General features: G+C 43.8%; 2 protein-coding genes across 3 annotated transcripts; one reads left to right on the top strand and one right to left on the bottom strand.

The window, feature by feature from the left end:
- Positions 1-49010: 49010 nt before the first annotated feature.
- GTF3A (general transcription factor IIIA) lies at positions 49011-53726 on the top strand. Of its 2 annotated transcripts, none has more exons than XM_058831988.1 (9): positions 49011-49164; positions 49394-49494; positions 49835-49931; positions 50115-50203; positions 51054-51127; positions 52340-52423; positions 52820-53049; positions 53146-53202; positions 53463-53726. In XM_058831988.1, exons 1-9 carry the CDS (start codon positions 49027-49029, stop codon positions 53619-53621), a joined length of 1029 nt encoding a protein of 342 aa, XP_058687971.1. In that variant the 5' UTR covers positions 49011-49026; the 3' UTR covers positions 53622-53726. The 2 variants fall into 2 exon arrangements, with proteins under 2 accessions (XP_058687971.1, XP_058687111.1); XM_058831128.1 differs by having other exon boundaries at positions 53143-53202.
- MTIF3 (mitochondrial translational initiation factor 3) lies at positions 53677-59225 on the bottom strand. Its single transcript, XM_058829950.1, has 4 exons — positions 59074-59225; positions 56607-57070; positions 55211-55356; positions 53677-53949 (listed from the first exon to the last, which is right to left on the bottom strand). Exons 2-4 carry the CDS (start codon positions 57067-57069, stop codon positions 53737-53739), a joined length of 822 nt encoding a protein of 273 aa, XP_058685933.1. The 5' UTR covers position 57070; positions 59074-59225; the 3' UTR covers positions 53677-53736.
- Between the last annotated feature and the right edge of the window lie 12057 nt (positions 59226-71282).

Raw genomic sequence — 71282 nt, 5'->3', positions numbered from 1 at the left:
TCATGAGCATCTCTATTGTGTAGAGGTGAACTGAAAACCAGGGTTTGACACAAGGAGAGGGTCAAAGCATGGGTACAGAAGTCAATTTTTCTTCATTTCATTTTGTTGGGAGTGAAAACTGCCTTTATTTTTCAGGAACAGCAAAGTGGTAGTGTTTATTTTATGACAGTACAAATAATAAAAGACTGATTATAGTTAAAAATGCGATTCAAGGAAAAAACCCACTTCAGTAGAAATTTGTTTTTATGCTACTGTTTATTTCACAAAAGCTTGCTGAGTCACGTGCTCTGAAGGGTACCTGAGGGGGAGAGGGATTACATATTCCACACCAAGATGACAGAAAATGCTTTAAATTTTTAGCTTGGGGTTTTTTGAGAACAACTAAATCTTCATTGATTTTTCTAGAGATCAAAGCTGAACATACGTAACTGGAAAGAACAGCCCCAGGGAGAGCAGAAAAAAGAAATGCATGACACTTTACATTGATTTAGCCATTATGTTCCACTGGACAAAGAGCCATTACACATCATTGTCTCCAAAGATGGCCTTGATATTTGCAAGTACTTACACACAATTACAGCTTTAAGTACAGTAACAAGAGATAGAGCTTTGCCCTTCCAGCTTTATCTTTTAAGTCACAAAATTGCACAGTGGTTCTGACTCATCAAAGGGAGCCTGAAGAGGTGGGCAAAGCATCACTATGTTCTCGTTTGTAGGGAAGGTACTAAAAGAATGGAGAGGAAAAAAAACCTTAAACAGCCATGAAGGAGGAAGGCTTTTCCATGCAGATGAGATGCTCCTCTGGGTCTCACTACCTGTTGGGTAGTGAGAACGTCCCAAAATCCTTTTAACTCCCAGTTTCTGGGTGACACATTCAAGGTGTTGCCTGAACATCAAAGAAGAAAACTTTGAGTTAGGCTTTACCATTTCCATTTTCACATTTTGGGCAGTGAAACACAACCAAATCAACCAGCTGTTGAATATCTCTGAAGGAATTGTTATGTGACTATTAGTTAAGATCCAATCTGCGATTTTAGAGAAGTTGCCACCATCAGATTCTCATGTCATTTTTTGTTTCCAATGAAGAAGGAGTGAATTCAAGTTGCCTTTGACTTGATCAAAATCTTCTCAAGGGTCAGAGGCTGGAACATATCTCCCCAAAGAGCAATACATTTACTTCTAGCCCAGAAGACCTGGTTATTCCTAGTTAGGACTTACCTGAATCACTGCTTTTCAAACTTTTATGCACGTAGCCTCACATTTATTTTTACTTCTTGATTCCTTTATGGACTTTCAGCTCTATTTAATTTCCAGGATCATGAACAACTTTGTTACTTCCTTACTTCTCATTCCCTTTTTTGCTGTGGAAGTCTAAGGATATGCTCATGACTTGAAGATAGATCAGTTATCCATATAATGACCACCCAGATTCTGCACAGCTTTGTCCATGCTGCTAAACATAGTGGAGACTAGATGAGTTATTTTTAAGACTAAATACTGCTGGAGACATACCCCAGCCTCACTGCCATGCTGCTCTGGGTGTTTACAGTACTCAAGGCTAGTTCTTCTTGTACAAGATTTCTCTTGAAAACAGATAGCTGAAGACATCCAGATTGGAGTCAGGGAATGAGCTCAGAGTGTGGACAACTGCTTGGGGGATTCAGTACTTGAGCTGTCTCTCTGGTTCTCTTATACTCAGTAAAGTAGGCATCCTTTGAAGGCTGCTTGTTCTTATACCTTTGGTCCACTTACGTGTTTTTCACATAAACAGTTGTGGCCCCTGGCCAGCAGACATCTGTGTCTTAGACAAAGGTAGCAAGTTCTTACTGGACAGCCTGGGCTGAGTGTAGAGTCAAGAGCTTGAGTGAAAGTACTGCTGGGGTTCAGCTTCCACCAGGGTAGAAGTCAGAAGACAAGGGAAATCCCAGATGACCACATCTCCCATCTCCTGATTGACCCCATTCAACCATGCCCTTCTCTGCAGACTGTACCTGAGAAGGAAGGGATGGATGGATAAATGGATGAATGGATGGGTAGATAGACAGAGAGACAGAAAACATATTTGATGTGTTAATTTCCCGAACTTCTATATTCTCTGGCTTGGTTTCTGTCCTTCTTAGCTCCTCCTGAGCTAGAGCTGTGAGAAAGATGGCAGAAAATGGAGAGAGTTAAGATAATGTAAAGTTATGGTCACATTGGCCACAGGTGCCTTTGGAATGGATACCACCAAGTATGTGGTGTAAGTACAGTAATGCCTGGATCTAGTCTCCAGGACTTTCTGTCTAGTGGGCAAGTCCCACCAAATTCCATTTGACTCCGTAAAATCAGCAATTGCTGTCCCCAGCAGCATCATACTCAACCACCTTTTGACCAGCAGTGCTTCCACAGGTACTTCCCAGCAATACACCTGCACTGCACACTTGCCTCCCTCTCTTTTCCAGATAAATGAGGGCTGTATACCTCTGCTTCATTCTGGGGACACTGGTGGGGTGAGCGTGAGGACCCTGGCTATCAACTCACCTTTAGCCAAGGACTATATTTAAGGTCAAGCCCTTGCCCATGGCAGCGAGTACGCACACTCAGGACACAAAACCAAGAAGCTCCCAGGATATTTTGACCCATTTTATGATGCATTTGCAGATCTGTGGAACAAAGAGTTGCCCTACACTTTGTCTCCCTAATTGTCCCCTTCAATTACCTGCACTGGATCCTGTGACACCTCAGCTTATGTAATTGCCTGAAGGTATATACCTGTAGGGCTGCAGTGCCACTGAGCTGCTACTCCTCCACCACAGCTATGGAACCCTGCTTTTGTTGGATGCTGTGTGATAAAGCCTTCATTCACTCTGTAGTGCTGTTGTTCCTTTCCAAGTGGCTCTTATATTTCCTCTCCCTGAGTGCACTGCTGCAAAATCTTTATAAAAGATAAAAGAGAACTAATTCATTGTTTGCTAACAGCTCCCGCTTGTGAGGGGCTGAACACTCAGGTCTCCAACACTCTTTCATCACTGTGGGCCTGGCTTGGCCCTCTCTGGGGCAAGCAGGAACTTATCTTGATGTGAATTAAGCCTCAGATGCTGAAGATGATATCAATAAGTTAAAAAAGGACAAGCTTGGCATTCAGAAATATTGTGTAGAATAGACAGAGACACACCTGCTTCAGAGCCAGGGATTAGGAATTCTGGTCAGTGGGGCTGATCTTGATGTTGACAGCCATGAGTTACCCTCCCAGAAATGATGCTGTGAATTAGCATACTGTTTTCCTGCTAAGTAATGGTCTCTGTAGTAGAAGAGTCACAATGTGGTTCATGAACAAGCAATTGAATGTGATATTTTATGAAACTGTAGTAAATTTATCATCACAATCTTCTGATGGGAGTATTGGGCAGGCAATGACAAAGGCCAAGGAATTGACTGATTTAATTCTACAGCCTGAGCTGCTTGGCATAACTTTAGCTGGAACTGAGGGTTTTGGTATCAGTTCCCTCTCCTGACAGTTCCACCAGCTGTAAGGTTCCTGTGGAAAGCTATCAATCCCTATTTATTCAAATGGCTAAGTGCTTCCTTGGGCAGAGACCTCCTGAGTTCCCAGGTTAGCTTCTCAAGCTTCTTAACATCCATAAGTTCCTGACAATTGGCCTTTGTGCATGTATTGTGAATCTACTGCTTCCCTGACATTGGAGAACCACTGTTCTGGTGTATGTAATGGTTTGAGATGTGTCCCTGGCAGTCTTGTTTGCAATTGTTTTGAATAATTCAGTACCAAGATTTGGGAAGGACATTTAGGCAATTTTTAAGGTCCCTTCCAGTCCAAACCTAAGATTTTGTGATTTCCCTGCAGTTTTCAACTATTTCATCAGACTTAAGTCTACTTTATTGATTGCAAAGCAGGAATGTCCATTGATTTGACTGAATTGGCCTGTTTCATAAACAGCCTGTGGTTTTGGAAGGGCCTCTATCTTTTAAGGACTGCTCTGTGTTTTATAGCTTCTCCTCCTGGGCTGCATCCTCCAGCCACTGTTACTAGACCTGCAGCAGTTTGCATGCAGCACCTGCAGAGATGACCCAGTGACTCTGAGACAAGGAACCTGGTAAGATTTTGCTCTCAGCTTCTCTAGCGCACTTCTGCCCATGTGATTTTCTTTTTTTTCTTTTTCCTTTTTTCTTCCTTTTTTTTTTTTTCCTGTAATTAAGTGTAATCATAATAAATACATCAGGTATAAAACAATCTGCTACCTCATAAAAGGTATCCAGTTAAATTGCCCGTGTTTGCGTGGGAGTGTTTTCTTTTTCACTGGCAACATTTCCTTATAAGGAGTAATAATGAAGATTCTGTTAAAGAAAAATGTGTATTGAAGGTTTACTATTTCACTAGTTTTCTGTAGAATCATTTACGCAAAGCTGTGAGTCACCAACTGAAGTTCAGTGTCTGAAATTGCTGGCAGAGTAAATTAATTTTGTGCATGAGAGATCAGTAATCTGCATGCATTACAGTCAATTCATAATCGCTTTAAAATCACATGGCAAATGATTATAATTAGGACAGGAGCTGTTCAAATCAAGAACAAAAGAAGGCCAGAACCTAAATCTATTCACTGCTACGTTTCTTCTCCTTGAAGGTTTGTGGAAGATGTCTCAGCTCCTAACTGGAAAGCACAGTTGAAATCACCACTGCCCTTTCCAGCTGCTGCCGTGTTGTCAGCGAGTTTGGCAGAAATGCTTGTGCAACATTTACTCTTAGTACATGTCACAGAGACCTAGGCATAAAGGCCTAAAATAGGCAGGCCTTGAGAGCAGTAACTTCATTGTCCTGCCTGGATAGTTGAGCCTACCTGGAAAATTGAAATGACCTCTGTCTATGACTGTTCTGTCTGCTCCACACGCAGGCTCTGCAATATCTATCACTACAGACCTTCTGCTGAGGGATTCTCTCTTTAGAAGCAAGGAAGAGTCATCTCTACGTAAAGGGAATATCTCCAAAGGTGAAAGATGCCCCAGGAAAGTACATGTCATTCTTGAAAGAGGTTACTATCCATTAGCCCTTCAGACTGCAGGAGGACTGAGACCAGGGCTAAGTGACTAGGAAAAATCAGAACACAATGAAATCTTGAAAAGAGATATTCTGCTGATGGAGGCTAAGACCAACACAGAGACACCCTACCTCCACTCCCCGGCCCCCATACTGATAGTGCAGAGACAGGAGTATGAGCTGAGCCTACAAAAGCCCCAGCAGCCTGACTGAGAGCTCTTGACACAGCCCCCATCTCACTGGTGGTGCAGAGGCACAGTCCCTTCCCTTAGGGTGCTCAGTGCCCTGGTGGGAGATGGCAGATCTCCTGGCAAGGTAAGCAGTTGAGGGAGATAGGGGGACGACCTCGAACACGTGAGGAGGTGATGCAGCACATCAGCACCTGAAATATTACCCAGAGTTTTGAAACTATCAGAGCAAAGACCAGGTTTAAGGGGGACTTCACTGCAAACTGGCTTTTGCCTCTGGCTTATCTGTGCTTCACCCATGCACAATGGGTCAGGTGAGAGGCAGCACCCACACAAGTGGTGGGCTGTGGGACAGCATGGCCCCAGCAGACAAGCTGACAAGCTCCCCCAGACCCATGGGAGGGCAAAACATTCTGAAGATAGATCCATGCAGGGGAAGGATGCTGACTCCAAAATGCGTAGGCATAACTGAATCAAAGAAGTGAACTCACCCAGTTTACAGCAGCTGGTACAGATCATCATTTAACTGAATCAGAACAGAGCAAAAGCTTCCTACCCCACAAATCCAGATGAACGTGATTAATTCCTGTGAAATTTTATTATCAAGAGTTTATATTTGGTCTTCATTTGAAGATTTGTGTAAGGGTCTTTTTTTGGCAAGGTCAGCAGTTGTGCTGAGCCTGCTTTTTCACCAGTTTAGAAATCCCCAGCACTCTGTGTACTGTGGCATACACTTATGACACAGAGCTGCTGCTTTGGCAAAGTCAGTGCAAGGAGTGAGGCCACGGGCCCTCCCCTGCCTGAGAAGGGAAGCATTGCCCACCCCACTGCTGCTGTATGCAGAGTTGAAAGACCCATTGCTTGCTGAGATGCCAAGACTCTGACATCTCAGTGTCATTTCTGTTCTTAACCACAACTTCTATCAAAAACATACACCCAAGAGAGGCCTATTATTTTCTCTTCACAGGTGAGAGAGAAATAACATCAGCTGGCAGACGCTGCTGCCAGAAAAAAAAAATGAATCTTCAAGCTGGGAGGCTGCTGAAGTCCCTCAAGCAAGAAAGTTTTCTCTTCTTATGACTCCTGGATGACCTAGCAAACCCTCTTACTTGATAGCCTGCAGTTTACATGAGAATTGCTGCAGGATTCCTCTAATGTGTGTTTAAGATGAGATTGATCTGAGGAAGGATCCTTGCTCCAAGTGACATATTCTAGATCACACCATTCTTTTGCTCTCAGCAAGCCAAGGCAGACAATGCTCCTGCCAGGTTTTTTCTTCCTTCTTCCATGCCCTCCATAGTAAGGGAACAAGAATGGCTAATTCTTGCCTGCTTGAGGCTGACCCTCTTCTTTTCCTAAAATTAAAACACTCTCAGATGTCTTGGCAGAGAATTTAATAGCTGTCCTGAATAGCACAAGAAGCTCCAAGGCCCAGAGACACCATATTTAAGACTAACAACCAAGCATGCTGTTGTGCCCAGATTTTACCTCCCTTTCAGCCATACAAGAACTAGAGAAAAGAAACTCCAGCAGGATCAGTGCATTTTCACTGATAACAAATCCAGACAATGCAGGATCCAGACTGGTGCTCTTTCAAGACATATGCGAGTCGCTACAGCCGTTCCCAGGATACGAAATGTTTGGAGTGATGACCAGAGGTCAAGGTGCCTTTGCTCTGATGCAGCTCAGCAGCAGTGAGGCTGTACAGTGTGCACCATCTTGGCAGAGACAGCTGACAAGACAGCTATGGAGACATTGTTAGTTAGGATATTTATCATATCCTAACTAACAATGTCTCCATATAAATATATGTGCTGTCAATCACTAGTGTAAATCCAGATGTTGTGAGCTTGCATTTGCGGCTAGCCAGCTGAGAAAGTGACAAATCCTTCATCTGCAGGAATAAGAGAGTTTGGCATAAAGATTTTTCTTTAGAAATGGCAAGGGAGAAGTCTGATGTGTCTCAGCTTATTGGTTAAGAGCAGGTTAAGGCCAAGGGAACAATGGACCTGAGATCAAAATCACAAAGTAAAAAGAGGAAATTTAGCCTTCAGGTGCTTTGAATTTATGCATTTGTAAATAATTAAGATGATCCTTAATGGGTTATGATAGTGTTTTTATACATCCCCAGATAAATGTAAAAGAATCTGGCTATCAATTTAGCCTTTGCACACATATCATGCTCTGTAAAACCTTTGAGTGCCATGCTGAAAGAGGGCTACATATAGACTTCAGAAAGTAAGTCCTCTGAGCAGCTCCTGAGCTGAGCAAAGGGAACAGATGGGAGTGGCTGCCTACCTACTCACCCTTCTGCCATGAAGATGATCTGTGAGCTCTGAAGTTAGCTTCACATGTCCTAAAGAATTGTGATTGGGGTGATTGTTTATTGCTGGGATCACACAGCTATCATTTAGGACCAGAAAGGCTCTTTCCATTGCGGTCTTATAAAATCCTGCTCTGTTTCTCAAGCCTCCCTTGCAAGCCAGATGATGCATCACATTATATTGTACCCCATGTGCTTTTTTTCCTCTTCTTTTTGCAAAAAAATTATTATAGGTTTAGAGCAAGATTAGTCTTTGATGAAGTGTGGTAGTTCTGGAAGAGGGAAGTAGTGGTCTAGGGCAGCTTTCATCCAAAACTCACAAGCTTATATGGTCCTTGTTCATCTACTGGAGTGACCAACAAACAGCATAACAGGCACAGACAATGAGTTTCAACACACTGTCTGTAATAGGCAGTGAAGTTTAGCCATGTTAATAGCATGCACTGGTAACTGGACTTTTCATTTTCCTCTAGAACAGAACAGCAATCTGCACTACAAATTAATGGGATGGGATATCCACACCCCATGTGACAGCAGCTTAGCAAATGTTCAGAGGGGCTTCTTTGAACAATCTCAGCTGCATCCTTCAAGTCAGTTCAGCGTGACTCAAGCAAACTTGGGCAGGACATGCCATTATTCAGAGGAACATCAAGGCTGTGATGGGCTGAGGAGCAAGGAAGGTAGGAAGTGGCAAGAAATGCTGTGGAGCACTCTGCATCAGCTGGACTTTGAAGGTTGAATCTGACTTAATTTTTTGACTTCCTTTTGATTAGGGAGAAGATGGTTATGAAAAAGAAAGCCAAGAAGTAGCCAGACTGGAGAAGGTCTATTGAACCACTGGATATCAGAGTGCAGTTGGACTCTTACTTGACAGAGAGGAGGTGAGACATCAAGAATCATGGAGATATTTGTCAAGGAACACATCTCATGAAAACCTTATCTTGCAGATGTTCCTAACATCTGCCTCTTCATACTTGGTGTTGAAAAGAAAATTCCTCAAGGATAAATATTATTAACCAAATAATGGCATGGATTCTCAAAAGGAAGTTTCCTGCCAGAGCATTATCTGTTGTGGAAGAAGATGCAACTCCAGATGTTTATTCAATAGGCACACTATTAGAAAAAGCACAGTGGTCAAATAGCCAGGTTGCTTTATGCAACATCATGAATTATTAGTCTGAGTTATACAGACTTACAGTTAACTTCCCTGTCTCCTGTCAGCAAGCTTTCCAGTCTCACATACCAACACAGTTCATGTGCAGGGTAGACTTATTGAATTTCTCTCAGCTAGAGACTGCCCAGCCTCATTTGTTTTAATTTTAGGTTTTCTTGGGTGGTAAAGGTGCAGATTCCTACATTTTTGAAGTATGCTTAAGCAATATCCAGGAAATTGATTCATATCTGTACGTGCTCTAGTGTTAACTAAATGGTCCTTAAGAAATAGGCAGCAGATGTCTTAAGGCAGAAAACCCCAGCATTTCACAAACAGTCTCAAGTTCTGTTTATTTAAAGAATGTACCTAATAATTCCATTGTGAATATAATCATAAATAAAGTAAAATGGATGCATTTGCCATGACACTTTTAGCTGGAACTCTTCCGGATTTTGTTTTCTTTGGAGTTCTGTAAGAGCTGAAGACTCAAAAGGTGACCTTCATAACTCATTAATCATCACAAAGCAGTTCCTTGAGGGAAAGAAATATGAAAGGTATGTACAGTGCCAAAAGAGGGCGGCTTGATTCACAGCAGATTTGAGACTCTGGGCTCTGAGCCAGAGGAGAAGAGAAATGTTAAAGAAATGGCCCATCCAGTCCCCAGGTGTATGGTGGGTCCATCCAGCCTGGTGTGCATGGTTGTTCCCCCTCTGGCCTGCCTGTTCCTTCTACCCTGACACCTCCTGCTGGCTCTGCAGAGGTCAGGGCTCACCTCTTTTGGCAACTCAGCTCTGTGGTGTGGTGGCTTGGCTTGTTACTCCAGCTATGGCTCAGCTCTAACACCATCACCTCTGCCAGAGACTGTCCTTACCTTGCTTTTCACTAGTATGGATTGTCTTCTCCTGGGCCTCTTTTTGGTCTCTGGATACACCTATGCAGCTAAACCAGGAAGGAACAGGACATGAGCCTTCACCACTGGCCTGCAGCTGTTCTGGTGGAATACTTGGCACACCCCCAGCATGGTTTTTGGCCCCAGCAGCCACCCTTTGGTGCAGCAAACACCCAGGCACAGTTCAGCTCCCAGGAGACTCAATGCACATACAAGTGCCATGGAATGTGTGGCTCTACACCTGAGCTGTAGGCAGCTTATCCAAGCAAATGCACACTGCCATGGGCATGTTCACTTCACACATACAGTTTCAGCCAGTGGGGTTCATCCCTCTGCAGTCCCCTCACACTTGGTTGCTCTACAATCTGTTCTAGGTCAAAAGAAGAGTCAAAAGGAGCAACCAGGCATCCCAGAAGAAAATTTCCTTGGGCTCAACAACACAAGATTTGTGAGACCTCAACTCATGAAAAAATAAGCCTGACAGACAGAAGAGCCCGTGTCTACCATCACCCCAGAGGTGAGACTTGCTGTGTGTGGGTGTTTCAAGGGACCCAGTTAATTGCTCCACCAGTGCTGGCAGTGCCAGGTCTGGGTGTCCTCACCATGGGTAGAGCTATGGCTGCTCATGCCCTCTGTGGCTGGGGCAGGATGGCAGCTCCATTGGCACATGCCATTTTTCACCTTAGGGCTGCTGGATGCCTTTCACTCTTACCCCACACATCTTCCAGGTCTCTGAGCTGTGCTTGTGGCCATTTCTCTGCCTGAATATCACAGATAAAGTCTCTGGTGCATGTTGCAACTACTCTCACATGGTCTCTTGGACGTCAAATATGCTGATCCTGATTTTCCCCTCACACAACAGATGCCACATCTTCAAGTTTGTTCTATTTGAAGCAGTCACCAACATCTATCTACCTTACCAGCACAGTGTGCAGCCAGACCTGGAGAGCCTCAGCTACAAGATCTGTAGGAGTGCCATTACAGATTGAGGCCCATACTTGGACATCTAAGTAAAGCAGATCTGTCTTTAAAGGCACTCAGCATTGCAGATCTCCCTGTTTTTGTCAGTTGCTCACTTAAAAGGAATGAGAATGTGATTAGGATGGCACAACTCTCCATAACTCATCTGGGATAACTCCTTGTTTCCTCAAGCAAGTCTTCTTTTAGCCAAGCTTGCTACAGAAATGAAGCTCTTGCTATACCATGGTTTAGAAAGGCATGTGTGCAGGTGTTCCTCCTTGCTCCTGCACTATCAAACTGTGACTGACATAAACCAATGTGTCCCATTATTTTCACAAAAAGAATGGCTATGTACAGGAGAAAGAGATACTGGGAATGTCTGCATGGGGAAGCAGAAGAAAAGGACCAACATCTTCACAGATGCCAGGGAAGTTCTTCGACACAGGTACGTTAGGACTACCATAGCCACTGATAAAAGTCTTGGAGCTGGCACAAAATAATCCAGTGACTCAGCAGAAATCCACCAGGAAACCACTCCACCTACATTCCCACCGTAAGTCACTTTTTCTCAAGGCAAACACATTGCCAAAACTCTTCATCCCTCCACTTGCCCAAGTGCTCTTTCTAAGTCAGAGAAAGAGTAACAAGAATGTGACTTGGTTTGGAGGAATGTGAAGTTGTTCAGGAAAGATACAAAGCCCCCAAATGTTTAGGGAGGAGAAGCACAGGTACAAGAGCACATCCAGAGATACTGAAGTGACAGTGGACAGCAAATCATGTACTTGCAAAAAACCTGCCCCCTAAACTCTATTCACACACATGTATTTTGTCATGGAACAATGGGTGAAAAAACCTTTTTTAAAGGGCTCAAGAGGTAGAACAGAGCCCTCTGGTCCCACTCCAGCACAGCAGCTGAGCAAGATTTTATTTTAAGGGCATGTGTAATCTCAGTAAAGCAAGTAGGATTTCTTCTGTGCTTAAAGTTAAGCACAGGTTGAAAATTGCTTCTCTGGCTGGGACAGGGTGTTTACCTTGCAGGTCTTCATTGCTGCCTTCACAGCTTCTGGGAGTGGGCACTGAGACCACAGTCTTGGTGGGATGACAGAATCCAGAGATAAGGCACAATTTCAAGAGAAGATCAGAATGATCAACTTAGAAGGTAAAATCATAAAGCAGAATACGTTTTCTCTGGTGTATAACAGTGTTTGGGCAGATATAAAAGCAGTCTCTAAATATCTGAGGAGAATAAACACTGTTGAGAGAAAAAAAATACTTGGGGAAGCACACTGACAATATAATCAGGGTAAATGAGAGAAAACTAAGAAAAGAAAAATTCAGATTAAATACTATGGACATACTGGTGAGAGAGTTTAGGCTGTGAAACTGCTGTCTACAGTTTCTGCTAACTTTCTCAGTTCTGCTTCTCACAAAGACATCTGGCTGGAATTGAAAAATTTAACATCAATACTGTGGATTTTTAATTTGTTTTAATTTTAATTGGATTGTCTTTGCATCATTAAATGTATCTCTATTACAACCAGGCCACTCAATGCCACCTCTACAAGAAGGAAGAGCCAAATTATGCTCAGAATATTAGTATCAGTCTTAACTGGTTTTGTGCAAATGATGCTAGAGCAATGGAGATCAGATGCTGTTCCAGGCTGTTCAGATTTAGGTGATGCACTTTGGATGCCCATCTATTTTCTTTCTAATCTTTCAATGTAAAAGACCTTGCTATATATTCACATAATTAGTTCTATAATCTAAAAATAGTTGACATTTATTGACACAGCTCTTTTGCATGGTGAAGCTAAAGCACACTGGGATTTTAGTATGAGCAATCTGCCTAAATCTTGTGTGTCAGCAAAGGAGAACCAAAGGCTGGTGCCACAGCCTGCAGTGAAGTCAGGCCTGGTGCTGCCTGTTGCTTTGTGTTTCAGATAGCTCAGGGCTTCACTTTCACAGAGGATGTGTTGCTGGTTGTTGCTGATCAGCTGCCTGGATCCACAACCATGGGACACTTTGGTCCTGGTGGGAGGATTCCAAATGCCTGTGCTGAGTTAGACAACAGTGTCTAGGTTGTGATGAAGCCATCATTGCCCCTTGGCAACATTGCATCTTGGCCTTAGGCGTGGCCTGTCTTGTTTCTGCTCCTGTACTTGTCTTTTCACTCTGCTATCATTTCTGCACAGAAGGATGCTGTAGGATCAAGGAGAGCCCAGATAAACACAACCCAGGGTCCAGACCCATGGGCACAGTTGACTGGCAGAGCCAGCTACCACAGAAACTGTAGAAAAATTGTTTCCACTGGCACCTGTTTGTCTACAACCCCCCCTTGATCTCTTGTTGCACCAAAGCTGGATGAGAGACACCAGTGCAAGAACAAAGCGCTCAGTCAGCTCACAAACCACACTCTCCCTACCTGGGAGCTGGTCTGCCAGGGCGAGGGCAGAGCCTACCCAGCCCCTGTGCGAGTCCCCTCCAGCATTCCCAACCTGCTGCAAAGGCAGAGGGACAGCAGGTCCCCATTCTGCCAATGAGGGGGCAGAGCAGTGAGCTGACCCCAGAGCTGCAGGTGCTCCTCCTCCCACCGTGGCAGTCACAGCATTAAAAGCACAAAGTGGGTTTTATGGCTTGATCCTTTGCTGTGAGTAACTTTTGCTGCTATTTGCCTCCTTGAGGTTGCCAGAAGAAGCTTCCATGAGAGATTTGAGGCTTTGCTTTTCTTCTGTGATGATTCTTCTCTTGGCAAAAGAGCCTCCATCTACATGAGCAGCTGGCAACTGAGCAAATAATTTCAAGGGAGCTCAGTTTCTGTGGAAGCCTTGCATGTGCCCCTTACTGTAAATCTCCATAAACACTGGTGTCACTGTGAGATCGGACGGCAGTGATTGCTGTGTTTCTCGATAAACACAGATGGTGTTTATGCTTAAATATGCCAAATGTGGTAATGAGAGCAAACTTTCAAAGGATTTATTTTTATGCTGTTTCCATTCTGTCCCTCTGATAATTAAGGCTGCTGTGACCTGCCTTTTGAAGGAGGAAAATATATTTATGCAGTGCTATTCAGCTTTCTGAAATAGTGAAGGAAGATTTTGTTTGGTTTTTGCTGAAGGACACTGAGCTCCTGTTTCCCAGGTTTTATTGCCCTGTATTAAAAACTGTAGACCAAGGTTTACAAGGATAATTTGGCTGTTGGTTCATGTGCATATTAATTGCTTCTAAATCTTTCTGTATAAAATTGCTATTTTTTTCTTCTCCAGAAAATGACATTATTGTAAGAGTTGGAAAGGTTTTACTCTGTTCTGTGTAAGTTCTTATGCCATGGTCATGCAGCAGCATTGACCACCAGTGAGGATGAGTGTGTTCAGACACATATCTGTCTTCTGAGACGTCTCTTCTCCCATTGCCTCTGGAGGTGAGTGTGCTGGGAAGCCCTATGTCTGATAAACACTGACACATGCAAGAATAAAAACAAATGCTGATGTTAGAGGCAAGATCTGAGGAAGTCCTACACTCTGTGGAGAGGGTGACAGAGCTCCCTACACAGCTACAAGCATCCTTGCTCTTCTATCCCTATGGAAAGGAGCTTCTTTTCCTTAGGATAAAATTCTTTCCTGAAGGGATGGTCAGGCATTAGAACAGGCAGCCCAGGGAAGTGGTGGAGTAGCCAGCCCTGGAGGTATTTAAAATATGTGTAGATGTCACTGAGGGGCACAGTTTAGTGGGGAACCTGGCAGTGCTGGGTTAATGCTTAGACTTGATGATCTGAGAGGTCTTTTCCAACGTAAATGATTCTATGATTTTATTATTCCTCCTACAGGACTAGTTGAGGTTTCTTCCCACACACACATCTGCCATCCCTCTTGGAGGAGAGTCTGCTTGTCTGCAACACAAGCACAAAACTTCCCCCAGATTACGGTGCTGGAAACCTGGGATAAATCCAAGTAAGGCCGCTTTGAAAGGTCAATCTGACTGACCAAGCTGGGGCACAGAGCACCCCTATTTGTCTTCTGTCTTCAGGCCAATGCACAGGAAACCTTTCAGAGCTAATGCAACCTTGTGCCACGAGCATTGGCACTGAATGCCTGGGATGAAATAAATGGGCTGTGACATTTCAGTGGGGTCAGCGTGGAAAAGATGCTAATGTGACATATTGAGCAAGCTGTGACAGACAGCTCAAGAGATGCCTTTCATCCAAGAGCTCAGCACCAGCCATGCTTGTTGTGGGTCCTCAGGATTTAAGTTTTGATCCTTGTTATCCCACTGTTTTATTGCACTAAAGGTCACAGACTCCCTGGCACCTCTGTTGTTATCAAATACAACCTGTAGCAGAGTCTCTTACACCGAGTTCTTAAATAGCTGTGCCTAAATGTCACTGTTACAGAAAGAGACTGCATGCACAGAGATTGTATGTTCTGTTGGCACAGAGCTCTTGCAGGGATAGAAAACTAAGAAGAATAAAAGAAAAACGTATGATTTCTTTGTATTATTTTAAAATTTTGAAATCATCTTGAGATGACTAAATAATGCAAACAGTTTTCCAACAATTTGACCTTCCAAGAATACCTGCTTCTTTAAGGAAAGGTAGAGTTTCACCCTGTATTTTGTGGCTTTGACATAAGAATAATATTTAAAATTTTTATTCTCCCTTCCTGTGGCTTGCAGATGCAGTGAGGAAGACACTAGGATATGTTTTTCTGCTACAGCTGTTACCATTAGAATCGTGGCCAACAAAAGATGTGTGCAATAATAGTTTCAAGAGTCTATAATGCAGCAGCTATGTAAGAGACAGCTGTATCTGTTTTTCTTCTTTCTTCTTCTTTACTTCATCTTGGCATCTATAGCTGTATTTACAGACTTGCACAAGAGGCCTAATTTCCTGCACTGCCAAGCATCTTCACCTTCCACTTTTGAAAACGAGAGTGAATTAGGGGGCTGAACCCTGGAAGCAGGAGATACTGACTTCCATGGCTACCTCAGCATCACAGCATCAATTGGCAAGACACTCAAATGCAGATCACAGAGCAGGAATTGCTGATCACACCCATTTCCCTCTCAGGGCTACACACAAGTCCGTAGGATGCTTCTGGTCTATGGAGTCTGTTACCCATGAAAGCTGACCCAGCTGATGACATGGACTTATTCTTCTTGGATCAATGCAAAAATTACCGTTGAAATGATGATTGGATCACCTGAAAGATGGTGGTGTAGATATAGAGGTTTTACATGCATTGAGTGAGTAACCTGTGATGAAAGCTTGGCTTAAGGTTAACATTTGCACAGGTGGAAACCAGTGAAAAAGGCCTGGCAAACCTGACACTCACAGGGACAAGCTTAAAACCAAGTCCAAGTCAGTTGCTAGAGGAGCTGTTAAACACGCGAGAAACTCAGGCTTTCAGTCCTTCTGGTCCAGACTCTCCTATAACTTTCAGAAATTCACCTCACAGGAGATTCATATAACCTAACTTTAGGTATTTAGTCTCCCTCTGGAATCAGAGGAGAGAGAAAAGCCCTTCAAAGGTAATTCATCAAACTCACATCAAGGAATATGTCTTGATGACCTCTGCTGAGTTCTCCCCATCAACCCCATCATTATCTCTTCTGTACCTGGGAGTGCAAAACTGGGTGCAGTATGTAGATGTGGTATAATGAAGGGTGATTAGAGGGCATCATCCCTTCTCTTGATCCACTACAATGTTCTTTTCACTTCTGCATGTATGAGCAAAGGCTGAGAAACAGTCCACGTAGCCCATCCTTTTGTCCAGCTTGTGTGAAATAGTGTGGCTATAGGGTATTTCCCTGGCCCTGTTACTACCCCATGACAAGAGCAACACTACAGCTCCACTCTCTATGGACCTCTGGGCTTCCTCACACACATCCACATGAGTTTTGATGTTTAAATTCCAGCAGGACTTTATTTTACATCCAGACTCAAAGATGGCAAATATCCTGACAACATTTTAACCGGATGTGAGCAATATCAGCTCAGAAGAGAGAGTCTGGTAGACAATGTAAAATGACTGATTTCTTAAAAGAAACACTGGAATTTGCTTTGATTTTTGCAATGATTAAGTAACAAAAATAATCACAGTCAAGTATTAATCCAAAATAAATGAGGCATGGAGGATTAAGACATAGAGATCACTAGATTTTCCATGTCATTTGATTTTAAACAATTCTTAGGATCCAGGAAAAACAGCAGAAGTGCTTGTCTTTTTATGAAAAGGATATTTTTGAGGGCATGCCTCAGCATCCTGAGCTGAATCTTAAAATAAGCTTCTGAAGTGTGGCACAAGAACATGAAAAATATTTTGAGAGCAGCTGGAAGGGATCGGGATTGAAGTCCCCGACTAGAAACAGAAAGAGGTCCCACGAGCCGTCTCATCCTCAATCTAGGCTAATTTCCCCGAGTCTGTCCTGCTCGTGGTTCCCTGACTTGCTGGCACCACCTGGTGGCATCCAAAACAATGTCGTTTATTGAGAAGCTGCCAGAGCAATTTCTCCCTCTGCAAGAATGGATAAACCTAAACCACAGCAAACTCTATTTCGACACTCAGACCATGATTATTAGGAACTATCAATCAAAAAAACTTGTCCTAGTCTCCTTCGAATCCAAACCAGTCACGTTGCACTTATATCCAAATTCCTGGCAGTATCATAGCTGGGCAGGTTTCCAAGATTTTCACATAACTGATATTTTTACAGAACAGCACTGACATTTATACAGCTGTAAATTCCAAAGGACTTCAAAAGCAATAATTGTGAGGTACCATTACAGGGTTGGAAGATGTCAGCTGGGGGTAGGTGAGCAGAACATCTAATAGGAAAAGAGAGAAATTTTCCAAATATGCCAAAGGACATCTGAGCTAAATCATATTCTTAAAAAAATAAAAGTGCAGGATGTTAACATGCAGGAGCTTTCCTTATAGGAGCTTTCTTTACAGATTTTATCCAAAAGAGCATCACAAGATGAGTTGCACAAAATTTCATTCAGTCTATTATTGGAGATCAGAAAATAAAGCTGCTAAACACTCTCCTTCCACATGGTTGACAATCTGAACAAATAATTTTCTGTATGATTTCCATTCTTGTAGCTCCAGAAGGAGTTTATTTTATAATTCACAAAGCAAAACATAATATTTGTTATTTGCATCACATGTGAACTAGACTGTGTTTTCTTATATTGTTCCTATCTTTAGGGCCAACTGCTGGGGAAGCAGTGACTAATGGATGAACTAACACCCTGCATTGGAGCCTGGGGAAGTTTTCTTAGTGATCAAATGGAGCTAATCAGGAGAGATTTAGATTAGAAAATATATAAATGAAGTAATAAAGGCAATTTATTAACAGCAAGAGGTGATGTCTATTGATCTGCAGAGATATATAATCAAGAAAGACTGAGATGAGGTTACTCAGAAGGAATATGGGAGACAGAAAAAACTTATGGGCCCACTAATTCATATGCCCATGAAGGGCTGAATAATGTAATATAAAGAAGTGGACATAAAACAGGAATAAAAAAATAGGAAGAACATTGATCTAGAAAAGGTAGGTAATACCAAATAAACCTGACACCTTACTTCACAGGGCAAAAAAAGTGTTTAGTCTTTGTAGGTATCTGAAAAGCACACCATTGGATGCCCTCAGAGAAATTATCAAACAGCTTTCAGAAAATTGGGTTCAACACAGCACATATGTAAGGTTGGGCTTTCAGGTTGCAGCATATTCTTCAGGAACTGGTCAAAGCAGAGAGCAGAACCCTGGGGATAGTACATGGAGATGTTCAGTCAGTGCATAGGAGGATTGGGATTGTAGGGGAAGAACCGATGGCCTTGGAGACTGGACCAGGTGCTCAGCTGTATTGAATGGAAACTCACAGTCCCTGGAAGGGATGCTAAGAAATTCACAGTAATTCAGCACTTGTCCTTTGGGAATGGCTAACAGGGAAAAAGAGATTTTTATAGTCAGGACTGATCTTGAAGCTGCTTTCTCCCAGCCTGAACCAGTTTCCCATCACAGAATGAGAATCACAGAATGGTTTGGATTGGAAAGCATGCTAAAGATCGTCTAGCTCCAACATCCCACAGATGCCATGGGCAGGGATGCCATTCACTAGACCAGGTTGCTCAGAACTCCATTCAACCTGGCCTTGGACACTTCCAGGAGTGGGGCATCCACAACATCTCTGAGCAACTGTTCCAATGCTTCACCACCATCACAGTAAAGAATTTCTTCCTTATATCTAATCTAAACCTGCCCTCTTTCAGTTTAAAACCATTGTCCCTTGTTCTGTCATCTGCCCATATAAAAAGTTCCTCTCCCTTGTTTTTATAAGCACCCTTCAAGTATTGGAAAGTGCTGTAAGGTCTGCCTGGATCCTTTTCTCCAGGCTGAACAACCCCAACTCTCTCAACTTGTCTTCACAGGAGAGGTGCTCCAGCACTCTGATCATCCTTGTGGCCCTTCTCTGGACTCACTCCAACAGCTCCATGTCTTTCCTGTGCTGGACCTCAGAGATGGACACAACACCCCAAGTGGGCATCCACAAAGGTGGAGTGGAGATACAGAATCCCCTCCTGCTGGCCACACTGCTTTGGATGCAGCCCAGGATGTGGTTTGCCTTCTGGGCTACAAGACCTGTTGGCTCATGTCCACCCTTTCATCCTCAAGAATGCCCAAGGCTTCTCTTCTCTCAACAGGGCTCATTATTCTTGCTGGTGCTCCTGTCCCGGTCTTGTGCTTTAGGAGCTGACTAAAGGGTGTGAAGAGATAACACGAGGAAAGAGGACAAGCTGGATTAACATTTATGGCACTGCAGATATTGCAGTGGCTGTGGGTGCTATTATACTGTGGGAATGCCAAGGTACTGCTTGTACAGTCTCTACCACTGCCTCACCTTACCTAAACACTCCCAAATTATATGCCAGGTGCCAAAATAATAAAAAGCTTAAAAATCACAGTCTTTGAAAGTATAAGTGTTGTTTACTTTCTATTCACCTTTGAATTTGACCCTTTGAATAGTGTATTTACAGGTTTTTTTCTTTATAGCTGCATTGATAAGAATTTGCAAGGTTCAGCCTCATGCAAGAACCAGGATGTGGAGCAATAGTGCTCCAGCTCCAGCTCTCTGGCTGTGCCCACAGTCAGGCACTTGGTGAGTTGTATCCAGACAGGGCAGTTTGTTGAGCATAGATCCAAGTGTTATAATCTGGAGTTTAACTGTAATATTTATTCCAATACCAATACAACAAAAGCCACCGGCCTGGAAGCATTTATTTTAAAAATGACATGAGTATTTAATTTTTAAAAATTTGTGTGGGATTAGTTATTATTTTGGTTTTTGGTCACAGCTAGGCAGATGCTTTTTCCTAATTTTACCTTCTACTCTTCAAAAGGTAAAAAATATTAGACAAATTACCATTATTTTGCCATTCTCAAATAAATCCTCAAATAAGTGGCAGCAATTTTCTGTAAAAAAAAAACTTTACTACTGTTACTTCATATTTTCATTCGTGCTCTGGACTGTTTGTGAATTCTCAATGAAAGAAACAGATCCAAAATCTAATCTTAATTGCAGGGGAATAAATGACGGGAATAACCTCCATTCATGTTTCAAGATCTCCTACAGCCTTGCACTACTTCATTTGAAGTCTCAGGTGTTGTCAAACCCCAGAGAAGGTCTGTGGCATGAGACACACAGCCTTCACACAGTTATCAAAGTAACGAATTGGCTTTGACCTGGGCACATTATACAGGCAGTTAAAACAGCCTCCAGTGACACTTTTGCTGGCAGGAGTATTTTTAGAGTCGTAAAAGCACAGAAGGAAGCTGAAGGCACGGCCGGTAGATGTCACCCATGCACCAGGCACCAAGCTTGCAACCCTCACCCCAAAGAGCCACCTTCCCACCGCAGGCGGCAGCCAAGGCAGGCAAGGAGGCTTGAAAGTTTTACCTCAAATGCAGCCCATGGACGGTGCAGGGATATTTAGAGGCCATCATGGGCATCCTGAGTGGGGCGACTCCTGTGACCCATGCTGGACATGGGGAGAGCACGCAAATTTCTGCCTCCACTGCTGGCATCTGTGCAAGGGGTGAGCCCTAAAAGGAGGAGGTGTTTCTGTCAGCTCTGCTGGGCACAGGGACACCTGCACCAAGCAGAGTGACACCACCTTGGGCAGCTGGTCTTCACCATCTCCTCGTCTTCAGCACCATCTTCATCCCCTTCTCCTGTCACCATTTCTGGGCCGGGGATATCCCTGACAGCGTGTCCCCCCCTGCAGAGCTGTGTGCTGAGGGTCTTGTGCTCCCCAGCGTGGCAGGTTGAGACTGCCAGCCCCTGTCACTCCTCTTTACACCTGTGTGCCATGGAAATGAAGATCCCAGCTGGCTTTTTCCCCTCTAAAAATCAACTGAAAGCAGCTTGGTGTTATCCAGCTTAATCATTAATTAGCACTGAGCTGACCAATGGCGCTTGTCCAGGCTTTCCATAAAACATCTAAAACCAGAACCCTGCAATGCTCCCCAAGCCCTGTACCCAAGAGTCTCATTAATCCCAGACATACTGACACTGCACAGTCCCCACATTTTTACTGCAAAAGGTTAAGAAATAGTCAAACTTACACCCTGATCTGCTTATCAGTAGGGGATTTGGGCACAGCCCAGGGTGGGTTTTGCTGCTGCTTCTTTGCTCTGGCAGAAGGCAACTGCTTTGGCTGAGCACCTCCTGCCTCACACCAGTGTCTGGTCCTGGTGGGGAACGTGGCTGTCTAACCAGCTCTCACATCTAACCAGCTAATAATGATTCCTGAGCAAAACATTGGGTGTGCCCAGCCTGGAGAACTGAGAACAACATCAGATACACCAGTGGCTCTGACTTTTTGTGGTCTGAGGAGCTCTGTGCTCTGGTGTGCCAAGTCATGGGCTTTTTAAGTCACCCCTGTGGTTCACAGGAATTTGGGCACTGAAACATAGGGTAGAAAAGTATGAGTTTAACCAAGCAGTGAGAGATGTGATCATCCCTAATTATAGCAAAGGGATCAAAGAACATCACTGATGTTTCTAGGAGTTTTTGTGTGTCAACCAAATGAGAAGAAGACTTTTTACCTTGCTGAATCTGGACAAATAATCTCTCCAGGATCCCTTATCACACACACTGAAGGCAGCAGCCACAGTTACATGTTGACTACAACAGGTAGCTAAATACAATTTTTTCTAGAGAGAATAACAGGTCTTGAGCAAAAAAAAAAAAAAAAAAAAAAAAAAATCACTCTTCTGACCTGTCTGGCATAGCTAGACTTCATTTCCCAAGTCAGAATCCTTGCAAAGGGGCAAGTTCACTTTGTTTTCCTGACAGGAACAAAAAAACCGTCCAAAGAAATCAAATTAATCTGATGGAGTAGCTTCAGCCCTTGGCAACCTCTTGGCATGGGTGCAGGAGTTCCTGACTGGTTGTGTTTCCTGTGGGTGGCACTGGATAATTATTTCAAAGCATGGTACCTTTTGGTTCAGTGCCGCAGGACTTTCCCGGGGGGCCTCCAGAAGGTGGAGGAAAATGAACTGTTGTTACCATCCCACTTTATGTATGAAAAAGGTGGGTAGAGACCACCTTCCCTGAGTACAGGTGGGAAAATAAATAGAGGGGCATTTCTATATCCTGAAACCCAGTAAATACAGGGTTCAAGGAGTGCTGACTTGCAGCCTTTCCTGGGCCATCCCATCCTTGCTTGCTGAGAAGCTCCCCCCAGCTAGTGCTCTCCTGGCAGCTGACCTAGCTGTAGGGAAGCTCTTGATCCTCAGGGCTCCTCTGCCTGGTGCCTTCCCATGGTTGCTTGGTTGGACCACTCAAAAGGCCATTTAATTTCTTTGCTTCAATGGAAGATGCTCGGTCTGGCCTTCAACCACGTCTCCCACTGTCTCTAAATCTGAAACCTGTTGTAATGAATAAAAACATTTTTTTTTTCTTTTCAATAGTAACACAAATATAATCATCATTCATGTGAGCTGCACAGAATATCTTGAACTATGGGAGAGGAAGACCCAGGCACCACCCCATTCCTGTGCTGTGTGCACTGTGACTGTGACTGACACTGAGATAAAACCTCTTATTAGACTAATTAATGTAGCAGCAGGCTGGATGTGAGGCATGAGGTCATGCTGGGGCTCACAAGCCAACCCACAAAAGCCTCTGGTAAGCAGGGCCTGAGGTCCTTTCCACGGGGTGGGGCTCTGTCCCCAAATTTTGCAGCTTTTCCTGCTTTCCTGAAGGCATGTGCAGTTTTTTCCTCTGAGGTGCTGAGGGTGGTGGCAGTAGTCCTGGAGAAAGGAAGGGAGAAACCTGGGATGAAATTTTGGTGGAAAGGTGGTTGGAGGTGCTCAGCATGGGGATACTCAGTGCCAGCCCCCTGAAAAATGCTGATTCCCAGGAAGTCTTCATCACCCCTTGCCTCTGCAATGCAACACTGGGGGGCAACTCAAACCCCCACCCAAAACCTAAAGCAACAATATTTTTGCAAATAACCAGTGAGCTGGTGCTTGGAGAGGGCCTGTGAAGGCTGAATCCTGCAACATGCTAAACACCTTTTCTCCCCAGGTATTGAGGATGTTCAGTCAAGGCAAGAAGTTTTTGCAAATGTGTTTTCCTAGTAGGAATTATTTGCTTCAGGTGGCAGTTTCACAGACACAGGCATTTTCCCCATTTCCCTGCACTTGATATGAGTCATGTTAACATCCCAGTAAACGTGTTTTCTTTTCAGCTACATTGCTTGTAACAGTATTTGCCTGAATTAGAGCAAGTTTGCTCTGCAAACGGCACTCACCTTTCCCAGATACAGCGCAGCTGTTCCCTGTATGTTCTCGCAAGGTCCTTGTTTGCACAGACTTTTGTCAGCAAATACATCCCCCTGAACAAGCCACTCACTCTGCCCAGCACTGATAGGGGAGTTGTAAGTCCTGCAAGACACCTTCATCCTTGTCTTCTCTTAATAGGCACCTGCCTTCGAGATGGCGCCAACAAGGCTTTGCTCACACCATCAATCATGGCACTGGGGTTGACCGAGTCCTGCAGAAGTGTGAAGGAAAGAAGCAGACATTATTAATTCTTCCTGCAGTGAAAGCTCTTTGATAACACAATGCTGACACTCACTATGTATCCCCACCAGCACAAACACAAAGGTCACCACCTCCCGTCAATACTCAGCACAAAACTTGTACCACACGCCTCCCACATGCATGACAGCATTGATGGCCACTCAGGTGGAATCATGGTCTGTGGAAAACACTAAAGCAGTGGTGCGTGCTGTGATGGTGGAGGGGCAGGGAGCTGTGCAGTGGCTGTCCTGAAGCCAGAAAGCAGGACTGAGGGCAGGATCAGGGCAGGCTGCAAACTCTGCAGTGACAGGGGCTTCCAGGCTTGGACATCAACCTGCAGGAGCCAGAACATTCAAGAAATACACTCATTTCAACGATGTGTGGGCACACATTCATCAGATCTGACTGCAAGATGCTGCCAGCTTATCTAGCAGGCTGTGAAGCAGCCTGGACTCCTGGGCTCTGCTGAGCCAAAACTGTCTGTGACACACTGGGGAATTGGTGACTTCCAGGGGTTGTGGACCTCTGTTGCAGAACTGCAAGGTGGAGCGAAGGCTCTGGGCAAAAGAGATCTCTGGTGTCCAGGAGAAATCGACTTGAGCATGGATTTTTCATGTGGAAGTGTCACTGTGACCATGGGAGGTATGGGAATGCTGACATACTGGTGTGTGCTGGGCTCCTCATTGCTCCCATGGTTCTTGCTGTGCACACAGCAACCTGTGCTCCTGGTTCTCAAACTGGCTTTCCAGTCCCATCCAGTCCCATGTCTGCTTGGGCTTCAGCCTGAGATATAACCTTTGAGGAATGTATTGATCATTTGGATCTAAGAGATCCAAATCTAAGGGATCCACCTAAGGGATGAGTCACCAGAGAGTGTCACTGGTTCCAGACAAGTGTTGTCTTACAGCTCCTGAAGAGACAAAAAATTCATGGATATGTGTGTGTAGGGAGGAAGACACAGAAAAGTGAAGAAGGCAAAGACAACTACCAGGGACTTTTCACCATCTGACATGTCCTGAGATACACACTGGGGCTCCCAGAGAGGCCTTCTCCTCCCTTCCACCAAGGTCAAGGAGTGCTGTTCTGTACACCTCTGGGAAGAATCCCTCTAGATTTGCTGTCAAGTAAATTATGCAGCCACTGATTTCCTTCATTTTTGAAGCTGCCACTCAATTCTTACACAGAATATTTCTGTTTTGAGGTGGACAAAAGCTGAAATACCAAGCAGGGCTTCATATCATGTACCGTGAGCATCCCACACTGAAATTCAGAGCATGTGTTGGAAAATGTTTCTTACAAAGTCTGGCATATAGGTAGCCAGCTGGGGATCTGGTTCTCATCTTCCTAGTCCTAAAGAAGTCCACACCAAATGTTTCTGCTCTCAGGGGAAGGTATACCTACAAACTTACACACCTGTGCTACTCTGACCCCAACCAGATCTTCCAGATGCTCAGGCCAGGTTGCATCTTTTCTTTAAACTGTATTTTAAAACTTAGCCTTCATCACAGCCAAGGCATTGCCTAAAATAAGAATGAAGTTATTACAGCATCCACCATTTCATGCCTAATGCAACTAATTTAGTTGGTTTCTCAGAGAGCAAAAGCGAGTGTCCTGGCAGATGACTGCTTGGGGGACACCTTCAAGCACAGATCCAGCTTTCAGGCAGATGCAGGAGGGTCTGCACCAAGCCTGACAGAGCTCAGGAAGCATTTGGACAATATTCTCAGATATATGGTGTGATTCTTGGGGTGTCCTGTGCAGGGCCAGGAGTTGGACTCAGTGGTCCTGATGGACTCAGGCCCTTCCAACTCAGCATAGCCTGTGAGTCTACAATTCTAGGTCTGCCATTCCATACAGTCAGTACCCAAGCAATCTTCTCAGAAAGAATTGTTTTCTTTGCTCTGAGTTTCCTGTCACAGGAGATCTCCACTGCCTTTTAGCTGGAGGGCTTGCTGAAGCTGCCTTTAAACTTCAGAGGGGATGAAGGCAAGACATGGTTCTCTTCCCGTAAAGTGCCTGCAGCAACTCCACCCTCCAAGCTGGCTTGATATTATCTGCAGTTATTTAGGCAGATATTGAATGAGTAAAGACTCTTACACATCAAGCATACACTAAAAGAGTCTGAGGAATGGTATTTTACTTCATTGCCAATATCTTGAACTGCTGTTCCAAGCTTATCCTGGTCTGGGGACGCATCCCTATCTCCTTGAAAGCAATCAGGCACAAAGCTGTTACATTAGCGATTCAGGTCCTCAGCTAATTCCACAGTCATGTCCAGGTCCAAGAGTATTAATCAGGACTGGCCAAGTCTATCTGACTTTTAACTGGCCAAGGCTATCTGAGACACCTTCTCTGACCAGGATTCATTGAGAGATTAGGATATGGTGCTCATGACAGGTTTGGATGCAGACAGTTTGCAGGTAAGGGCTGTGGTCTGTGATGCCATTCTAAGGGTTGGGCTGCTGTGTTAAGAGCTGGACTGAACTCAAAAGTACAAGTCCTGATGACAGAACAAAGGCTTTCTGTCTGTACTGACCATTCAGTGCCAGGAGGAAGCCAGTGGTGACTTTGCCCCTATTCAATGAGCTTGATCTGGTATCCAGAGTAATTTCTCACCGGGCAGTCATGGCTCAAAACATTTGGGATCAATAAAGAGGGATATTTTTTGCTATCTGATGAAAGTTGAGAAACTTCAATCCAGTTCCCTGTGGGCAAGTGTGTAGTACCCCCACTAACATCTGCAGGGGATCCACCTGGCTATCCACACAGGTCAATTACTTGTAGAGGCTTGCAGCTTGCAGCTTGAACTTACCTGAGACCCCCTCAGGGCTGGAGTGTTTTAGCAAGGACTCATTCTGGTTCATGTATCTAAATCTGTCACAGGATGTTTTTGAAGCAGCACAGGGAGATTGCATAAAGGTTGTGTGACATCTCTTGCTGTACTGAAAGGTTATCTCAGCTGGAAAACTCTGTATTGGTGCATTTCCAATTAATACACTTCTGTGCAGGACATGTAAGAGTCCACTAGATGAAGCCTAATTTGCTACACATCTTGGTACTTATTTCAAGGAAGTATGAGTTCAACTTTAAGAGAAATTCTATCTGTTGTTTTTATCACTGCATTCTGACTATGTAGACCAAGCACAACAGAGACATTAGAACCAAATGACCATGACAGGGAAATGGATCCAATCATAGTTTAAGTCTGTAACAGCTGAATCAAGCAGTCTGTGAAAGAAGCATGAAACCTGCTTAACATGCTATTGCTTCTTATCAGAATGGGATTTGCTTTGATGCAGCAACTCAGTTCATCATTATAGTCAATGGTGGAGAAAGTTGGGAAAATGTGAGGACAGTCACATTAGTCTAGAAAGGTATTAAGATAAACCAATGAAACCAGAAAAGGAGAATGACAAACTAGGGAAGTGAAATGTGGAAACATGACCTGTTTGTATGGTCTTTAGGAGAATTGTATTTACCAAGTAATCTTGGTTATCTAATGCACATGGGCAGGGTACGTCTCTTATTATGTGTCTGTACAGAAACTGGCTAAATGACACATAAATATAATTGATGGTAATATTATATTAATAAGAATGTTAATTATATTATTAAGAATAAAACTAATGGAAGATGAGGTCTTCATGCAAGAAATCCTTCGCAACAGCAACAGGCGAAGTTCAAAGCCTGTTGCTCACAAGGATGTAGGCAGCATTCAAAAGAAGGTATGGAAGCTGTGCATTGGTATTAACTTACAGCATAGCTGCAAAAAACTTAAAATGTGTACCACAAGGTTTCAATTTAAAAAGGAACAGGATCCACATCTAGAATGGAAAGGAAATTAATCTTTTTTGAAAAGAAAAAAAACAAAAACAAACATTTTTTCCTAGTAAAGGGAAATATTGTAGTTCTGAATTCTGAATGTCAACACAGAATCATTTTAGTCCAGTAAAGGACTTTAATGACCAGAAAAATGCAATTTTTTCATGTAAGTGTAAAGACAGAAAGTATCAGAAATATGACTGGTTTTTATGATTTTCTTGAGTTTTTATGACATCATTTGTAGAGAGTGACTAGCTATCAAAATATGTTTCAGAAACATCACAAGGGCAATATTCAAGCCCATCTGTAGATCTATAGCAGTAAACAAGTAAACAAGTGTGGTATACTTACTATGTAACTTTCTGAAAGTGGGAAAAACTTTCCTGGGTTTTCAGTAGGTAAAGAATTGCAGTTGCCATGCATAAATTTGTCCAACCTCACTTGACAGAGTTTTTAAAATTCCAAAGTAATTTCTGCCTAAAAACTTATGGTTGGTGCCAAAAATAGACAAAGACATGACTGAGGGGTTTGACTCTTAGAACTAAGATTAAAAATCAAGAAACTTAACATTTATCACCTCCCTCCTTCCAAAATCTGACACATCCACATAACAATTTCCATCATTCTCAGATCTGCTAGTTTAATGAGAAAAAACACTAATCTTTTCTAAATACAGCACTGTCTCTATTTGTTTTCCTGTGTAACAGGAGAAATAAAATAGTGCTTAGGTGATCCTCTAAAGTCTAGGAAGATGCTTTGTAAGAAAGGGAGGTAGATAATGGAATACCAGGCTGCTAACAAGCAGACAGAGGTATGGTGTTTATGGCCAGAAATAACCTGATTTCTTTCATAGAAGAGCTTGGAAAATGCAGATCCTGGATATTGTCATCTGAAACGTGAATGAAATGGTGTCAGTCTGCAGTGATATCACATAATCACTTAGATTGGAAAAGACTTCTAAGATCATTTAGTCCAACCCAGCACTGCCATCTCTACCACTAAACCATGTCCCCAAGTGCCATATCTCTCCAGCTTTTAAATATCCCCACAGATGGTGACTCCACCACTTCCCTGGGCAGCCTGTTCCAGTGCTTGACAACCCTTTAAGGGAAGAAATTATTCCTAATAGTCAATCTAGATCTTCCCTGGCACAACTTGAGGCCATTTCCTCTTATCCTATCTCTTGTTATGTGGAAAAGAGACCAACACCTCCTTGCTAGAATCTTCTTTCAGGAAACCTTAGAGAGGTTTTTTACTAGCTAGTAAATGTTAGCCCATGGATTTACACTTTGGTTGGAAAATAGACTCCTAACTTCTGGTGAAGAAAGGACCTCCTGACATGGTCTGAGTGTCCCTCACGAACCACCAAACCACTTTTCTGGAAGTGAAGGCATGTGGCAGTTCAAGGAGTCAGGACAATGGCAAGCTTTGCCTCAGGTGCAATGGCTTCATTCTCTGTGTGCTGTGTCAGATGCTTGATGCATGCAGGGATCACAAAAGAGATAATGGACTTGCCCAAGTACATTGGAGTCTGAAAGGCAACATTACTTTTATGCAATTAATTTGCTTTTGAACAACTAATAAACACTGGTAAATATTGGCCCAAAGACAGCAATAAAATAAACGCTATGAGTTTGGGTCCCATCTTAAAGCCCTGGAAGTTTGTTCCCAAAAGTTTTAGTTGTAGCAATACAGAATGAAGCCTTCATATTGCTGGGCAATCGTGCTCATGGGCCTAGAGGTTAGACCTTTAGCATAAGCTGTTTTCTTCCACTGACTTTCTCTGAGCTGGAACACAGCATGGCATCTATGATGTCTTATGGTGTCCAGCCCATCTTTGGCCCTTTGGTCGATCCAAACTGCCCTAGCTCCCACTGGATTTGGCTATAAGGGCTCTATTATTTTTTCTGCAATTCAGCCACTGAAACAATTTAGCCGTAAATTCAGCAGACATCTGCAAGGTCAGACTTCTGGACTAGAGAGCTGGGCCCAGGGGAGATCCAACAGAGCCCTGCACGCTGCACAGCACGCTCTCTGGCCATGGAGCAGAGCATGCGGACCCACACTGGCATCCCAGAAGAGCTGGTTTCAGCAGCATAGGGGTAAATACAGTAGCCTCAAAGAAGAACCCAGTCCTTCTCAATTTGTTGTCCTGTGAGCCCCAAACCTTTCAGAGCTGTTCAAATCAAAATGCCAGCAGTGTTTCAGACTGGAACAGGACACTTGGAGTACATTGTGAGACACTTGTTGGAGACTTGTTGAAGCTGGCCAGTGTGGCAGCTGCCTTCTCCTCTCAACACATGGTTAATACATTAAAGCCTCTGTTTGACCATAAGAGAGATAAAAAATAGGAACAAAGTCTGAAAACACATACATTGAGAAGCTGTTGGGGAACCAAGCTATGAGAACAGAGGACTTTTATTAGATCTGATTGCAAATGCAAAGTAGAAATTGTTATTTTAATGGAGGTGTATGTGTAAATACAACCAGAAAGACCAAATAAGCAGAGAGAAATCTCAGAAGTGTTGGAAAAGCATGAACTAGGAAGAAAAGTATAGCCTGCAGGCTGGAGAATGGCATAAGAAACACCAATAGAGGTCCTTTTCCCTCTGGCATCCCAGTCTCTGTGTTGATCATTGGGTTCTGTTTTGGCTTCTTTTTTTATTTTTTAATTTAAATTAGTCAAGAGAATTGTATTGCAGAATTACCTGACAATTCCTTGTCCTATTGACTAGATGAATATGCCCTGCTGGGGCCAGAAGCAGTAGCCTGTTTCAGGCTGCATATGACATGTTCACATGAGAAGCTGTGGACAAGCAAATTCTGCTAAGTTGTCAGGGATCAGGGACATCACTTTATTAGGGACCATAAAGTTTGGAGTTGGGGTATTTTGGTATATTTATCAAATAATACTCAATCACTTATATCCCCCTTATATATTTGGGTCCCCATGTCAATTAGGACATCACCCTCCAGTCCCTGCTACCTCCCAGGAATGGTGCTCCTGCAGTTTTCCTTACCAGGACTCCAAAAGTACTCAAAAGCTGGATATCACTGGGGCGTATATCAACTCAGCTTGGCCCCACCAAGACACTTTTTAAGCTGCTTTGGCTTTTACCTGGGATAAATCACAACCACCTTTTACAGACTTTCCCAACCAGGGCAACACCTTAGAAAACAGGTTTCCTCTGATACAAACAACAGCAGAAAAAAACCCAAAACAGTACCTATAAGCAGGTATATAAAAATCCACATTGGATGAAGGGAAAAATCTTATGCATCTGACTTCATTAGATGAATTTTATTCTTTAGAGAACTGAAGGTCAATTGGATGAGCTTGCCTAGAACAGCCAGCAAGCAAACAGCCCTTGAGCTGCTCCAGCAGACCTCAACCCAGTCAGCAGCTTTCCTGCCAGCCTACCTGTGGCACTGCACGCCGCTCAAGTGCCTCTGAGGACTGAGACCTGGAGAGTAAATAGCTGTCCACAGCTGCTGGGAATGGAGTCCTCACTTAATGGTGCTTGAAGCTACCATCACCTAGAGTGGCCAAAACATGATTTTTGGACATGTGGAATTGTTTATATATTTATTGTTTCTTTACTTAGTGTTCATCAATTTACAAGTTTATACTGTTCTGGCAGGTTCATTTGCTTGCACAGGGATTGAGGCCACTGCCTGTGATTTGTGGGGTGCACCGTGGGTCCTTCCCCCTCCCACACTTCCCACCACTTCCTCTGAGCACAGCACATCTGGAGTTATCCCACACACCTTGGGGAAAGGCAGGCAAAAGAGTCATATGAGGAACTGGGCACTGCCATGCTAAGCAGGGCTCTGCCTGAAGGTTAAACATTCCCCTTCTTTTGAGAGGGAAGTCATGCACCACAACCCCACCCCTGTGGCTGAGTTTAGGGCACTTTGCAGGAGAAAATGTGACATTTCAGGAAAGCAAGCAGGGTGCATACATAGGAGCTTGACAATGTAGCCCAAGGTGAAGTCATTTCCCTGAGGGAAGTGATGGGTTTCCAGTAGCACTTGTATCGATCTGCAACTGTCTGAACATGGTCTACAGGACCAGGGAACAGTGAGAGGGACTAGACCTGAAAACAGTTACTTTAATATACCCTTTTTGTACCCTACCTATAGTTACAAGATGGAAAGGATACAGCATGTCCCCAAGAAGAGTTCATTTCTTTGGAGTAGCCCTTGCATAGCTGGAGGCAGGTCTGATGAAGGTGTTGACAAACACGAGAAGAATCCTGTTCCACTTCTGAAAGTGGAACTTGTGCACTTGCACAAAACCAGTGGGCTGAAGCTGAAACTCAGGGTACAAGGCTCTGAGCTGGGCAAAGCAGGTCAGGCTGGGTGGTCTGCATTATTTGTCTAGCCTTCAAAACCTGTAAGCATGTCTCAGGAGAAAGGTGGAATTAGGGTTTGTCCAGTTCATTGCACAAAAGCAATGATGATAATTGTACTGACACTCCAGTTTGCACTGGGAGAGCCGCCCAGTACTGCTTTTTATGAGAAGCCACCTCAGAAGCCATTTAATGCTGAACTGACCCACAGCGGGCTTATGTGATGGCACAGAGAACACAAATGGCCTCGTGCCCCAGGTTCCTTCATGACGTCTTTCCTTGTATCCACTGGATCAATTTTACCTGAAATGTTTGCTGCCCCTGAGCAGTGAGGAGGAGGCAGGAATGTTAAAGATAACTCTGTAAACAGAAAAGGCATGGAGGGGTCAGAGCCCAGGGGAAGGATCAATATATTTTCTTAGCCAAGGGGATGAATGAATTGTAACCAAGGGACAGACACCATCAAAACAAAAAAGAAGTTGTTTTCTTTCTTTAAGACAAACCACCGATGATCTTCTTGCCTGTATGAGACAAAAGTCTAGATTCCTGGGAAAATCAGGAAACAACAACAATAATAATAATAATAATAGTAATATTATTAATAGATTACTATTGTAATAGTAATAGTAATCCAGACATGCCCCTACAGAAGAGGTGAGTAGGGTGCGGGTTCAGCTGCCCATTGCCTTTGCAGCTGAAGTGCATTTGGGTACTTGCACACCAGGGATGTCCCTGCAGCCTGCAAGAGGCTTGCACAGGAGTAAATGCTGACTTTCTGCAGTACCCAAACAAGCTTCCCAGTGGCTCTTTCTGGCTGTTTTCCCTCCTCCTTTCAGGCGCCTCTCTGTTCTGTTTCCTGACATCTGTAGCTTCATCTCCTTTATTCCCTTTGCTGCCTTCTCTTCCCCTCACAGCTCCTGGCTCCCTGTTCTGTGTGGGTCCCAGGCTCTCCCCCAGCCATGTCAATGTCAAGATCATGTCAGGCAGGAGAGGCTGCAGGGGCTAGGGAAGGTACCCCTGATGCCACCCAGTTTTGGGTGCAGCACTGTCCTTGCAGGGAGAGAAGGGAGCAGAATGAAGAGTGGAGAAGCAGGATTGGAGGGTCCTGGTGTAACTGATCCACTCCTAGGACTGGGAAACAAACAAAACATCCATCTCTTGGAAGAGCAAGGATTTCAGGTTCCCCTCAGTTAACTGGGTACCAAGAAGTCCTGCTGTCTGATGCTCAGAAATGTGTCTGTCTGGGCTTCTCTTCATTGCAGGGGTCTCTGCATTGCACAACTCTGCTCACCAGAACTGTGTCCCCAGTCCAACCACCTCTCCCAAACCTTGTTGAACGGATTCCTGAAGCTTTTCCTTCATAGCCTCTCCTCTTCCTGAAGCCCATCTCTCCTCTCCCCAGGGGCTCCACTTCTGACCAGTGCTTCTGCCTCTCCTGAAAGGCCCAGCTCTGATGGCAAAGGGAGCTCAAGAGGCCCGGGGACACTGACAACAGCCACTTAGCTCATTTAGCCACACTAATCCATAGTGAAGCCATTGCTTTAATGGCAAAAGGGTCTCTGTTTTACATTTGGTATTTAAGAACTTGATGAAATATCAAGGCAGTAAGTGGCTGATCCCCACTTGACTGGAAATCACTGTCCTTGCCTCTAGATTTCCGCTTGTCTCCTCATTTTTTGCTCCCTCCTGCCACTGCCACCCCATGCACCAACAAATCAGATTTTCCATCAAGGATTTGTCCTGCCCATCTGTCAGGTTCTCCTTCCCCTGCTCCATTTGATTAATTGGCAAGGCACCAGCACTTGTAGCAGCAGACATCACAACCACTGACGCAAGAACTTTGTTTATCCACCTTCAGCTCTGTAGTACGATATTGAATAAACAGGCAGGGCAAAAAATGGGTTAAGGCTCCCTTCAGATATCAAGGTGCTGTTTTCCCTTCTAACAATAAACTCTGTGGAAGGGGATCCACTAACACAATTCTGCTAGGTACACAGTCATGGGTGGTGACAGAAGGGACTGTCTTGCTGGAGAAGTACTCAGAAAGGCTGTACCCATCAGCTCAACAGCGCTGGCTTGGAGAGTTACCCTGACATGCCTGTGACAGGTGCTGCCTCTCCAGGCCCTGATTCCCCAAAAGATGAAAATCTTCCCCCAAAGCTTAGTCTTGCTTTGTAGGATTGGAAGCTCACTGGCTTGGGTGCTGTGGTGTCCCAGGTGGCTGAAGTGCCTCAACATATTGTCACAGCATCCTGCTCACTGATATGTGTGTGTGAGTTAATGCACCTTCTTGTGCCTACACTTCCATGAGTGTGTCTGGTCAGGAGCACCTCTCCTCCTGCACCCCTTTCCCTCAGCCCTTCTCCACCACATTTGGGAGGAGGGAGTGGGCAGAGAGCACCTCAGCCCTGAGACAACGTGTCTGCATCACGTCTCACAGCATGGAAACGTTGCTTTCCATGAAAGGTGTTGCCAGGACTAAAAAATGAAACCCTACTGGGGCACTGACTGAGGCCATTTAGCGACTGCTTGCCTAATTCTTAGCTCCCGGTTTGGTGAGTATTTTGTGGCTATTCAAGCAAGAAAAGTACACTTTTGGGATCTGTCATCACCCTCATGCAACCAGAGAGCAAAAGATTTAATACAGGAAGAAGGCACCTTCAAACATCTGGCATTGCCTCTCCAGAGGAGAATGAGAAAATACATGAATGTTTTACATCAGGCATTTGTTTTGCCTGTTGAAAACTGTGGTCTTCCTCTGGTGGAAAAGGATCTCATGCAGAGGATTAAAACCAGTTGTACCGCTTTTAAAATCATCTGGAGGAAAATAAACCTCTACTTCAAGAAGGATTCAAGGTTGCCTGTGAAGAAACCAAGAGACCATGGAAGGCAAAGAGCTGTAAGAAAAACCAGCCCTCGGTAACACAAGAGATGTGGGTCTGTTTGCTTCCACAACAGCAGCAGCAGCCGTGCTGCTCAGAGAGCATCCAGGTGATTCCAGCCCTGGGAAAATGGGGACGTTATAAGCTTCTGTGTAAAAGTAGCGTCTATCTTTGCTTCCCTTTTAACAAGATTAGTCTTGCTTTTCTCTCCTTCTTTCTTTTGCTGTCTGCTGGCCACCTCCGTGCTCTCCCACTAATGTGATTAGCGGTGCATGGGGACCATACTGGCAGCAACTGTCACAAAGATCTCTGCTTACTTGAGTGCACCTCTTTCCTCAATGAAACATCTTGTGTTTATGGTCACAGGGGGTATTGTTAACTCCTGGATTCGAATAGAAAGGGATATTTACGACCCTCCCATAAAAGTTCATTCAGGGAGACATTTAGGAAAGAAAGGGACAGAAGACAGATGTGTTTCCTACCACAGATGCTGAGGAGGTTCAATTGTTCTGCATATGTAATGACTTTTTATGGTTCCTTACAAACACTTTCCACACTGCTAGAAAGGTGCCTAAGTCAAGTACACATAGCTGCTTGCAGAAGACAATTTGGTGACCATACAGGACACTACAACTTTATATCTGGATAAATACACCAGAGATGGGCATCACTACGTGTGTAACATGAAGGGGAATATCTGCCTGCACTGAGTCATGGCCACCCTCCTGCCTTCCCCACTGCATCTCTGCTTTCATTTAACATTTCCTGGGGCTTTCAGAGCATGTTTACTGTCATGCATATATAGTTAACACTTACAGCACCTATTGATTTTTTTCCTAAGTGAGGCACATTATTGGTATTATGTTGACAGCTGCAGCTTGTGTCTTCCCAAAAGAGCAGAAAAAGAAGCCTAAGTCTTCCTAACTGTGCAAACAAATAAGTACTTGTAGGTGACAGGACCGGAAAAGTTGCCAGATTATAGGTCTGAAGAGAACAGTTGACCAGCGACTGAAGCATAATTACAGGCAAGAGAGGAAAAGGAAGATGGCAAATTGCTATGTTATCCTAACAGCAGCCAGAGGATTCTTGGTTACATGATGCTTCTGCCTCAGGCTGGCTGGTTTTATTCTCTCATGTGAGCTCCTGCAGGGTGACAAGAATTAAGGTGAGTGTACAGGAGGAAATTTGTATCTCAGGTGGTGAGATGAGCTTGTGACCATTTACAGCAGTGGATGATCTGGCTGAAGCCACTGACTCTGGCTCCTCTGTGCTCCTGTGACAGAAACAAAGACATTTTCCAAGAAGTCTTATGCCAAAAATGTAGTGCATAAACTGGCTGTGCAACGGGATGCCTGCCGAGAAATGCAGTTCATCCCAGCTGCACCCACCCTCCTCCCACTGTCATCCAAGGGATGGAGACTGACACTGACTGACAACGTCCTCCTGTCTTGATGCAAACAGAACAAATGGGAAAGATTAGCAGCATGAGATCATCGAGGAGCTTGTGCACTTCCTTTTGTGCTCAAACAAAAATATTTCCAGCTGGCCTGTGGGTTTGCAGCATAACAGAGCTAAGGAGGGTTTCACTGGATTGACCTCACACTCTTACCAAGTTAGCTATGAATTTAAATCCCAAACAGGACAGGCTCAAGTTGAGAGTGGATGGTTCATTTTCAAATGCCCAGATAGAGTCCAGCTTGTTATAATTCAGAGATGAACTGCCACTGTAGGGCCAGCGTTAACAGGGTTACTGTACCTGCCAGACTGATTTCCTGCAGTGTGCAGGAACATCTCAAAAAGGGTTATGACCAGGTTCCCTGCACAGATAAATAATTTCTAATGATTTTGTAGCAATGGATACCTCTTTGTCTAACAGTTGGCAATACAAATGTCACTCCTGCATTCTCATGTCATGGGTGTCCATTCATTACCCTGGGAAAATAAAACATTCCCAGATGGGGAAGCTTTTTTTGTCTGGTAAATAATTAATAATGAAGCTACAAGCTGCTGCTTGTCTCATATGCTCATACAACAAATGGTACTTTCTTTGCCTCTGAACAAGCAAGGTAAAAATCTCATGGGATAGACAGCATGTCTACAAAAGCCAAACCTCACTTGCTAGAAAATCTGGACTAAAATGACTAGGGAACAGCCAAGTTCAGTAAAGGCTGGAGTAAAAAAATGTTATGACTCACAGAAATCCCTGCTCAAGGGAAAGCAAGCTCAGCCACAGCAATATCATCTCTCAGGAGATTTCAGGTATGCTCCATCAAGATTTCCTCTGACATGGATAGTGGCCATCCTCTGGGATTTACCTAACCATGTGAGTAGCAAAGGCAAGAGTCCCCCTACCCCATGGAGCTGAAGTGAGACAACAATGGAGCCTGGGTAGAAGGGAAAGAAGGCACACTGGAGAGAGCATCAGACTCCTCCTACCAGGAACACAGTGCTACTTAATGTGAGCTTTGTTAATGTTCAACTACCTTGGGATAAAATAAGCTCTGATGTGTGTTTCTGGTTTCCAAGGATCTTATATTATTTCCAGAACTGTAGGGTCTTACCTCATCCTCCAAAATGCTGTATTTTCATGACCAACTATTCTCATCAATGCTTTGCAGGCCAGACCCTGTCATTAGGTCCTCTACCAGCTTTATTGACTTTTTAGGAACAAATCCCTTTATTTGAGAACATATTTCTTTCTTTCCTTCCTTTTGATGTGAGAAGTATTATAAAGTACCTATGATAAGGAAAACCCCTGGCCACCAGCCCAGGAAACCTGACTCTAGGGATATCAGTGACAGCAGCTTTTCATGCATCTGCTGATTGTGCCTTTGCAATGGCTCCAAGGAGGGTACCAAAAAGGGCAGCACTGGGCAGAGGTAGTCAAGCTGGTCTGGAGCACATCAGTTAAATAACTGAGACCATGGTGTCTGTCTGTGTTTGACCATGGTCCAGGCCCAGACAGATGGAGCTCTTCCCGCCAGCCACTCAAAGTCACTGGTGCCCTGCCTAGGCAGTGGGTCTGTGCCTTGCTGATGCTGGCTGTAAGAGCAAGCTCTCAGTTGTTACTTTGCCCAGATTAGCCTTGTTTTAACTCATGTAGGATTTTGAATCCCAGCTCTCTGCTGCCCCAGTGATTTGCCTGAGCCCAGGACGTGGCCTTGCATGTTGGGGTGGGGCACAGCCCTGCCATAAAGGGGGAATGCTGTGAGCGCTGAGGAAATGAAGCCAGGAACGCTGAGAGCTCTTGGCCATAAAAAACATGCTGCAGGCTGTGTCTTGCTGAGCAATGTTAGTTCCCAAGGTTTTTTCCCCTTGTTGGTGTCATAAAACCTCAGTGAAATCACCTACAAGCTTCAGAAGTTGCGTGCGGGAGGGGGCATAAGTGTAGAGCCCATTGTTGGAGCCTGTAGAGACTCTTCTGCTTGAACTGGCTTGTACTGGTATGACTTTGCTGGGATCAGTGGTATAGTCATCGACTCAGATCCCAGGAATTAATGAATCATTTTCTTCCTCGAAAGCAGATGACCCTGCTAAGAAAATTTTTGAAAAAGGAAGTCTGTGCTGGGCTCTGAAACCTTGCTGTTTCATCCCTCTCATTAGGGACAGGGCATCTATTTAGCAGGACTCTCATGTAGGAGATAGAGCTGCAAGCTGGTGGAAAACCAATGGACCAAAGCACAGAAAACAGGAAAACTCAACCAACAGGCACTTTCACTGCAACACATCACTGTGCATATGTACATGACGTGGCACCTTCTGAGTATGGCAAATCTGTAAAAGTGCCTCTGGGTGAATGCTCAATGATTCAACTGACCCCCCTGTTTATCATTAGCTAATTGATGCAATCTGTCCTGCCTGCAAACCATACCCAAGCTGATTACATCTCTCCCTGTCCTGATGCCATCCCTCCCTGCCCCTCCTGGGCAGCACATGGCTCAGCAGGGGTTTGTCACTTGACTCGGGCTGCAGAGAGCTTTGGTATGATGGTCACCCAAGAAGCACCAATGTGTGGTTTTGGTTCACTGAAACATAGAACCTTCGAATGGCCTGGGTTGGAAGAGACCTTGAAAATCATCAGTTCCAACCTCCCTGCCATCTACAAGATCAGGTCATTCAAAGCCCCATCCAACTTGGCCTTGAACACTTCCAGGGATGGCACAAGGAAAGACAGAAGGCAGGACTGAGACGCAGCATGGGCAACAGGAGAGATGTAGGAGAAAATGATGTGGTCCAGATGTCCTAATTACAATTAACATCTGTAAAGAGAGCTAGTTATCTTCATGAGGTAAGAAAACTTCTCTCAAGAGCATGAGCTGAATGACTCAGACTTCTACTTGCCAAGATCTGCTACAGCAAGGAAAGGCAGTTTCCTCTGAGGCAGATGATGTATTTAAGACACCCATCAGAGGCATGGCAGCTGCTTGCTATGGAGCACAGCAACATCTTTTAGGTGGGCAAGGAAAATGGAGGCCAAAGTAGAGAGCCAGAGAAACTGATGTGTAAATCTGGGTGGTGACTTATCATCCAAGTTGGTTGTAGTCACAGACTTACTAATAGATATCAGATAGAATAGTGAAAAGTATCTGGTTTTGCCAGCTTGATGCGGAGTGAAGAAGAGCTTTGTATTTTTCTGCTTACTGTGATGGAGATACAGAGACTTTTCAACAGAAAACTGTTTTAAATTCTTTCCAGAAAACACAGTGCATATTTGCCCAGCTTCCAGCAGCTGGGAGGTCTGGTGGACTACATCTTCACAGAGAGCTTTCTGTTTAAATACATTCAGAATTAGGCTTTTGAATTTAATGTTGACCCTGACTAAGTGTCACAGCCAGCACTGTGGGACAGCTACAGTCTTTGGACCTGGCTCTAAAGTGATTAAAGTGACTTGATTGAACTGGCTTGTCACTCCCAGGCTTACAATTGATTAACCATGACCAAAGTAACACCTTCAGATGAGAGGGTGAGGGAGAACCATGCACTGCTGAGGCTCTTGTTCTGTGTTTGTAACAGCCCTGTGAAAGGCTGGAATCCCTACTGGGGGATGCCAAGGCCTGGATGAACATGTAGCACAGCCTCTTGCCCCAGATTTCAGTATGCAGATTTATGAATAAGCACAAAATGTGGGTGAATTTTTCACCCACAAATAGCCAAAGGCAGCTGAGAGGATCTGGGAAGAGAACACAAAACAATCAAAGCAAAGTGTGATAGAGATCGACCACAATGAGGTAACAATTATAGGGAATTTTTGGTCTAAATTGTAAGCCTACACAAAAGCATTTTTCTTTCTTTGATGACTTCATTGTCCTTGTTCTCCTTCCACGCCACTCATTATTACACTTATTACATCCACTCATGTCACCCTAGCTTAATTAGGAATGTATGAAATAACCAGAATGTTAATGCTGAATTTCTGTCTGGGACTGCAGGTATGAACAAACCACTAAGTAGAAAATGTCCAAAACCTGTTATCTGATAGAAAAAACCCTTTCTGTGGGAACAACAAAAGCAAAATTTTGGCTGTTATTTTCAAAAGAAAAGCAGAAATCAGAGGATAATCCAAAGAAGTAGATTGATCCCAAACAGATTGCTTTGGGGTGTTTTGTGGTTCAGACAGTGTTGTGTTTCTTTCCATTCTGAATCAAACCAAACATTGCAGTTGGAAGTTCCCCACAAAAACGGAGCTCATCCTTTCGCCTCTTAGTCTGTCCCTACTTGCCCCGAGCCAGTCTGCTGCTGGTTCAGTGCAGACCTGGTGTGGTGGTCCCAGCCCCACGTGTTCAGACAGTGTCACGCCACATTCCCACAGGTATCTCCATCCTCATGCTATGAAAGCACCACTCCAATGGGCTGCTGTGTACCCCTCACCCATTTCAGGTGCTTGGAAGTAGTTCCTGCTCCCAGCACAAGGTGCCAACCCTGTAATTTATTAATGGGGAAATCTCATGGTATAAGTAGAAGACCTGGGCTTGAGGGCTTTGTGGTTGGAACACAACCACTTTGCTCAGGAGTCCATCTCTGAGCAGCATGGATACAGCCTAAGGCATAGAAATGATCCCTGTTTTGGCTCTGCTTTCAGCACACATATGGCGTCTCTCTCTCCACCCTGGGAAAAATGGCCTCACCTCTGGGTCTCCAGCAGGAGAACCCCTTCCTTCCCAGAAGTGCTGGGAGACCTGGACTGTGCTTGGGAAGGGTAACATAAAAGCTATGGCAGCTACCTTATCTCCCACTTTATAAACCAAATGTATGGAAATTACCCAAGGAACAAAACCTGCAAAGTAACCTCATTATCCCTTTCTTTGTGGAGTTTACTGTAAACTGGCAGGCTTTGGATCTTAATTTGCTGGGAAGTGCAGTAATGTAATTAGCTAAACTGATAACAAGATGAGTTGAGTGAATTCTTCAGAGGAAAGGAGGAATGTGCTAGACAAAGAGAGAAGTGGAAGAAGAAGAAAAAAAATGCTTCCTTTGGCAAGAAATCACTTTTTTCAGTATGTTAATGATATTATGGAAGACTTGTTTTGGTCAGAGGGAACGCCATGCACAAGTACTTTCTTACTTAAAAAGGACACAATTTGTACAATTTCTAGAATCTCTTAATTATTTTTAAGAAATAAAATTCATGCATATTTTGAAACAAATTATTTATTTTTTTTTCCCTAAGAAACATCTTCCCTGTCCTGAATTTTTCCTTGCTTGCCTACAGCAGTTAAAAAAACAAATCTAGGGAAAACCATCTCACAACAAACACAAGAGCCCCATTTCTCACTGTTGATCCCGGGTGAAGCTCTGCATGCTCCTGGCCCCCTGCAAGGCCTGTGAGGCACCACAGGCTCTTCCCAAACCCAAACCTTGTCAGAGTTCCAAGCAGCCTTTCTGCTTGGCGCTGCCATCTCTGCTCGCAAAAGCTTTGCTGAGGACCATGCAAAGCTCCAGCTTTGCGTGAGGCTCAGCCATGCATATCCCTGCCCGAGGGGCCGGCCGTGCCAGTCCTGCTGGCCGGGACAGGTTTTCCTGGGCTTGTGAAAGGAAGGATGGAATGAAGAACGGAATGAAAGGAATGAAGAACGAAAGTTTCTCTTGTCACTAGATGGCCCTATCTCCTTTCACTAAATGCACACGGTTTTCTTTTTACAGTCCCAGATCTGCAGCCCTACAGCTGTGTGCTTGCAGGGTCATCAGCCATATCTGGGAAGGGAAATCTCTGGGAGGTGGAAAAATTCACCTGGCCTTTGATGATGGTTTTTATTATGTCCTTGGTAACTTCCCTGAGTAAAACTAATGCTGTTGCAAGAAAACTCCTGCTTTGAGATTTGTATGAAATGGTACACTTGTGGAGAAGTTCTGTGATTTCCTCATCTCAGACTCCTCCAGCAGCTATGCTGTGCAGATTTAAACCAAAAAGGGAGGAATTTAAGAAGCTTCTGGGCATTTAACTCAGGTGCAGGCTGGTGGAGGAACAGGAACTTCTTCAGTCCTTTATTAGGTGGGAGACAAAGTGTAGCTGTCTCCCAGACACTCCTGAGACGAGGCAAACTTGTGGGATGAGGCTTTCCAAGTTCCTTGTGCACCACCAGCCATCCCTGGGGATACCTGGCCCCTGCCCAAGGGTTGCTGTCCCCATGTCAGCAACTTCCATCCTGTCCCACACTCAGCCTCTGGGACCTGCTTCTGGGCTGTATCTTCCTGGGGCCCGTAGCTTCAAGGCACAAATTGACCTTCTGAAGATGCTCTTGTTCAGGGACAGTGAGCTCACTGTCACAGCCCATGCACAGCAGCCTGGAGGAAGGTCTGGGATGATGGAGGCAGGGGGGGACAGAGTGTTGCAGGGAAGCCACCCCATTTTTTTGACCCATGATGCTGGTACGACACTCTTCTGTGATTTTGGATTCTCTGAGGTAGAGCAGGCAGGCAGCTCTGCCTGTTGGAGCAGAGTGTTGGCATTCAAATGAGGGGACACTGAACTCTGTGCAGTAGGCAGAGGACATGCACTAAAGCCCTGTGGACATCTGCTGCCCCAAACCCTTACACTGACAGCCACATTTTCATGTTTTGGATGTCCCTAAGTAACTGAAAAGCTACTGCAGGTCTGACTCTGGACAAGCAAGCAGATCAGATTGTTGCTTTCCCCAGGAAAAATACTATTATGTTGAAAAAAACCCCAATATATTCAGAGCTTTCACTGGCTGTATTGGCTCAAGGCTGAGTATTTTATCAACTGCTAGATCTCTCAAGTGTATTCAAGTGAGGTTTGAAGCAAAATTCCTGCCTGGAAAAAGTTACTATCTGAGGATATAATCCAAAGCCATGAAAGACTGGGAGCATTTTTCTACTGATTTTGAAAGGATTTGGATCAGGCCCTGAGGAGCTAGTCCTGCATCTTCACCCATATCAGCAACCTCTGTGCTTTGAGGACACAACCCTTGTAATAACAACTGTTTGCAGGGATATTTGAAGAATCACAGCTTCAGCTGCACAAATGACACAAGACATGAGTGACCACTGTGGGAAAGGAAGCAAATTTGCTTATTTAGATAATTAACAGGCATTTGAGACAAGTGTTGCTGTCTAACACATTACTGACAGACTAATAATTCTGTCTGATGAAGCAGCAATTATAACAATAGTTATGGTCCACTAAACCAAGCAACCCTCCCAGCCACTGCTGCCAGGAAAGGAGGGGTAAGGTTGTGTTTCTCCTTTGTCCAAGTGAACAGATCATGTGCCAGAGCAGCATCCCATGGGGCTTGGCTGGGAGAGGAAGGGCTAACTAAGCTACTGAGTGTCAGCTTCAGAGGGTGCCTTGCTTTTATGGCCTCAGATAGCTGCAGGCATAATTTTGCACCTGCAGTTTTGGTCAGAAGGATAACTGCAGCCCCTATTGACCTATGTTATGTGATGCCTTGAGAGGCCAGTGCTGTGAGCACAAATAGTTGTGGCTTATTAGGAAAGACACTGTTTTCAGAAAACAGACATAATGCTGGGTGTTATGTCCCTTCTGAAAACTGCCTGTGCTTGAGTCAGTATAACCCCATCAATCACAGAATCATGGAACGGGTCAGGTTGGAAGCGACCACAGGGGGTCCTCTAGACCAAAATCCCTGCTCAAGCAGGGTCATCCCAGAGCACACGGCACAGGATTGCATCCAGACCTTTCTTGTGTATCTTCAGTGGAGGAGACTCCACAACCTCTCTGGGCAATCTGTTCCAGTGTGCAATCACTGTGCAGCAAGGAAGTTCTTCCTTATGTTCATCTGAACTTCCTGTGCATCCTGGCCTTTGCCTTACTGCTTGGCACAATGTCCTTCCAGCTGGCAGCTCCTTCCCAGAGTTGCACTGGGGAGCTGAGGAGTATCTCTACTCACTTCAGGGGACTACCATGGTGAAAAGGAGAGCTGGGGCCATCTTGTTTTAACCTGGTCGTGTCTGATCCTGTCCAATGGCTGGGTAAGCTGAATGTATGGGTAAGCAAATCCTCCAGGATGAATGCAGGAATGGGGTGAAAAGAGGTGTTTCCCAGAGGAGGGACCCTCCACTGTCTCACAGCCCATGGAGGGGTTGTACCCAAGTGCTCCTTTCCCCCATCCCACCCAGGAAGAGCTCCTGGGGAACCAGATCACGGAGTCAGGTTTTTCCCTTCTTTTCATGCAAGTCATGAGAGACTGGTAGCGATCCAGGACCCAGGTAGCAATATGAACTGACTGGCCTCAAACTGTGTAAGGAACACCTGGGACTTGGCTCTAATTTTCTTTGTATGGCATACAGAAAATTTTAATTTTAACATATATTTTAACAGGATAGTTGATGGGAGGGCTGATGGGCAGCAGAGGGCTCTGTCTGCTGCTCCCCACAGCTCTACTATGCATCTTCACATCCCATGCTTCCCACAGACAGGAGGAAAAATCAACTAATGCAGATTCTTCTGTTTCTTCTCTTCAGGGAATCAGTCTATTGAGAAATTCATTAAAATCCACTGTGCCCGAGATAGAAAAACATCACCTGACAAGAAAATGCTCTTATGGAAAACAAGTCTTTGATAGCTTTACATGCTTCTTGAACACAGGGAAAGCCAGTCAATAACATCCCTTGCGGCCTAAAAGCAGAAACATCTGTCAGAGGCGGCTTGCTGGGCTGAATATAGCAGCAGGAAAGCCCAACTGATTAACTCCATCCTCTTCCTAACATGTTTTTGTGGTTCCCAGAAATCCCTAGAAAGGGCTCCTGAGGACACTGGCACCATTACAAGCCAGCTATAATTCAGTAAACAGAGAGATGAAGAAAACATTATCCTGACTGCAGTTCACCTCTGGCATCCAGGTTGCATAATTCACATGTACTCCATCCTACTCTTCCTTAGCTGTGCAGCAGGCTTGTGATTTAGTAAAAAAGGAAGAGTGAGCCCACACTTGATGAAGGAAAGAATAAAGTGATTGTTGTGAGAAGGAAAACACAGTTGGGGTCCATACAACCTTGCAAGTAGACTGGAGCAGGGGAAACTGGCAGAAAATATTAGAGCAGTAATACAGAGGACACAGACAGTGTGCCTGCACTGATCCTTCTTAGTGCAACCACTCACCAGAATGCTTCTCCCAACCCCTGCTCTTTCCATCCACATTTGTAGATTCACCTCTACAAAAAAAGCTAAAATTACTTCTTTGCTGCGCTTTACTTCTGTCCTACCTTACATGTGACAGTTCATCATGCATAACTGAGGGACTTCTCCAAAAACTGCAGGAAGTTTCCTGACAACTCTTGTCAACTTCATCACAATTTTTCCCCTTACTCTGGAAAATAGAAAGTCCTTTCATTTTTTAGACATGTGTCTGGTCTTGTTGCAGGATTGTTGAACCACCAAAGCAGCCAGGGTCACAAAACTTGTTGGGACCAGCACAACACATAAATAGTAGTTAGTGTCATTCTTAAGTCACAGTCTCTCTGCATCCCACTGCCACTGGACCATGCCAAGAGACATCTAGATATGGTGCCTCAAGCAAACAATATTCAGCTTGCAATAAGTCTAGAGAAAAAAGTAATCTTTCAGTTTCCAAAGCTTCTCATGCAAGAGAATAATTTCTGCAATCACAGAGCTACTCTGGAAGCATATTTAAACATATTTATCTTCATTTTAATAGACATTCAAATAACTTCTGTGTAATGTTCATAAACATAAGATCTTTTGACTTAACTGTGCTACACAAAGAGAAGCAACTTACCCTGGAGATGAGGTAAATACCTCTACTTATAGCAGAATGCTGGGATGGGAAAATGAAACAGTCTTTGGTAGAAAATTTTATGTGGCCCATTCACTCTGCAGTTCTTCAGAAGGATATGAGAGTATTCACAGCAGTATGTGAAGTCTTTCCCTGATTGATACTTAATTCTGAGTAGATCCTGGTAGATTAAAGAAATAGTTTCAATCAGAATCTGAGGGATTTACTACTCTGTGGGGGTTTTATGTGTGTGTGAAGTTGTTCTGTGCTGGTTTTTTTTTATCTTGAGGGAATGAACTGCCTCATTTTTCTGAGTTTTTGCTCGCTTTCAGCTTACAGGTTATTAAAATTTATCAGCTGTAGTGTGGACCTCGCTCTGGAAATGTTTATCTTCAGATTTAATTTTCCTCCATCGCATATGTCTACCTCTGAGCAGGTTTACCTTTCACCTCCTACAGTGGAAAATTATAACATCAAATCTAAAAGACAACCCACTCTCTTTCTAGCTCTCCTAGAGGACTCTACAAAATCCTCCCTCTCACAGTCAAGTCAGAAGACATCAAAAATGCAGCACAACGAGAATCCCCCTGGCCTTGATCCACCCACTATTTATATATCTCCAAACTGGATTAAAATTCCCAGAGGACTCTGCTGAAATCTCAAACTGGCATTGCATAGTGCAAAACCCAGTGTGAAGAATACTTGTTCTCTATATAACCAGCTGAAACATTTCCAAAGTTTTCTGCCTTGTATGCTATTTCCTCACCTGTTTTAGAGGGGCCTGAGGCAATATCATGTTTTCATGAGAAAGGGAAAAAAATGTGCTCAAAAAAAATAACATTTATAACCTCTTTTTTAATTTTCTGGTTTGTTGTTTATTGCAATACCAAAAAACCCCCAAACTACCAAAACCACTGCAACATTTTCTTTTATGTATTTTGGTTAGTATTTGTTAGAAGCTGAGATTTTTTCAGACTGACTACCCTGATGAAAAAAGTTGATTTCTTGCCATTGCTTTGTGATGGTTTGACTGACTCAGCCCTCCCCTTAATCCTGCTACAGATGAGTGAGATAAGATACATCCCCCAGGGCCATGGGGATCTGCTTCTGGCCGGCATGAACTCCTCTTGCTCTGCCCAGCATCTTCCCTCCCTGCAACATGCTGTGCACAGCCATTAGGTTCCCCATCCTTTGGCACTTGATGTGTCCCTTCCCTCCTCCAGTTCCCATACACTGGATTCCTGACCCTTATTCCTGTCTTTCTTCCCCCAGTTCCCCAGCCTGCTCCAAGCACTGCCATCTGCTCAGGCTTTACAGCTCTGAGGACACAAGCAAGGAAGGATTGGGAATTTTTTCTCCACAGGATGGTTCCCTTGTCACAATCATATTCCAGCTTTCTTACCCTGTTCCTCATGCTCACTCTGTGGGGAGGATTGCAGCAGATGGAGGATGTCACCTAAAATAAAGTTTGTGTGACAACTCAAATAGAGCAAAACAGAGCAGATGACGTGCTCATAGAATCACTTAGGTTGGCAAAGACCTTTAAGATCATCAAATCCAACCAGGAATCCAGCACTGCCAAGTCCACCTCTAAACCATGTCCCCAAGTGCCACATCTGCACATCCTTTAAATACTTCGAGTAATGGTGACTCAACCACTTCCCTGGACAACCTGTTCCAATGCCTTACAACACTTTCCTGAAGATTTTTTCCTAATACGCAATCTAACCTCCCATGGCACAACTTGAGGCCATTTCCTCTGGTCTGGTCACTTGATACCTGGGAGAAGAGAGAGACCTATCCCTACCTGGCTACAACCCTCTTTCAAGCAGTTGTAGGGAGCTATAAGGTCCTCCCTGAGCCTCCTTTCCCCCAGACTAAACACCCCCAGCTCCCTCAGCTCCAAGTCAGTACGAGGAAGGTGCTGGGCAAGGTATCACAGACTCTCAGCTCGGCTTAGCCTCATGTCCTCTTCCTCTAGCTGTGACCTCAGGTGGTCTGGGGACACAGCAGGACCACAGGCTGGGGTGACAGGCCATCTGCCATAGAATCCCCAAACAACCTAGGCTGAAAACACCCAAATTTTGGGGCAGGTGCTAAGCAGCATCCAGCAGAGGCTGATGTCAGAGTCCATGAAATTGCTCTGGTCTGGATCAGAGGCTGATCAGCATTATGCAAACTCATCCTCGGGAAAGGGAGGGAGCCAAACCAAAACTGCTCGGAGAGCCTTTGCCCAGGACATGACCTGGCACCTGCAAAAGCCATGAAACTCTTCTCAGGGAGAGAGCAGAGCCCCTATGTCCTTAAAACCTCAGGAGGGTTATTATGTGTGGCAAGGGACACAGAATTAGACATGTGCATCTCTGCATGACTGGATCTCCTCTGCCATGTGCTGGATTCTGCACCTGGTACAGGGCGGCCCTGGGTGTTCATACGGTCTGGGGAATGAGATGCTGGAAAGCAGTGCCATGGAACAGGACCAGTGGCTCCCAGTGGATGGCAATTTGAACATGAGGCAGCAGTGCCCTGGCAGCCTGGAGGGCCACCTGTGGGCCATCAGGCACAGCATCACAGCCGGGCAAGGGAGAGGATTGTCCTGCTCTGCTCTGCTCTGCACTGGGGCGGCCTCACCTCGAGTGCTGGGGGCAGTTCTGGGTACCACAGTATAATTTTGGGTGCCATATATTAAGTTGTTAAAGAGCATCCAAAGGAGGGCAATGAAGGGTCTGGAGGAGAAGCCGTGTGAGGAGCTGCTGTTCAGCCACTGGTCTGTTGTCTGGAGGAGACCGCAGGGAGAGCTCATTGCGGCTGCAGCTTCCTCATGAGGGGAAGGGGCAGACTCTGATCTCCTCTCTGTGAGCATTGGACCAGGCTCCCCAGGGCAGTGGTCACAGCACCAGCCTGGCAGAGTTCAAGAAGTGTTTGGACAACACTCTCAGGCCCATGGTGCGCCTCTTGCGGATGGTGCTGTTCAGGGCCGGGAGCTGGACTCGACGATGCCTGTGGGTCCCTCCAACCCGGGATATCCTCTGGTTCCGTGCGGGGGCCCCTCAGGCCCCGAGCCCCGCCCCACCGAGCACGCGCCGCCGCCGCCCCGCCCGCCTGCTCGGTCACGTGCCCTGCGGTATGGCTGACTCGCGCGGGGATGGCGGCGGCGTGAGCCGTCACCCCGTGCGCCCGTACATCTGCTCCTTCCCCGGCTGCGACGCCTCCTTCAGCAAGGCCTGGCGGCTGTCCGCCCACCTCTGCCGCCACACGGGCGAGGTGAGCCGCGCCGGCTGGGAGGGACGGCTCTGTGTCACCGAGCCGTGGGCGCCGCGCTGGGAGCCCGCGGGGCACCGGGCAGGCCGCGTCGCCTTCTCGGGGGTGCCATGGCTCGGCGGGGGCCGCGGGCTGTGTCCGCGGCCGGGACATCCCGCTGGCGGCGGCCTCCCCGCGGCGGCCTCCCCCCCGAGGGGGTGGGTTTGCCCCTGGAACGACTCCTGTCTTTCAGAGGCCCTATGTTTGCGATTATGAAGGCTGCGGCAAAGGGTTTACGAGGGATTTCCACCGCGCCCGACACCTCCTCACGCACACCGGGGAAAAGCCGTTCGAGTAAGGCCCGAGTTTTTGCTTCTACAGCTGAAGTGAGGTTGTTCGTAAGGAAAGGAAGTTAAAACGAGGCGGTGGTACAGGGCTTTGGTGTCATGGGCATTGCCATAACAGTGTGCACACAGGGTGGGATCAAACCCCGTGATCTGGCAGTGATCCGTAACTTTAATATGTTTAAAGGAATGGGCAGATCTCCCGCAAAAATACATTATTAAAAGACAGACTTAGCCTCTGGCTTTTCAGTAATTCTTCTGTGTGTTCTTCTTGTACAATGATTTCTGTATCTGCCTAGGGAGAAAATCACTGTTTGACAGCAGTAATAAAAAATGCAGTCCATTTGCAGGTGCACAGCTGAGGGGTGCAATGAGAAATTTGGAACAAAATCAAACATGAAGAAGCATATTGAGCGCAAGCACCAAAATCAACAAAAGCAGTATGTGGTGAGTAATTACCTTTGTACTGTATGATGGAGGCCAAACAAGCTCCTTCTTGTGTATCTGGAGAAATACTCTTACTTGTTATTATGTTGTACTTGTGTAAGTTCAAATACCATGACTGGGATTTCAGCAAACACATGAATTGTCATTATTTGGCCTCTAATGATACCTTAATTTCCTTAATAGTGTGACTTTGAAGGCTGTAACAAGTCTTTCAAGAAGCATCAACAACTTAAAGTTCATCAGTGTCAGCACACAAATGAACCTCTCTTCAAGTATGTGAATAATTTTAATATTGAACTTTAACACTTAAACACTGTAGATGAAAACAGGTGCTTTTTCTCAGCCTTTTCATTGACATGGCAGGAAAAAAAAACAGTTTGTAGTCAGGGGTTCAAGTATGTTTTTTTCTCACTGATCTGTTTTGAGCAGCAATCTTGATGCTCTGTAACTTCAGCATTCCAGCAGTTTTATAAAAAAATAACACAACTCCCCCCCTCCCCAGTTTTTAGTTCATAGTTTGAAATACAAGCATAAGAGCTTGCACAATAATGAAAAATGCAGCTACTTTTATTTCCCAATAAGAAGCAGTGACTTGGCTGACATTGATGTGAGTAGCACCTAGAAAATGGGGAGAGACTTTGATACTAATCTAGGAAGCTGTGCATTGCAACTCTATTTGGGTAACACTTTTACATCAAAGTTCAGTCTTGTATTTCTTACAGGTGGGTCACACTTACTGTGAGTGTTCATTCCACTTAAGTGAAATGCACTACTTTGGTTGGATGACAGACAAAAATGTCAGTGTTCTGCTGGTTCTGTACAAGCCACTTAAACCTTTCACTTTCTGTCCTTCTTTTATGTTTGAAGAGCCTGCTGTGTAGGGATGATACGAGGCTTGACTCTTGCTGTATATTTGGAAATCATACTATAGTTCTAACTCTCAAAGTCATCCAAGTCTATTAAAACCTATTATGGAATTTCCTCTTACAAGGTGGGGGGATACACACAGATCTGTAGGCAAAGGGAAACTTGGATTATTTTGCTCATTTTAATTGTTCTTGACTGAACAAAAAATACATAGATACTGTGAGAGAAATGAAACCACTGCTATTTTGTACCTAGATGTAATAAAGAAGGATGTGGAAAGTATTTCTCTACTCCAAGTCGACTAAGGCGGCACGAGAAGATACATGAAGGTAAAACTATTTTTTCTTTTTAAGTTATGTTTCAGCAAAGGAAAAAGGACAGCTTCCAGTGCAGAGTATGCACGCATGTGTGACAGATCTGAAAGTGTTCTGGGCCTAGTGATCCAGACAAGGCAAGAACACTTGTTTTGAATAGTAGTGGGATATAACTGCAGGGCATTGCAGTGTTCAGTTATGGTGTTTGTGTTAGTCTGTGCAAAGCTCAGGATTCCTTCAGTTATTTCTTCTCCTGAGGTGCTTTCTGGCAAATAATCCATCTTTTGGAGGTGGTTAAGGCATTAGCCTAGATGTCCAAAGCTTAGGATAAGTTGCCAGTTCTGCCACAGATTTTCCTATGGAGCCTTGGCAGAACCATGTGTATTTTTAGTTATTAATGAACCTATGTGACAGGCTTTTAACTGAAATCATTGTGATGTGGCCGTGTATGTTGAGCTAATCCTGCTGCCCTCCTATCCATTCTTTCACTGACAGGTAACCAGCTTTCCAGTGATAGAACAAAAACCAAACCAACCCAACCCAATAGGCTAGGAAGAGTAACCAGAAGGTTGTGATTTGTACTGTGATTCCCTTTTCTTAAGACAAGGACTTGTTCATAGGATTTTGAGCATTCCAGTCCTGGGATTTAAATAGTGTTGACTTTCTGTGGTCCCTGCCTGCTTGACAGAATGGTAGAATCGCTTTGGACTTTGGAATATTACTGTATGGCCAATATTTCTTTTTAATATGCAAGACAAATATTTATATAGAAGTAATATATATTATAGTTATTTTCATCTATTTGAGAGAAACTGTATGGCTGGGAGGAAGTAGCTTTACTGAAGCAAGGGAAGATTTTCACAAAATCATTTAGGTCAGAAAGGCTCTCTGGAGGTCATCTGGTCCAGCTCCCTGCTCAAGGTGGGGCCAGTTAGACCAGGTTGTTGTGGACTGCATCCAGTGGTGTTGAATGGTTCCAGTGCTAGGGCTTCCACAGCCTCTCTGGACGACTGATGTCAGTGATACAAGGTTTCTTACTTCAAACTGGTAGGATTTTCTCTTGTTCTAATTTGTGTTGAATGTTCATTGTCTCTTATCCTATTCCTGTGCAGTATGGGAGGAGTAACTGGGTTTTAATTTTCAAGTGCTAGGGGTGGAGTTCCCCCTTGTAAAACTGGACTGTTTGCCAGACCCTTTGTGATTGTAAACATCTGTCCTGTCTAACAGGCTACGCATGCAAGAAGGAAAACTGCTCATTTATCGGAAAAACTTGGACAGAGCTTCTGAAACATAATAAAGTCAGTCATACAGGTAAATTCCAAGTGCTTTTGTAAACTTATGATACAAATAGGAAACCACCTGCTAATCTGAAGAGGAGTGCTTGTTGTACTCATTTCATCAACTTGTCAGTGTGTCCCAAACTTGTCTAGTAACTTTATTGGTAGGTAAAGTGGCTGTAACTCCAGCTAGACCTTTAATGAAAATGCTGCTCAGTATACTGACTTAACTTTGTGATTCAGTTAACAAAAAATTGTTTCGTGTAGGATTTCAGGTCTGGATAATTCAAACTGCATTATCCTCCTGAAGTCTCTAAGTTCCTTGCATTTCATGTTGATTTTAGCATTGTTCTAATAGACCCCTAGGGTTCGATTCTGAGCTTCTATAAGAAACTGTTATTTATGCTCTGCCTTTCTTTCCCCCACTTAGAGCCAGTAGTCTGCAGTGAATGTAACAAAACTTTTAAACGGAAGGATTACCTGAAGCAGCATCAAAAGACACATGCTGTGGAGAGGGAAGTCTGCCACTGCCCCAGAGAAGGATGTGGAAGAACTTACACAACTTTATTTAACCTTCAAAGCCATATCCTCTCATTTCATGAGGAGAAAAAACCATTCTCTTGTGATTATCCAGGCTGTGGAAAAGTGTTTGCAATGAAGGTATGTGTTTTTGTAACTTCTTATCTGAATCCCATAATCTGAAATTATAAATTTAACTCCTTTTTTTCCCCCCCCTGCTGTTTGTAACTGTAGCAGAGCCTAGCAAGGCATGCAGTCGTACATGATCCTGAAAAGAGAAAGCTGAACTTGAAAGTAAGTTAAACTCTTGGAAAAATCTTCTCACCCCTGCCCTGTCACTGCAGAAGAGGGTAAACATTACCTGTTTTAGAGTGTGACTTCAAGGAGGAAAACGGGTCAAATATCTAGGTAATTTGTGAGATTCTTAATTTATGAAGCTCCTTTAGATAATGCAGTCCTGGCTTGTACATTGATTTCTTTTTTTCCCTACCACAGCAGTAGTCTTTGCTCCACAGGTATGTTAAGTTTACTGATTCTGGATCTATTTCTGCCAGGCAAGACGTTCTCGTCCCAAGAGGAGCTTAGCCTCTCGTCTCAGTGGATATATTCCTCCTAAAAAGCAGCCAGGAAAGGACGAGGTTGTGATGGAAAGCAAGACAGTGGATAAGCTCATGGAAAATGGAATACCAGCTGCTGAAATTCGGACTCTGTAGCAAATGTTAACCAAGTTAGTGTTCTTCACGGAATGACCAATGCAAAGCTCAAAAATAGAGTTAATTTTTTTATTATTTTTAAATAAATATATATTGTTTACACCACTTCAGAAAGTCACTGATGTAACTCCTTTGACTTCAGATCTTCGTTTTCATCTTCCTTTACTGTATTGTTTTTCTTGATTTCCATCTTCTGGTGTTCTTTCAACTCTTTGTCAGACATGTGCCTCAAAACACAGGTACTCACTCCTTCTCTAGCAACTTTTGGCTTGGAAAGATAAGTGGCTTTCTCAGACACAGTCTCCAAAATGTGATCAAAAAGCGTGAACTAAAAAGAAGGAGAAAAATGGAACTAAATGAATGCACAAATACAGGCAGAAAAATATTTCAAGCTGCTCTGTAATAACATGATCTGCTTAGTTTAGCTATTAGCTGAAACAAGCTAGTTGCTAGTCCTAGTTTGAGCACTTCAGCTTGTCCTTTCTTAACTGTTCTTTACTCATAAGCAGGTTTAGTCAAGTCACTCGTGGAGGATTCAGTCACTTCCTAACATTTAGGCTGGACTGCTAACTCATGGTGTTTTACTCTTTAAGGGTGTCTGTGAGAGTGGTCTGAATCTGACTCCACCCTTCTTTCCCTCTAGATTCAGATATATTGTTATATGAGGCTTTTCTCTTAAGGGGTAGTATTCTAAGGTTAGCAGGACCTGGTAGTATCGAACTGAGTGGTAACAGTGCATTCATGTAACAGGAGAAATTTCTAATCTCATTATTAAGCATTTAAATTTAAGGATAGTGTAAATCAGGACTATGTCGTGAAATGTTCTGTTCCCTCCCATCATCAGTTCTTCCTGTTATCCCTTCCCAGTGAATTTAACTTTCTACAGAAAGTTTTGGTTTTTTTGGATGAAATCGCAATTTTCCCCAAAAATTATTTGAGACAATCGTCAGTAACACCTAATTCACTACAGACATTACAAGGAGGAGAAAAAAAAAAAAGTCTTTCACAGAATATTTATAAAAAATCCATTTTTATGAATGACAGTTAAGTCTCAAGACCCTGCAATTATACTGGGAAGTTGCCATCACCTTCTTAACATTTTTAGTGATGTTCACTTTGCTAGTCTTGGAACACCATTCCAGTAATTTTTCATGTAGGAATGGACAACTAACTTTAGCCAAAGTTGCATAAATGCAGCACCAGAAGAACTGTTGGCGAAATAATCCAGCTAAAATACAAACATTTTTTTAAAGCACACTGTTTTGAGTGGCTGAGCTGGCTAATGCCACAGGTAAGAAAATTTCATTGGTCCCGTTAACAAGGTGCATAGGAGTAGGAATTGCTTAGACTCTGCTGTCCAAGCCAGTACTGCAGCTGGATTCTTAAGGAAGGATGGTATTTGAATTGTCTCTCTGGGACTACTTCTACACTAGTGAACAGAAGCAGCTTAGAGCAGGCAACCATTACTTGCGTGGGACCCAGATCTTCACAGAGATACTAAAAATCTTGGCAGTATCCAGTAGGGAAGGTCAATACAGCTGCAGCTATTTAATGACACTGACTGGTCCAACTTTCAGACGTGCACTTACCATGTCTGTACTGCTACCTTTTGCTTGTCGGATGGTAACTTTAACGTGGTGTTTCTTTTCAATCCACTGTGCTATCTGTTTAGTCTTGGTCTCTAAGTCATTCTTGGCAATAGCTGAAGAAAACGATAACTCCTTCTGAACCACCCCTGTTTAAAACAGAACTTAAACTGTGTTTGCTTAACATTTGACAAACCTGTACTAGTTGCTTTCTTTTATCAGCTTATGGTGATTTGTGTGCTTGACTCCCCCCTCCCACGCTGCGCTCTCAGAGCACCCTGATCTCATTGTCTCAGCATGCACCGCTCACCTGAGAGAGTGGCTGCTTGATACTCTCACACTCACTGCCCTAACTGGGAGACTGAGTGCATGTTTGAGGCACACAGGGAAATCTCTTCAGGGTCAGAAGGCTTAAGGTATTTTTAATTACAGTCTTGTTCATATGATCCACAATGTAGGACTAACAAACAGGTAAGCATTGGATGTGGAATTAAAGACTTAGTGTGCAAATTCCTGTGTTCCTGTGTTCAGGACAGCTGAAGGTAAAAGCTTTGACGTTAGATAGCTCTTTATCTCAAGCCCATTTTATTGAATGGTGCAGTGCAATATTCAACTGGAAGTATGATGATGCCTTGTCATGTATTTGAACAATCTACAGTCTCTTCCTCCTTATAGTTTCTCTAAAGTAGTTATCATCTGAATAATATTTTTGTGGTTTCTTGAACAGAGCAACTCACTACCACAATAATGCTGTCCTCTAAAACCAGAAGTCTACCCAAAGCACAGCTATCTTCATTAGCCTGAGGACATGAGAGGATACAAGGTCACAAGCCTTTTCTAAAACCTCTTTGCCAAACTCAGTTTGTTAAACTGCTGGAGCAGGTGGTCTTAAGAAGAAAAAAACAAACTGAAAAGTGTTAAATATTGAAAAAAAATCTCTTATTCTGTACAATAAAGAACTTCAGACTTTGTCTTCCTAGCAGCAAATGAGGAAGAGTGCTTCATTACTGCTGGTGACAAACTATATAATTATATTGGTGTTTTCTGGCCCTTAGTTTGTAAAACTGCCCATCAATCCATGCCTTAGTAAAAGAACAGAAATTCAGTGAGTCTCATGGAACCTGAGCCTAGTTATATTCACTCAAATAAAGATATTTTTTTAAGAAGTCAGCAGATGCCAAAAGAGCAAATCCTAAGAGGGCAATAGAAGGCTTCTGTGTGGAAGACTGGACTAATCCAAAATTTTATTTTCACCACTGCAAATCCTTAATAGTGTGGACTGCTGTGACATTGCTTTGGATTTACACAAATACAAGTAAGAGGATTTAATCTGTTGAAACCACTTTTAATGCAGCATTTTTCAAAGTCCTCAGTGTTGCAGTGTTTACAGTGCACATACCTGGCTTTGGACTTGATTTGTTCTTCTCTGCACGTTTAAGCTGTTCTTCATGAATCTGCTGCCCAGTCATTAGTTTATAAACCGGAGGTTCTACATTTTCACGAAGCAGAACCAGTTTCAGGCCGTGTTGATCCATAAGTTTGAGTGCCTCTGCTCGGTGCATGTTTCCTAAGCTCTCTCCATCCTGGTTGATTAGGTGCAAAATTCGATAGGGAATTCTTCGCCCAACACTTCCAAATGCTGCTTTCCTTTTTGGTTGTGCGTGAGATTTTTCATCTGTACAAAATGGTTGAGTAAGCTCAAACACAGCTGACTTCCTAGGGTTAGGTACCACTATCCAGAATGGAGAAAAGAGCCACTTTTGTGCTGTCTGTGTCAGAAGAATACCAAAGAACCTTTTTGTATATTTGTTCTCACTTCTTGTTGCTTGACATAAATGTTTAATTGTGCACAAAGCAGACATTCTAAGGAAGAAGAAAAAACAAATTACCCCATCAGTCAGATTCTTCTGATTATATTAGAATGACTTGACTCCAGTTCAGTAAACTCTAGTGTTTGTAACTAATTTTTTTAAGCGATACATGGTGCTATTATAGGGAATGAGCAATCAACAGTCATTTTACAGTAACAAAGATTTAACCCAGAGAGAAAACCTGACAAATGAGCAAAATGTATGAGTTGATGTTACCTTCAGTATCTTAAAATCTGAGCCTGAACTCCCCTTTAAAGAATCTAATACTTCTAGTTACTTTCTCCTCATTTTAAAATTTAAATCTAAATAGTTACAGGCATCTATCCTGACATGGGACTCACAAAGCTATAAACTTTCAAACATGCTTTAAAATATGCTCATGCTTGAAGACTACTGAAACTCATCTTTGTGACATTTCTTCCACTGGATTTTTTTTCCCATTCTTTCTCGATTCATTAAATCCCCCTGTCAATTTTGGTGCAGCTGACCATTATTTGCATTTTGTTCAGACCTTCAGAAATTGTCCATTTTCTAACAGCTGCAGAAAACCTTGGAAATAAAGAGCAAACTGTGAGTATTCTCTGCAGTTTTCCTATTTTATGTTTAAAAGGGAGCAATTACAGGAAAAGCCAAAGATGATGCAGGAAACCAAACACGTTTCATACCAGAGGAGCTGGCAAGAGTGAGACCTCTTTTGCCCAGGAGGGGATGTGACTCTGCTCTATAAATACATGCATACATACACATATATATATACACACATACATATATGACATTGTGTAAACATGCATCCACGTGCATACATATACATGGGAAAGGTGTAAACCATCAGCAAAAAAGCTTTTATTTATAATTCTAAGCAGTGTAGGCACAGGAACAAGTGAAATGACTTGCCTGTGAATAAACTTTGTCTGAAAAGGGGACAGTCTGGAGGACTGGATGGACTTCATACCTCAGCAGTAGGGACAATGTCCATGCAAACTACTTGAAGAAGGAGCCAGATGAGTTCATGAACAGGGCAGCCTAATAACAGCTGTGTGCTACAGCTGGGTCCAGAGCTCAAGCTAGCCACAAGGCACAGAAGAGAAGCAACAGGATTTCCACAGCAGCCAAAAAACAGCTGGTAGAGCTACTGTCCCTTCCTGCCCTGGGCTCTGCCTCTGCCCAGTCCAGACCCCTGTGAAAACAGCTTTTTGTCTGGCTGTGACAACAGCCCTGTGATTGAACACCCACTGCCAACACCCAAGTATCTTTGTGCATCATCAGTGCAGCCACACAAAAGCCACGACATCCTTATTCTTTTAAATGGTTTCATAAACCAGCTCTGGATCATGCACTGCAGACTTGTTCTACAATCTGGGCATCACAGCTCCATTATTGAATGATATAATTAAATTTATCTTCATTTCAGAGGAGCCTGGCTTGCCTTTGAGACCTACTGATTTATAAAACTATGTAACAGTATCTCAGCAATGGAAGAGTAACTTGTTTTAAGGAAATGTTGGTCTTACTCTGCTAAACACATTAAGTTGTCGGTATTCTCCTTCATTCCCTGATGCTATTTAAATCTAATAAACCTAGCCTTAGCTGTCTGAAAGAAAACAACCCTTTTTTTACGGAAGGGCTGTTCTTCGCCTAACACGGCAGATACGTGTGTTTCGCGTTGTGCTTTTCGGTCACCTCTGCGCTGGCAAGGCCGGCTGACTCTGCCGGGCGGGAGCTCTAAGGAGCGGGCACACCGGGGACCGCAGGAGCAGCCGTGCTTCCTGCGGGAGCAGCCGCGCTTCCCGTGCCGGCCGGCCGTCACGGGAGGGAGCGGGGCTGCATCCCGTGGGAGACGGCCTGCTTCCCGTGGGTCTTCCTCCCGCAAACAGGGAAGAAAGGGCTGTACGTGGTGTGTGACCGTGTCGTGTCCGCGCTCCCGGCTGTGCGTGTGGCGAAGGTCACTGCGCGTGCCCGCGTGCGTGACCCGCACTCCCTGGGATCTGCCCTTACCTGCAGGCCGGGCCGGGCCGGGCCGGGCCGAACCGAGCCGAACCGAGCCGCCGGCGCCGGCCTGCCGAAGCAGCCGAGGGACCGGCCCGAGCCGCCGGGAAGTTGCGGAACGCCCCGCCTCTCCCTCTTCCTTTTCCTCCTGCTCCTCCTCTTCCTCTTCCTCCTCCCTCGCCTCCGTCTCTCGCCCACGCCCCGCGCGTGCCCGTGAGCGCCCGCGGGAGCGCTCGTGGTGGGTGCGAGCGGGCTCGGTGTGTCCCTGTGGCCGCTCCCTGTGTGCCGGTGGGCTCCCGCATTGCCAGGCCGACACAGGTGGCGTGCCCGGGTCTGTGTGCGCCGTGCTGGGAGCTGCTGTTCCCCTGCCTCGCTCTGCGGCTTCCCGGTGTGCCTTTGGCAGACGCTGCCCTGGCTGTGAGGGCCGCAGCTGGGACGGGTCCGCACTGTGCCCAGGGGCCATCGCAGCAGGGCCATATGTGGGATTATGTGGGTGCTGAGTGCTTTGTGTGTGTGTGTTGAGGCATAGAATCTGCGTTTGGGTTGGAAAGGATTTTTAAAGCTCATCTACTCTAATCCCTCTGCAATAAGCAGGAGAGCAGGAACGTCTTCAACTCGGTCAGGTTGCTCTGACCCCTGTGTGTCCTGACCTTGAATGTTTCTGGTACGGGGCATCCACCCAACCACCCCTCTGGGCAACCTGTGACCTTCCTTGTAAAAACTTCTTCCTTACCTCTAGTCTAGTTCTCCCCTCTTTTAGTTTAAAACCATAACCCCGTGTCCTGTCACTACGGACCCTGCCAGAAAGTCCGTCCCCATGTTTCTTACAGGCCCCCTTCAGGCACTGGAAGCTGCTGTGAGGTGGCCCCGCGGCCCCCGTTCTCTCAGCCTGTCTTCACAGGAGAGGTGCTCCAGCCCTCAGAGCATCTTCGTGTCCCTCCTGCGGACTGGCTCCAGCGGGTCCGTGTCCCTCCCGTGCTGGTGTCGCCGAGCCGGCTGCTGTGTGACACGGCAGCACTGCTGTCCCTGTCCCCGCGGCGGGGCTGCGGGCCGGGCTGTGTGTGCGGGCAGCGCTCGGCACAGCTGAGGCTGCCCGGGTCAGCAGCCTCAGTGCGCGGTTCTGCCGCGCCGTGAGGCAGTCCCAAAGCGCCTCGGATGCTTGGATTTCTTACCTTCTTTGGTAGGAGACGCTCTGCCTCGGCTTTGCGAGCTCCTCCGTCCAATTTGGACACAGAAACCTTTGAAAGAGAAGCTGGAATTCGTGTGCGAGCGTCGTGTCCGCAGCTGTAAGGAACACGCTAAGGCAGTCGGCCACCGAACAGCAAGGGAGTTTGTTGAGGACCTTTTCCCGGGGTTCTTGCCTATCGAGTGATGTGTTTAGACATCGAGACAGGAGCTGGAACAACACTCAGACTGAAAGTGTGATTGTGTTCAGAATTTAGTACAAAATGAAGCTATGGGAAGCTGCTGTACTTCTTGACTGAAATCAATCACAACTTTTTAGCTTATATGCTTTAGACCACAACTAAGTGACCCTTCGTCCCTCTCCCCCTCTTCTGTCCAGGAAGAAGAAATGCAATAAAAACCTGACTTTTATGTTTTTGAGTTGAAAGCTTTCTGTTCTTAACTATGGTCTTAGAATGGTTTAGTTTCATGTGCTTGCTGTTTTCGTTTTGTCACTGTGGTACATACATGTAAAAAAAGGTCTGTCATTGCTTCATGCTCTGCATCGTACCAGAAAACATCATGTGGTAATCATGTGCAAGCCCAAAAAACTTTACTAAATCAGTTCACAGTCTGAAGTTCATTCATATCACCTTATCCTCATTAAAAGCCCTCGCTGGCAGTAATGAATTTGGAAAAATGCCAGTAATAGAATTAGCCAAGTAGATGGTGAGCTGTGTTAAGACCCTGAATGACAACTGTAGCGTCTCCTATTATATGCAAATAGAGCTGATTTTTTCCATCCTGCTCTTTTGTGCTTTTTTAAAATTTCACTCAGGCTTTATGCCTTTAGAGTTGTAAGCTCTTTGGGAGCAGGGATTACTGTAACTTACATCAGTAGAATGCCTAAGCAAGCTGGATCTCAGTTTGATGCTATTGAAACATAAATTATTGAAATTCTACAGTATCCAGTCGTGGAGAGTGAAATATTCCACAATAAGAAAAGGCGAGACAAAAAAGCTTTTTACTGCTCTTTTCATGGTCTGGAAATCAAGTGTGGAATTTGAATAAGCATGAAGGGAAATTTTGGCAGAGCTGAGGCCTGGAGAGGTATTTTTTTCATCATCAGCTCTGCAATATGCATTAGAAGAGACTGTGTCAGCAGCCCCCTTGCAGTTAGCGACTGTTGCCACTCTGAGAGCCATCCCCACAAGACAGATAATTTTCAGCAGTTCTAGTAGCAGCAATAAAGCTAATAATCCTCTTCACTGTGATAAAAACTACCTGCATGAAAGCAAAGTACTTCAGAGCACACAACTTGCATTCCTCCTCTCTTCCCATTGTTTAATTTTGTTAAGTTTAAACCTGATGCTTGTTTTACTTCATGCCTTTCTAATTAAATATAACGTGCCAAGAAATAGTGCAGCCTTCTAATGCTGTTTGTCCTCAATTAACTTCATCTTTCTGGGGGTTCATTGTACTCTTTCTCCTTGTTCTTTGTCTCATGTCTGTTTACAGTGTAATTGTCCTGGGGCCATGTTTTATATGTGCCTGCCACTGCGAGATTGCAGTCTTAATTATTTGAAAGTCACTATCATAATAAGTGCAGTTAATAATAACTTTCTTCCTTTTACTTTGCTTCATGCACATCATCTTCTGCCCACCCCTGACAATACACTCAGTCATTTATTTGCTTTTAAATTCCTAAATCTTCATCTGCCTTCTTTTTCTCTTCTTTTTTTATTTGACATTTACTTACAAAGTTGTTGCTTTCACTTTGTTATTTTTTGTGCCATATTGAGGCCTGTTCCGCTAGCCCTTGTGCCAGACCATAGGCATTTCATTCCCCAGATAATTTTACGTGCAAATATGTGAGAAGGGCAAAGAATGGGTGGATGGAGAGATTTCTGGTCCTTGTGCATGAGCAGTGCAGTGATCTGCTAGTGTGGATGTTATTAATGTTAGTAATTATTGTGGGCCTCAAGGTGCTACTGAGAAATTTCTTCCACATTAACAACTGATCTTTGGGGGGTGGTTTCAGTATTCCCTGAGGATGCTAGAAACTGGTTCTAGTCCTTCTGTGTTTTGGGGTTGGTTTCAAAATCGAAGAATCACAGAATCATCCAAGTTGGAAGAGACCTTCAAGATCATCTAGTTTAGCAATCAACCCAGCATCAACATAGTCCCCACTTAAAATCTCCCCCTGGAGTTATTCATTATGGGTACAGTGATCAGTTTGGAACGCCCAGCAGAGAGTGAGGATGCCCTTAGCTGGATGACAGTGTGCTCACCTGGAGACCCGAGGCTATGGTTTACTGTCATTCAGACTTCATCACTTATTTTGTGGGAGCAGGAAGCAAGCTGCTGAAGTGCCTTACACTTGCAAGGAGCACTTCCCTGCTGGCTCTGGGTGGAGGGCTGGTCTTTCCTTGGTCCACAGTGATTATCTTGCTGCTTCCTAAACTGGAACTGTGCTTACAAATATCTGGTCAAAAATTTTTCAAGGGCCAAACAAGATAGTCAGGAATTTATTACTGATATTTTTGGGTTTAGCAATGCCTGGGGCCCTTGGGCGTGGAGCAGGAGCAGTGGGTGGGACAGCAGGGTTTTTCACCCTTATTGCTAAATCTGTGATTAGTCTTCTGCACACTTGTGCTTATAAAAGTACTGAGCATCTGGAGGGCTGCTTACCCTGTGCACCTCTGTTTTCCTGTTCTTTCTGTAAAATTCCCTCCTTCACAGGGCATTTCAGCAGGGAAGCTTTGGGGAAGACTTGGAGAGAGTCTCTTACTCCTCCCCACTCCCCAGTCCTGCTGGCAGCTGGCATGGCCCCCCTCCACCTTCCTGCTGGTTATAATCGTGGCTGTGTGTTTCTGCAGACCCCTGGTTCAGAGAGGGGCCGCAGCCTCCCCTTTACCCTCCTTAGTGTTCCTTTTCCCGTTAGTGTTTATGAAAGACTTTTGCATATAACTCAGATGAAAAACTCCCTTGTGCTGAGCTGAGCATTGCCATATGGCAGAGAACACGTCAGAGTAAACATGTATTTAAAGGACACAGAAATTCTGGGTGTGTAGTAGGTCCAGATTTCTGGATCTGCGGTAGCTCATTTACTCCTTTTCCATCCACAGCTTTTGAAAGCTGCTTCCTACACAAACTTCTCTATTTTTATTCTAGCAAAAGACTGTAAAAATTTAAAGCAAACCCCAAAATTTTGTTGTAGTGAGTGGTAAATGGTCACTGCTAACTGATCCCTGAGCAGAATATACAAATATTGTTGAAACAGATAAAGTTTTGTTTGATTTCTGAGACCTGCCCATGTTGTGGGAATTAAAACAAATCTTTTGAAGATGCATGCTCTGCCATTAAATTGCTTGGGCTGAATTACTGAATCCAGGCAAAGAAACAATTTTGCTGCCTGAAAAGCAAGGCTGACTGAATTTGTTAAAATGTTAATCATAGAGGCAAGCCTGTGGGTCCCTGGGGCGAGATGCAATTAGAGTTAAAAGTTCACAGTATAGAAAGTTTTTTAACTGTCTAGTTTTACATCTTGACTGTAGGGAGAGGAGTTTCCACTGTACATTGAAGACATTGTTCTACAGCCTTTGCAAGTTGTTGGGTTCAGCTGCGAAGATTTTAAAAGCTGCTTTTGTTGGCAGCCTAGGACACATCCGTGACCTTATTAAAGTGGAAGTGAAAGCTCTTTTTTTTTCTTTTTTTTTTTTTTTTTTTTTTTTTTTTGCAACAGTAAATCTACTAATTTTACAGTCAGTTGAACAGCAATAGATTAATTTGTTTAAAGTCTGCATTCACAAAGAAAATGTGAACTTCGCTGCCTTGAATACCCGAAACTACAGTGTGATATTTAAAGGGTAGAAACTATTACAACTTGCCCTAGAATGGTCCAAGCAGTTCCCTGTCACCTGCTTCTCAGCACAGGTGCTGACCTCCCCGTCTATTCTATCCCTCCTGACAGACTAGCAGCCAGCCTGGGGCTTTGTGTGCAACAGAGAGCGCTTTTCCAATGACTGGGCCAGTTTTCTTCAGCAATCACAGGAAGCAGAATAAAGAAGAGGTTAAGGGCCACTGCAAGGGTCAGAATGGGTTAAATTTAGTTAACATCAGAGGTTATAGCTTTTAACAAGAGCATGAAGGAAACTTATTCGAAGATGCAATTTGTTTCTTCTTTGTCAACCATTATTTTTTTTTACTCTATTGATAGTGACAGCTTAACAAAGTTTTTATATGCCAGGGTTTTCATCCTTTAGAGGATAAAGAACTGTGATGCAAAAAAGAGATGCAGGTGGAAGACTTTATAAAGCCTCCATGATTTTCAAATTGAGGGTTGAAAGTAGGCTCCCTGCGTGGCTAAGTCAAAAATAATTTGTAAATGTTAAAAAAAATACACATTATGGACAGAGGAACTGCCTTTTTTTTTTTTTTCTCCAGTGTAGCTTGCCAAGAGTAGTGTTTTATTGGGAGCCTTACAATCTGCCTGATTTTGTACGTATTTTTTTCCAAGGTAATCTTATTTTCTTTTTTATCACCCTCTAAAGATGATCAAAGTCAAATACCTTTAACAACAGTCTTCATCATCTCCCTTCAAGATATTTTAGTCTATAATGTACGACACTAGGTTTTTTGTGGTTTTTCCTCCCAATTTAGTGAAGAAGCAGAAACTAGAAAATGCGCTCAGTGTAGTTGCAGTGTTAGGTTCTCAGTCAAATTCTTGGAATGCAAAATGAGGAAGGTTTAAGTATTTCTGAAAATTATTGAAGAAAAATATTTTTTAAAGGTTCAGTAGCATTTTTCACACTTTTGTACATTTCTGTACAGATCATCTTACAATAATTTTGTAGACCAAAATTAATACAACACTTTTTGTTGTTTTATCCTGATACAAAGTAAAGAACTGAAGTCAAAATTTATTAAGTCTAATAACAATTCATAAGTACAAAAAATGCATTTTGGTAGGTTTCTTTTTTCTCTTTAACATGTTTTCCTCAAGGGGGAAAAAAAAAGCTTATTTTATCATCCTGTCTCCCTATCCATCTGTCTCTCTGCGAGTTCTCTCGGCAGTTTTAATTGCTTGGACACTTCAGCCCAGTTTGGCAAAGAAGTAGAAGCCTCAAAGATTGTACATTTATAATAACTATATGTATTTCTGACAAATTTTGTGAAAACAGTGGAGAGACCTTTTTTTGTTTCTGACCTCACCTCAAACTGGTGTCTTTTTTCTGGCAGAAGGGTTCATCCAGCTGACCAGGCTGTGTATGTGTGTGGGCTGCCCAGGTAGCCCACAGATGTTATCAGACCAGACTGTGGCCTTTCAGTACTTAAAGAGGGCTTGTAAAAAAGAGGAAAAGTACCTTTTTACACCAGCAGATAGAAATAGGGCATAGGGAATGTTTTTAAACTAAGAGGAGAGATTTAGAGTAGATGTTAGGAAGAATTTGTTTACTCAAGAGGGTAGTGGGACACTGGCACTGGTTACCCAGAGAAGTTGTGGATGCCCCATCCCTGGAAGTCTTCAGGACCAGGTTGTATGAGACCCTGAGCAACTTAATTTAGTGGGTAGCATCACTACCTTTGACAGAGGGGTTGGAACTAAATTATCTTTAATGTCCCTTCCAACCCAAACCACTCTATAATTCTGTGATGCCGTAATCAGCTACAGTCTTTTGCCTTGCAAGCTGCTCAGGGGCTGCATGGGTGATATGTTAGGCTAAGGGGAATTTTGAGATGAGAGAAGGATCCTGAGCATTCTGATAGCAACTGGGAGGTGTAGGGGACGTGCTGGGGTGATTTGGATCTATAATTTTGGTATTTGATACTTTAGGTCTGCTATAGGAGGTAAGAAGACTGGGAGCTGACAACACAAACCTCAACAATTCAAGCATCAATTATTTCAGTGTTCATTTGCTCACAGGAGAAATTCCATCTGATTTGTGGTGTCATTGTTACCAGTGTGATGAGGGCTAGAAATTTCCAAAGCACTTGCTGTTCACTCAGGCTAGCAGTGGGTTCCCAGATGTAGAACCAAGAGCTGGTTTTGCTCTCCAAAGAGTTGGATTATGCCTTTTGGTGCACATGATCACTTTGACTTTTCTGGGAAGGTTCTGTTCAGATTAAGTTAGTATGAACCCTTTTGTTGGTGTAGAATTAATTCTTCCCTGAGAGACAGCTAGCACATCTAGAGAAAGGCTGTGCAGATCATAGAAGCATTTGCACTGGTATGGTGTACAGGCAGGTGTTTAGACTCTTGACTGGCTAAGGACTAGAGAAGGTGAAGAGGGAGTGGAGAAATACAGGGCCTTCTCTGTCCCCAAAGATGGGGAATGTGGCACAATCCAGCTCAAGAATTTGGGCACTGTGTACCCCCCTCTCTTTGGTCCACACAGGGGCAGCCTCTGCTGAGGAGGTGACTTCGAAAGGCAGTGAAAAACAAATGAGAAAAAGTATGGATCTCCACAGCCCAGACAGACTGGCCTGGAAAAACACAACAAAAACTCCCACTTACTATTCTGCTCACAAGCTGCCACCAAAACTCAGCTGTGAGGAGAATAAGAGCATCTTTTTAAAAATGTAAAACTGTCTTTTTTGGTTTTTTTTTCCTTCTGAGCTGCTCTTACAGGCTTTAAAGCATTAATTTCAAAAGCTTCACAAAAGCAGCAGGCATCAAACAGTCCAGGCTGAGTGGAAGCTTGGGGAGGAGAATTGTGAAGTAAGTTGTGAGGGTGATGGCTGCAGACATGGAAGCAAGGTTATTTGTTTGTTACAAGTCAGTGATCATAGCCTGCTTTTAATGACGGAGCAGCAGAGAAGGAGACTTAGAGCAGCCCAGAGAGCCCTGGATTCACAGAGCCTAAAGTTCAGCTACGTCATTTGTCTCATGCTTCTGTTGTCTGGGTGATTCTTGGATTGGGAGTCAGGAGATGTGAGTTTTGTCTGCAGTGCTGACGTGCCCTGTGACCTTGGACAAGTCTGCTCATCCCTGTGCTTCTCCTCTCATCTTTTTGCTCACTTGGAATCTCTCTCCCCTTTTCCTTGCAGTCTCTTTCCCTAATTATTCATCTGTACTGTGTGCAGCTGCGCTCTCAGGTTAGGCACTGCTATTGTCTGAGCGAACCATAAAGAAATCCTGCACTGAGCACGTCACTAGGATTCTCCTGTTATCTCAGGATTTCACTGACAACCTTAATAAAATATAAGACTGAGTGTTCCTGCCTACTGCGCAACTGCCTGCTTTTTCTGTAACATCTTGAACAAGAGAAAACATAAATTCTGATCCCTGGGTTGTCAGAAAATAATGATTTGTATTATTCCACACTTCCTGATTATTGGTAACATGTTCTTTGTTCCTGAAATTGCAGCAGTAACTTCAGTACTTCACAGTGCCTAATTTTCTTCAAAGTGAATTATAAACCAGCATGCTGCTGTATATCTTACTCGTTTTGATAGGCTTTCCTTAATTTTGCTCTTTTGTGGAGGTGCAGTTCATGTGCCTGAGATTAGGGGCAAAGCCTCCTTCAGAATTAATTATGCAGTACCTCTGAAATCTACTCTATTTTATCCTCATAAGGATGGGGTCCAGTGCCAGGATAACTGGCTCTGCAATGTGATTTCAGCAAAATTTGCTATGTTCTTTAAGTTCAACTTTCCTTGTATGTGCTGCTCTACATGGTCCAAGATGTCAGCATCATGTGAAAAACCCTACTATATGCTCTTGGGGGAAAAAAATTGCATCCTTCAGCTACAAAGCATGCATACCAATCATCCATATCTGCCCTTGCATCTCCTTCTGTTCCAGCCAGAATTCAGACTGTATTTTTCCATGAGATCTGTAGGGAAACTCATCATTCAGAGTTTTGTGTTTCACATTTTCCTACAGTGTAGAGTCCTTTGATTTTACATCAGGTGTGCTCTTAGGCAGCATCTACAGCAAACCTCTCACAGCTGTGTCAGCTTTCAGCATCCTGCATAAATTGTCTGATCCCAGAGTTTGTACAGTTGTGGTTCCAGATCCCACAGTGCATTACCTCATATTTAACTTTGATAGTCTCCCTCCCCTTTCCCTTCTGCCCACCCTCCACATCATACAGGATTATAAGAACAAGTTTTTGCCTTCAGGAGAAAGGGCTGTCAAAGAAAATTTAGTACTTTGTGATAGAAGTGCAGAATTGGAGAATAATTTGGGTTGGAAGGGACCTCAGGGGAGTCATCTGCTCCAATGGTATACTAAGAATTTTGGACTATGACCTCAACTTGGGTGACAAAAAAACCCCTTACTTACCTGTGAATCAGTTCAGGAATCAGCATGACCTGAGTGATTCTACATGCTACCCTGTAACATTCCAATGAAGGGTGGAGACCCTTATGTATATATATATTTTTAGAAGCAATTACAGTCCTACAAGCTCAGTCCACTTCAATATAAGAAAATAACCTGTATTTGGATAGGACATTGAAGATTTGTTAATAATTTTAAAGTACTTTAGTTGTGCTGAGACAACTCTGCATTCCAGTCAGTTTATATATTTATTTGGATTCATATGCCAGTGATGCTTGCATGGTATCAGACCATAAGTTATTTACATAAATTAAACATGGATGATGGAGCCATGGAAATGAGTCATAATTTTTTCTTTAAAGAACAGCAGGAGGTAATTGTTTTTATAAGGAATTCAGAAACCAGTTCTGCATCAGAACATGTAATCGTAGTCAGAAATCAAACAAATTATTTCCATATTCAGCTAAGACCAAGTAACCATCAAACGTAGATGGTGTTGGAAGGACTGAGCATTTATTCATGCTGTAAAGGCTCACATACATTTATTCTGTGTAAATATGTAGAAGGAAAATCATTCTGCAAAATATGCTAATAAGAATTTCTGTAAGTATTATTGACCACAACACTATCTGAATTTATTAATCTGCAGCTATATAGCATTTCTCTGTGTTCAGTGTAGTGTAAATTTAGTGTCTGGCCCTAACAAGTATGGGCATGAGCATACATAGAGAAACTGAAGTTTCTTGTTTGTCTGCTTATTTACAAGGAAGTAGAGCAACAGAGCTGGAATAATTTTTTTAAGATGCAAATCTCATTAATCTGAACCAACATGTTTCAACATGTCTCTGAAAAAGATAAGGGTTCTTGTTAGCTATTTCATGTCTGGTTAAAAATAAAGTGGGACAAATCACAGTATCTTTTCTGAAATGGCCAAAAAAGGGAAAAAGTTAAAAGCAAGCCTAGAAACCGGGCCAGTTGGTGCTTTATTTAGTGGTTCTTTTTCCATTAGCTCACCCTTCTTTTGTAAACTTTGGAGAGGAATGCTGTGTTATAACAGTAGCATTTGCTTTGCTTTTACAGTTCCATATGTGGATAATGAAAAACAACTGTAATTTGTGAGCTTGAAGTATAATTAACTGATGCCCTAAAAGGTAAACAGTTTCTTCCAATTATGTCAAAAAAACCCAGTCATGAGCCAAGCAAAGTGATTTATATAGAGGAAATGTAACAGATGTCTGAATAAATATATAGGGGCTGTCCTACTGTATTTTATTTTGTTTTAATTGTATTAATCGTAGATCCTTTGGTGCATTTCTGATAAAATTAAATATAGTATATGATGTAGCATTTCAGTGTAGCCAAAGGCTTTGCTCAAGAGGAGCAAAAGATAGGTTGAAGTTTTCACTCTATCAGCTTCATATCAAAATTTGTGATCTCTCATTGCTCCAGGCTAGGTATGTGAACTTAGTTTTCCACATTCCCACATTCACAAACTGACTGCAGGAGAAACAGAAAAAGCATACACAGTTTCCAGATTTGGATGTAGTCAATGAAATTAAGCAATTAGCTTTTGGTTGGCAGTCAGTATATTTTTGTACAGTGGACAAAGCTATCGATCTTTTCCTCTGGAACAGATTTTGTCAAATTGTAGAACCGAATTATTTGATATGGAAATTCCCCTGAGGGTCTTCATACCTTCATTGCCCTCTGCAGGCTGGGTTTTCTAGCTGAACTAAATTTCATTAAGTAAACCAATTACTAATTTCAGTAAATTGTGCCTCAGTAGTGAAGCTGAGCCCTGAAAAGATTAAGATAGAAATAGAAATAGAAATAGAAATAGAAATAGAAATAGAAATAGAAATAGAAATAGAAATAGAAATAGAAATAGAAATAGAAATAGAAATAGAAATAGAAATAGAAATAGAAATAGAAATAGAAATAGAATAATTTAAGTTGGAAGGGACCTACAGCAATCATCCAGTCCAACTGCCTGACCTCTTCAGGGCTGACCAAATGTTAAAGAATGTTATAGGGGCATTGTCCAAATGCCTCTTGATCACTGGTGGGCTTGGGGCATCAGCCACCTCCCAAGGAAACCTCCCAGGGAAACCTCCCTGCTCCAGTTTTTGACCACCCTGTGGTGAGTCAACCCACTCAGCTCAAAGGATCCAAACTCTAAGTTTCTCTGAATATTCAGAATAGCATATCCCCATGGAAATGTGCTTTGTTTGGGACAGTTCACTGGGACAGAAGGGGGACAAAATTCCACAGACAGGACACGTCCTGTCAGTAAAAAAGTAAAAAAAAAAAAAAGCTGCTCAGTTTTAACTTGGATTTTTTCATAAAAACAGTTTCAGTGGAAAATTTGGATAACCCCATGATAATAACTGCTCACGAAGTTTGCCAGGAAAAAGGGCAGAACATCGCTGTTTATTGACCATATAAGCACTTGTCTTTGTTGAAGACTATATGGGTTGGAAATATCTGCTGTAGACTGAACAAATGTAGAGTCCTAGGATGGATTCCTACTTCAGTCACTGGAATTGCATGTCATTTGCATAATCACTGCTGTAGCAGTAACTACTCGATACCTCTGCAGTTATGGTGGTAGTTTTGTTGAATGCATAAAAGAGGAATTAAAGAACCTTCTTCTCATCCCTTCCCAGCTCCCTGTTGATAGGAAAAGGGCCCATTACCTGGGGCAGGCACACAGGGATGTGCACTTCAGCAAAGGGTTATGATCTGTGTTCATTATATGCAAATTTGC

Source organism: Poecile atricapillus, chromosome 1, assembly GCF_030490865.1.
Source record: "Poecile atricapillus isolate bPoeAtr1 chromosome 1, bPoeAtr1.hap1, whole genome shotgun sequence".
Classification (NCBI taxonomy): Eukaryota; Metazoa; Chordata; class Aves; order Passeriformes; family Paridae; genus Poecile; species Poecile atricapillus.
Note: the sequence above shows the minus strand (reverse complement) of the source record. Positions and strands in the feature narration are given on the sequence as shown.

What these genes read in the sequence shown, in the direction of transcription:
- MTIF3 (XM_058829950.1), bottom strand. Translation starts at nt 57,069, where the DNA reads ATGTCTGCTTTGTGCACAATTAAACATTTATGTCAAGCAACAAGAAGT. An exon ending in CAAATCAAGTCCAAAGCCAG is followed by an intron (nt 55,357 to 56,606) that starts GTATGTGCACTG and finishes TGTTTTAAACAG; the next exon opens with GGGTGGTTCAGAAGGAGTTA. An exon ending in AAGGTAGCAGTACAGACATG is followed by an intron (nt 53,950 to 55,210) that starts GTAAGTGCACGT and finishes CCTTCTTTTTAG; the next exon opens with TTCACGCTTTTTGATCACAT.
- GTF3A (XM_058831128.1), top strand. Translation starts at nt 49,027, where the DNA reads ATGGCTGACTCGCGCGGGGATGGCGGCGGCGTGAGCCGTCACCCCGTG. An exon ending in TCTGCCGCCACACGGGCGAG is followed by an intron (nt 49,165 to 49,393) that starts GTGAGCCGCGCC and finishes CCTGTCTTTCAG; the next exon opens with AGGCCCTATGTTTGCGATTA. An exon ending in TAATAAAGTCAGTCATACAG is followed by an intron (nt 52,424 to 52,819) that starts GTAAATTCCAAG and finishes TCCCCCACTTAG; the next exon opens with AGCCAGTAGTCTGCAGTGAA.